Source organism: Scardinius erythrophthalmus, assembly GCF_964197995.2.
Source record: "Scardinius erythrophthalmus genome assembly, chromosome: 14".
Taxonomy (NCBI): domain Eukaryota; kingdom Metazoa; phylum Chordata; class Actinopteri; order Cypriniformes; family Leuciscidae; genus Scardinius; species Scardinius erythrophthalmus.
In genome coordinates this window covers 10,227,377-10,299,465 of record NC_138234.1, presented here as the reverse complement: position 1 = coordinate 10,299,465, position 72,089 = coordinate 10,227,377, and the positions used below count along the sequence as shown (strand labels likewise).

Below are 72,089 nucleotides of genomic sequence, written 5' to 3'. Positions count from 1 at the left end.
AAATTCTTGCTGGATGAATGACCTTCACCTTTAAATCAGCCTTGCCAAGACAGAACTGCTTATGGTTCAGCTTTCAGCCAAAACATACTTGCTGTGATCCTGCTGATTTGCCTTATCATTAGGAGGATCAGGCCCTTCCTATCGGAGCTACACAACTCTCTTGTTCTATCCAGACTGGGCTATTGTAATGCCCTCCTGGCAGCTCTTCCAGTGTCAGTCAAACCTCTGCAACTGATCCAGATGCTGCAGCAAGAGTTGTCTTTAAAGGTAGCCCTATGCCTAAACTCACTACTTCAGATCTGTGTGTCTCCAGAAGCATGTGCTCTGCAAGTGAACGGCGCCTTGTGGTGCCATCATCCCAAAGAGACACAAAACCACTTTCACTGACATTTACCTGGACTGTTTCCTGGTGGTGGAATGACCGGCGCAACGCAACACATTTTCAAGAAACTGCTAAAGATCCATCTTTTTCATAAACACTTCACCCAATAATACTTAATCTTTGTTACAAAAAAAAAAAAAACACCTTTCTATGTGTACTGTACTAGACTAACTGGGACTTGTCACTGCACTTGTTGCTTTTTATTATCTTTAATTATTATCTTAATTGGTTAGTCACTTTGGATAAAATGTAATTGTAAATGTTAAAATAAGTTATACTGTAAAGGTATACGGTAATTGCTTTTTATTGTGGATATTTTTACATGTTCTAAATTATATACTAAGCTTCTATTTCCTATCAATCACTTATCTTGATGTTTAGTGTTTGTTCAATTACTAATACTTTAAATATGCAGGTAATTTGTACTCATACATTTAGTTAATTTAAAAGAAATTGACTGTACATTTGCTATTATTAAGAACGTAATTAGAGATGTTGTGAAATTGGATCTGTACAAATAAAAAATAAAACTGTAAATTTACAAACATTTGTATTTGAATTTATGTACTTGTGTGCATTTTTTATACATAATTTCATTGTTATTTTACACATAAAAACTATATTAAAAGAAAATTACTGTAGATAGACAGCATTACTATATAAAATAATTTTATAAAACCTTAAATTTACAGTATTTAATTGTTTTAAAGGTGTATATGACTTTTTAAAACATTAAAAATCCCAGTAATTACATAAGATTTAATGTAATATTAAAGATATAATCTGTTATTTAATTATGGAAAATTACTGTATTTTAACGTGATTGTTTTTTGCCGTTATTTTACGGTAATTTTCTGGCGCCCCAGCTGCCGGAATAATACCGTTTTTTTACAGGTTTTTTTTTTACAGTGTAGTCTAACCATACAACGGTAAAGTTAAAGCTTATAAAGTTATGAAACTTCCCCTCAGCCAAAACGATTGGCCAGGGAATAAATTATAGATTTACGAGACCAAAAATCACCCATTAGATATACACAAGACGAATTATATCTCATGTTTAACCACTACAGAGATGCCAGAGAAAGCGGCGAACGTCAGAACGACTATAGCCGAGGAAAGGCTGTTCCAGGCGGGGTACATGAGCGCCGAGCGCCCGGTCATCGTTGAATGGTTAGACTAGAGCGCTGACTTTGTATGTTTGACTGAATTGTTTGCTTTATTTGTATAGCTTCTTATACCTTTTACTTATACTTTTATAATGGCTAATATTGATAAAACTGAAATTTAACAAAAAGAGACTGGGTTGAGTTTTGTAATTTTAAATTGTAATAATTGTATTTAAATTGTAATTTTAAAAACTGTAATGTTGTTTACTGCAAAATCTGTTGTTTAGTACAAATGCACATATTGCCTGGACCATATTAAAATGTTTAATGTTTTTATATTATATTTAAAACGAAAAGAGGCAGGTTTGTGTTTTAAATAGCCTATATATTTTTTTATAAATAGGCAAACGTTATGTGCAGTGAATATAATCAATACGCGTTGCCTGAACCACATTTGTGTGGCTATCATGTTTAAGATTTCTTTAAATGAAAACGAAAATAGTTAGTATGGTGTTTTATCACATATTTCGTTGCCTAAAATACACACAGAGAGAACCGGAGTAGCAGAGCGAGCTGATCGAGTGACTCGCGCTGCGTCTGAAGGTGGGCGGGGTTAGGATTTCCCAAGATTTTCCATGATGAAAGTGACCAATCATAAGAGGGTCAGTGCCCTCCTTGGTTTCCGCCCCATACATATTGGGTGCTTCTCAATATCCCTCCTCATCTCCTCTCTCCTCCGTCCTCCATCCTATGACCCGGAAACCTATCGAGCACAGCCATCTTGAAGGACATCTCAATTCTCTAATTGCACTGCGAGGAGTCGAGGATCGAGGAGTTAGGAAGCTTGCTGAGGAGTCGGAAGAGTTTTATCGACTAAAACGTGACGCACGTATAAATTCTCCTCCCCCTTCACATCGGTCACAATCATTTTGATTTATATTTTACTTTTGCAGTTTATATAAACCACACAGCTCACATATTTCAACAGGGTATCTTGCTTTATTATTATTTATTATGAATTTCTTAAATAAACAAACTTCAACAACATGAGGGCAGATCCTCTGAGCGCTGCTGATGACGCGATGAAGTGACGCTCGAGTGATCAAGTATTCCAATGTATAAAAAAAGCTTTCATTCGATCCCTCCGTCCTCGCGTCTTTTCCTTGCAGCCTTCCCTCGCTTCCTACAGGGGGCGGAGCTGAGACGCGAGGAAAGGAAGCGAGGAAAGGAAACGAGGATACACAAATAAGAATTGAGAAGCACCCATAGTCAAAAGTCATGTAGACTCGAGGGAGCAGAAATCAGCTGAGCGAGCAGAAATCCACTGCGCGAGCAAAACTGCATTCCGCGAGCAGAAGCCCGCTGCGCGCGAGCAGGATTCCACTGTACAAGCAGAGTTAACCTACGAGAGTATGCCAGGCGCTCGCTCGCAGCTACCTGTACACCTCTCGGTTGTTGAATTTGTGCGCGAGTACTTATCATGCCAGCTTGAAGGTTCATTTTTGCGAGTGTGAAATAACATAATGTGCTCGTGAGCATGTCTTACACGCTCAAAACATTTGACTAAAAAATGACGCCATACATTACTCTCATCTCTTACACACCTGTCCCCTCTTTCTCTCTGATTAGCTTTGCTATAGTTCGTTTCTCTCTTTTCTCCTCTGCCAGATTATTATCTACGGATACATATACATCAGTTCTTTGACCAAGCTCTCCTCCTGTCTTGTCCTGTCTGATGCAGTAAAGTCAAGTCGACTGTCTCTGGCTATGTTTGCTAAACCTGTGCTTTGTTCAGTTACCCTGCTGTTGAAGGCTGTGATCGCCCAGGTAGAGACCTGCGCGGGACACAATGTTCAGTCCCGCTCCCGCCCGCTCCCGCAGTGTTCAGTCCCGCTCCCGCCCGCTCCCGCAAAGATTTGTCATTTTTAGTCCCGCTCCCGCCCGCATCTGTGATATTATGTCCCGCTCCCGCCCGCAAATGCCCGCAAGACGGCAGGCAGCAGGATGGATGTTCACATTCTGTCTCACGAAAGGTCTTGGAAAAAAAATGCGTGCGCACATAATTCCTTACAGTAACTAACGCCAACAAAGATAAACATTAATCGGCCCAAATTTCAATAGGCTTAATTATCATGTAACATAAAAACAGCCTTAGGCATGGCCTACACACATAGGAACATTTGTTAAACGGATCATTTTTATCCTAGACTACAGGCCATTTAAACATTTAAAATGTGATCACCAAAACACGAAACGGTCCCATATTAGGCCTACGAACAGCATTCACTAGTAGGCTAACAGTAACCAAAAAAAAAAAAAAAAAAAAAAAAAATTTATTCGATTAGGTAATATTATTATCTATCTAATATATATAATTATATATTAGATAATGTTAGAATGTTATTGCTGTCTATTTTGAGCTTTCGAGTTCGAACACGGAGCAGCGGGAAGGAATTGTCTCTAAACAAGTGTGCGTGAGATTATAGGCCCCGCCCGTACTCCAAAGGACAACATCCACAAGTTTAGGCTGCTTAAAACGTTTTTATTGCTGCCAAACAGAATCTCCCTCAAAACTACAAATTATGTACGCTACTTTAATCATTTATATATTTTACTTTACACTCATATTTAATTTGCGGGAGTGCAGCGTATCATCCCTCCCGCCCGCACCCGCAAGTGCACCTCCATCATCCCGCCCGCGCCCGCAATGATCTTTCAAAATTTGTCCCGCGCCGCACTGTTTTGCGTCGCAACCCGCGGGTCCCGCGGGACTCCCGCGGGAGTGCAGACCTCTACGCCCAGGTGCCTCATCTATCTACTACTGCCGGTTTCGCACTGAGATCTCTCGAGGACCTGCTCATCCAGCCCAGGCTTTTCTGCTGTTCTGTTTCTATTATCTAAAGAGAACTTTTCTGTTTGAAAGCCCTATTGTGGCCTATTGCCTTTGTTTTCATTAAATAGACTGATTACCTGCTATCGTTCTTGGGTCCTCTCTTCTCCATTGTGACACAAACATTCACTGATATTCGTCCAGAAGTAATCATGATGCATTAAGAGCCGGGGTTGTAACCCTTTGAACAGGATGAAGATGTCCAAATTTTTCTTATTTTGTTTAAATATCTTTTTATTTTATTTAGTCCTGCCCTTCGGAAGCATCAGAAGAGATACATGTCCCCCAGAAGACAAATTAAGTAGAAAATACCTCTTCACATTAAAACGTTTACACCCCCGGCTCTTTATGCATCATGTTTCCATCTGTTTTTTATAAATCAAGCTTTTTTTTTGTCTTGTGGACTATTGTGAACATCTTTTATATAAAATATCTTATTCAGGACATTAAATAAAAAATAACATGCATTTTGTATGATCCCTCTTATTTTGTTGAAATAGTTTTGAAATGAAACATTTTGCACATTCCGCAAAGAGTGTGTAAACGTTTAAGCACGACTGTACAAGAAGATATTCTTCTGCTGTTTGCATATGTTACATTATGAATACAGACATATGTTTCTACTTAAAATATATGATCTGTAGAAAAACATTTTAACAGCACTATTGTATTTTTTTGTTTGTTTGGCTTATGTTTTTCTCAAGGTTCATCTGGTGTTAATACAGATGAAGTGTCAGTGCCAGTGATGGAGGGAGATCCAGTCACTCTAAACACTGGTGTTAAAACAAACCAACAAGAAGAGATTAAATGGTATTTTAATGACACTCGAATAGCTCAAATCAGTGGAGATCTCAGTTTTATCTGTACTGATGTTCAGTGTAATAAAGAAGGTACTGAGAGATTCAGAGACAGACTGAAGCTGGATCATCAGACTGGATCTCTGACCATCATGAACATCAGAAACACACAATCTGGAGAATATCAACTACTGATCATCAGTGGCAGCAGCGACAGTAAAAAGATCTTCAGTGTTACTGTCCAAGGTGAGTCATTTAACAATGTTTAAATGCAGTTTATGTATTTTTAAAGCACATTGTTAATGTGTGTTCATATGCACAGACCAAAATGTTTCTTTTCAGATCGAAAGTCAAGAAAGGGCTTATGCAATCGCAGTCATGTTCACAGTTCTCTCATGTTGTGTAGTTTATATTTGTTTTAGCAAAAGATCCTCCAGCATCTGTTGGTTTGTGTTTCAGGTGTTTCTGCTGCTGAAATAGATGTAGTGAAGAGAAACGAGGGAGAATCTGTAACTTTTGATCCTGATGAAGCAAGAAAACTAAATGATGTGATGACGTGGCTTTTTAATGACATTCTCATCGCTGAAATCACTGGAGATCCAAATAAAACTTGTACAGATGTTCAGTGTGAAGATAGTGATGAGAGATTCAGAGACAGACTGAAGCTGGATCATCAGACTGGATCTCTGATCATCACAAACACCAGAAACACAGACTCTGGAGAATATAAACTACTGATCATCATCATCAACAGCAGATTCAGCATCAGTACAGTGAAGAGATTCAATCTTACTGTCATTGGTGAGTGTATAATTCAGTTCCCTTTCGTTGTCACTCCGAGTTACGTCGGATGACGACGAATGGGGTTTCGCTTAGAAATCCTATCATCTTCGAGTATATAAAACGGGCCAATGGCAAAGAAATGCCATGGGTCTGCGGAATTTGCATAGCGTAACTCCGCCCCACCCTGGGAGTATATAAGGAAGTACGCTGGCAATATGCAGATATGTTTTCGCTTCGGAGCCAAGTTGATGTACTTCACTCCACAGCCAATCCTGAGATTCATCTCTTCATTTCTCTTTGAGACGAGCCTCTCTCCAAGTGTTGGTGTGACAGCGAGTTCCAGCGAGTGCACATTCCCTGCTTATCTGTGCAGTGATTTTCCAGTGTTTGTGTGTTCTCTCCCTGGTCGCTTCAGCATTTGCAGAGAAATCTCCTTTCTAAAAGAGCTTGCACGCGGCACGTCTTTTTAAAGATGCCTCGCCCGTGCACTTCTGGTTGCGGTCTTCTCGTTTCTGACTCTGATGGGCACAATCGCTGTCTTGTGTGTCTGGGTATTGAGCACGCTAAGGCAGTGTTTGTGGATGAGTCATGTTCCCATTGCGGGAACATGCCCATCGCACGGTTGCGGTCTAGACTCAATGACCTTCATGGTAGAGTCCCCTCATCCGCACCCCGATCTACGGGCTCCGCGAGAGCTAGTACTTCGGCTGGCGGCCAGGGTGACCTGAGGATTACGGTGTGGGACAAAGCGCCGACTATTCCACGCTCCACACCGTCCTCTAGCGCCGTGCAACCCGCGAGTGTTTCAAGTGAGCCCGTGGTACAGTCCTCCTACTTGCCGCGGGTCTCATTTGGCGCTCCAGAGGAAGATTCGATGTCGATCGCTGCATCACAGTGTGGGCAAGAGTCCTTGGGAAGTGAGGATTCGGCTGTGCTGCCACCTTCGGGTGTGCCAGCATTGCCCGAGTCTGATCCCGAGATGACTGCCATGCTTTCCCGGGCAGCCGCGGCCATTGGGCTTGAGTGGTCCCCGCCACCTGGTCCGGTGCACTCGCTGCTGGATGATTGGTTTTTGGGTGCCGCCGTTGATCCTCGTCAGCGCGCACCCCCAATGCCTTTCTTCCCGGATGTGCATGAGGAGGTCACGAGGTCCTGGAAGGCACCATTGTCTTCTCGTGATCGCTCGGCGACCTCCTCCGCCCTGCCTCCTCTCGATCAGGCGGCTGCCAAAGGGTACACTGGGGTTCCCCAGGTTGAACGCTCTGTTGCGATGCAACTGTGTCCTCAGAGTGCTTCTTCCCGTGGCGACCCAATGCACCCCTCCAAAGCCTGTAGGTTCTCTTCCACCCTTGTGGCGAAGGCCTATAGAGCTGCGGGGCTGGCGGCCTCCTCACTGCATGCCATGGCGACACTCCAGGTCTACCAGGCCCAGATGTTGCGTGACATGCACGAAGGGAGGACTGACCCAGGGCTCTTTGATGAGCTGTGTGCCGCCACCGACCTTGCTCTCCGAGCGATGAAGGTGAAGGGCACGCTCCCTGGGTCAGGTGATGTCCACTTGCGTGGTCCAGGAGAGACATCTGTGGCTCAACCTGGCTGATATGCGTGAGGCCGAGCGGACCCGGTTCTTCGACACTCCCATATCCCAGGCTGGCCTCTTTGGCGGGGCGGTTGAGGACTTTGCCCAGCAGTTCTCGACTGCCCAGAAGCAGACTGAGGCTCTCAAATACGTCCTGCCCCGACGGCCAGCTGCTGCCTCCACCCAGCCGTCGGCACATGTGCCTCAGTCTACTCGCTGCCGAGGGCGCCCTTCTACGGCTCCCGCCCCTCCCGCACGGCCCCAGCAGCAGCCTCCATCCGGGTCGCGTCGTGGAGGACGCCGTAGGAAGGCGCCACAGCCCTCTCACGCCCCGTGCCCCGCTAAACGCCAGGCCAAGCGGTGCTCCTGAGAGGGGCTGCTCAGAGATGGCGTTGAGTTCTTCCCAGGAGACGGTAGCAGGGCCGCTCCTTCCCCCCGGAGAATCCTTGGTTTTCCCCACCCCGCTGCTCGTCCCACGACGAGCAGCACCTTTTTGTGGTTAAAGAAAGATCTCACTCCCCCATCTCTCAGCACACAGAGTGTCCGGATGACAGTGCTCGCCACTCTCGTCCCCCTCTGTCGCCAGTTCCCTGCCAGAGGACGCCCCAGTGGGATGCTGGTCCTCCCCTGGCCTCCTCTGGCAGGACGCGGCTAATGACCGTGCCCCCGCACCGGGCCGCTATGCCACCCACGCCTGAGCTGGTCATTCCGCCTCGCTGCACCACCGACGGTACGTCTGTGGTCCGTATGACCCCGCTGGTACAGTTCCTGGAAGCCTGGTTAGAGCTTCCCAGGCTGTCCCGCGAGGACCATCAGGCTCGGCTACGCGATTCAGTTCGCGCGGTCTCCTCTCCGCTTCAGGGGAGTCCGCTTCACTATGGTCGGTGGCAATGCCCCGGTTATGAGAGCGGAGGTCGCTACCTTACTGGCGAGGGGTGCGTTTGAGACTGTCCCTCCAGCCGAAATGAGGTCCGGCTTTTACAGCCCTTACTTCATTGTACCGAAGAAATCCGGTGGGTTATGGCCAATCCTCGACTTGTGCGTCTTGAACCACTCCCTTCACAGGATGCCGTTCAAGATGCTCACGGCCAAGCGCATTTTCGAGTGCATACGGTCGCAGGATTGGTTTGCAGCGATCGACCTGAAGGACGCCTACTTTCATGTCTCCATTCTTCCTCGACACAGATCGTTTCTTCGGTTTGCTTTCGAGGGGCAGGCATACCAGTACGCGGTTCTCCCTTTCGGGCTAGCACTGTCTCCTCGCGTCTTTACGAAGGTTGTCGAGGCAGCCCTTGTTCCCCTTCGGGAACACGGGGTTCGCATCCTGAACTATCTCGACGACTGGCTGATCCTAGCTCACTCTCGAGACCAGGTTTGTGAACACAGGGACCTCGTGCTCCGGCACCTAGCTCGTCTGGGCCTTCGGGTCAACTGGGAGAAGAGCAAAATCTGCCCCGTGCAGAGGATCTCTTTTCTCGGTATGGAGATCGACTCGGTCGCCATGTGCGCGCAGCTTACGAGCGTGCGCGCGCAGTCACTGCTGACTTGCCTTCGTCAGTTCGAGGGCAAGAGTGTGGTCCCACTGAAACTATTTCAGAGGCTCCTGGGGCATATGGCATCCGCAGCGGCTGTCACGCCGCTCGGGTTGCTTCATATGAGACCATTTCAGCTTTGGCTTCGCGATCGAGTCCCGAGATGGGCATGGCACCACGGCACGCTCCGAGTTCCAGTGACGCCGACCTGCCGTCAGACCTTCACCCCGTGGTCGAACCTCAGTTTTCTTCGGGCCGAAGTGCCCTTGGAACGAGTGTCCAGGCATGTTGTTGTGTCAACAGATGCCTCCACCACGGGCTGGGGCGCCATGTGCAATGGACATGCTGCCGCGGGCTCCTGGACAGGACCCCAGCGCCTTTGGTATGTCAATTGCCTCGAGTTGTTGGCTGTACGTCTTGCTCTGCTCCGCTTCCATGCGTTGCTCAGGGGTCAACACGTACTAGTCCGATCGGACAATACCGCGACTGTAGCGTGCATTAGCCGTCAAGGTGGTCTGCGCTCCCGCCGTATGCCACAACTCGCCCGCCACCTCCTCATATGGAGTCAGAAGCATCTGAGGTCGCTTCGTGCCATTTATATCCCGGGAGACCTGAACCAGGAGGCCGACGAGCTGTCTCGGCTTCGGCCTCTCGCTGGAGATTGGCGACTCCATCCCCAGACGGTTCAGCTGATTTGGGATCAGTTCGGGGACGCACAGGTAGACCTGTTTGCCTCCCACGACTCGTCCCACTGCGACCTGTATTATTCCCTGACCGAGGGCACGCTCGGCACGGATGCACTGGCGCACAGCTGGCCGCGGGGCCTCCGCAAGTATGCGTTTCCCCCAGTGAGCCTTCTTGCGCATACCTTGCGCAAGATCAGGGAGGACGAGGAGCAGGTAATTTTGGTTGCCCCGTATTGGCACAACCGCACCTGGTTCTCAGAACTAGTACTCCTCGCGACAGCACCTCCCTGGCCTATTCCTCTGAGGAAGGACCTGCTTTCTCAGGGACGGGGCACCTTATGGCACCCTCGTCCCAATCTTTGGAACCTCCACGTGTGGCTCCTGGACGGGATGAGGCAGGTTTGAGTACCCTACCACCAGCGGTGGTGGCTACCATCACTTCCGTTAGAGCATTGTCCACGAGACATGCCTATGCGTTGAAGTGGAACCTCTTCGTCAACTGGTGTTCTTCTAAAAATCTAGAACCCACGAAATGCCCCATCAGTGTCGTATTTCCTTCCTGCAAGAAGGGTTGGAGCGAAGGCTGTCATCCACCCTGAAAGTGTATGTTGCCGCCATTGCCGCACATCACGACGCAGTTGATGGTAAGTCCTTAGGAAAGCACGACCTGATCGTCAGGTTCCTGAGGGGAGCCAGGAGACTGAATCCTCCTCGTCCTCCCCTTGTACCCTCTTGGGACCTCTCAGTGGTTTTAACTGCCCTGCAGAGTGCTTCCTTTGAGCCTCTGCAATCAGTGGAGCTTAAGTTCCTGTCAATGAAGACAGCACTCCTGGTTGCATTGGCCTCCATCAAGAGGGTAGGGGACCTGCAGGCATTTTCGGTTGACGAAGCGTGCCTGGAATTCGGGCTGGCTAACTCTCACGTGATCCTGAGACCCCGGCCCGGATATGTGCCCAAGGTTCCCACCACACCCTTTCGAGACCAGGTGGTGAACCTGCAAGCGCTGCCTTTGGAGGAGGCAGACCCAGCCTTGGCACTGCTCTGTCCAGTACGCGCACTCTGTGCTTACGTAGACAGAACGCAGTGTTTCAGGATCTCAGACCAGCTCTTTGTCTGTCATGGTGGGAAGCTGAAGGGAAAGGCTCTCTCCAAGCAAAGGTTGTCTCACTGGATAGTGGACACCATTGCTTTGGCATACCAGCAGCAAGGTCGACCATGCTCCCTTGGTGTGACGGCCCACTCCACCCGGAGTGTGGCATCCTCTTGGGCTCTAGCACATGGCGCCTCGCTAACAGACATCTGCAGAGCTGCAGGCTGGGCTACACCTAACACATTCGCGAGATTCTATAATCTCAGAGTGGAGCCAGTTTCTTCTCATGTACTCGCTTCAACTAGCCGGTAAGAGATTCTGCTCAGGTGTCTTCGCTTGCTCGCCATTCCTCTCCACGGACGGGATACGTGCAATATTTTCCTCAGGTGAGCCCTAATAAGCCCTGAGTCTCCTCCAGCACTGACGACGTCAACGCCAGAGTTATGCCACCGGCAGGTTTCGCGCTTGGCTAGGTGCCTCCATGTGCATGGTTCCCCTCCGGGCGACCCCCACATGTGTATTTCCACTGTAAGCCTCTTTGAGCATGTGTCTTCCCTTGGCAAGCCACCTTGCCACCCCTGGGGTTCAAATATTCCACCTGCGGCTGGACACCCCAGTATTATGCCTTATGCAGCCCTTCGGGGTCATATGTGTATTCCAAGTCCCCCCCTTCGGGTTGGGCATGATTGCATATTTCCACTGGATATGCTTCCTAGTGTACCTTGGTATTCCTGTGTTAAGTAGGACTCCTTCGTCCGTGCTAGTCTCACGACAGGGAGCTCAGACTTACGCAGGGCACTGGAAGACAGTCGAGAGGTGGCGTGATTACACTGGGAACCCCATTCGTCGTCATCCGACATAACTCGACAGGGAACGTCTCGGTTACGTATGTAACCCTCGTTATGTCTCCCTGCCACTTCCGCTGTACCGCTGGAATGCCTGAGTTTAGTCTCGGCTCCTCAGCAAAGACATATCTGCATGTTGCCAGCATACTTCCTTATATACTCCCAGGGTGGGGCGGAGTTACGCTATGCAAATTCCGCAGACCCATGGCATTTCTTTGCCATTGGCTCGTTTTATATACTCGAAGATGATAGGATTTCTAAGCGAAACCCCATTCGTCGTCATCCGATGTAACGTCTCCGTTCCCTACTCAGGGAACGAGGGTTACATAAACCGAGACGTTTTTCAATGCATTTTCTTTTAAGGAATTAAAAAAATCAGTTTAAAAGTATTTTTAAATCAACTCAATAAATGTTAGATTTTGACTAATGTTATTAAATTGATAACATGAAAAATGCAATATATTTATTTTCCAGTGAAAGCTGCTGTTTCCTGTTGATACAGCTGATGATCAATATAGATGAGTCTAAAGTAAAAAAAAAAAAAAAAAAGTACTGGATAGATTATCATCACTCTCTTGTAATAATGTCTGTTTCTCTGTAGATGTTCCAGGTTCAGGTCTGTCTTCAGGAGCTGTAGCAGGAATAGTTGTTGGTGTTCTGCTGGTGTTTGCTGCTGTAACTGCTGCTGTGATTTACTGTCGTCTCCGCATGAGCCATGCACCAGTTCCACAGAGTGTAAGTATTACATACCTGAATTAACAAGATATAAAAGATTTACTGTGCATAAAAGAACAGTGGAATGATTACATTCTAATATATAATAATGATTTGAATTATTATTAAATCTTTAAAAACACAAACAACTCCCAAATAAACTAAATAACAATTAATACAAAACATAAAGTGCAACAATTTTGTATTACTGTATTATAGAAGGTTTGATGCAATGTAAGATATCAGGCGTCATTTATAAAACGTGTGTAGCCACAGATTTGATCTTAGAGTATGTGTACGCTAAAATCCACGCCGACATTCATTTAAAAACGGTCTTTGAAGTGGAAAGGTATTCAGCGCCCCGTCAGGGTCTGAGCAGACATACGTACTTGTTCTTCTGGCAGAGAGTCAGAGAACTGCAGGTATTTGGAAATCTAAGCAAATCTTGCTGCTCGCCGTTCTCAAGTAAAGGTTTTGGATGTTGACTGGTGCTCTTTTATATGTTTATTGTGTCTTTTAGAAGAGTATAACGGCGTAGGTGTAGTACCTCTGAAGAAGAAGTACAAAAAGATTAAAGAAGAATAAAGAAAATGAAAGAGAGCGCTGCAGTGATTGCTTCTTTAACAGTGTATTGATTCTGAATGGAGGCGTATCACGGGCGCGCGCCACATACCGAAGTGTGCGATGACGTCATCACGCTGGTATGCCAAATGAAAATAATTAAATGGATTAATGCACATAACGCTCTTACTCATTTCGTTTACCTAAAGCACAAATAACCATTCAAAAAATATTAGCAATATCAAGAAAATAACAATGAACAATTTTATAATGCTTTTGAAAATAACATTGAACAATTCTATTATGCATTTGAAGAGATAAATAAACATATAAATCACTATATCACATAGGCAGGCAATTATGACACACACAAAAAATTAGAGTGACTGCTCTGTTTACTCTCTCATACATCACTGACATAACACCGGAACAAATCCAGAAACACATGTACAAAGTGCATCATGGGAAATGTAGTCACATAAACAGCGTTAACACAATATACAAAAATGTTAATGACATTATTACAAGACAGAGATTCAAAAGCATTCAGCTGAGCACAATTTCAAAATCATTTACGATTTATTAATTTCACATCTGGAAGAAAGGCCTACGAATGTTTTTGTGCGTGTGTGCGTTCATTCTCTGAATCACACATACTCATATTTGATAAACGCTCGAAAAATGTCATGTATGGCGATATCTACGCAGCATTTTATAAATGAGGCGTGTGTCCCTTTAAATGCAAATGAGCTGCTGCTCCCGCTTCTGTTCAGAAGCCGGTTGATCATTTACACGAGCTTCAGATACTCCGGGAATAACAAAACACGTGAATAACATCACTTGTCTAAAATCTCAGCGATAACCAGTAGCGGAGTGACTCAGGAAGAGGTTTAACTTTTAGATTAGATGTTTCTGAATGGTTAGTGGAGACATTTATGTAGTTGTTGTGGAGTTACATACATTCATCAGGGGGATTTCCGTTGAAAATAAAATGAATTCACTGCTTGTCTCATCTGAGTCTGGGACTCTAAATAGTGTTCAGTGCTCGTCTGTGCAGCGACGACAGAACAGTTTGCTGCTTTGCTCGAACTTTTGCCATTGCGTTAGGACTGTTACACTGTTGTCGCTTGTGAAAACCAAATGACGGCGCCGTGGGTGGAAACATGCAGATTATATATTATAAAAAGATCCCCTTCCTACATCAGAAGGGGTGCAACATTTGATCGGCTTATTTTTTGACATGCTTGCAGAGAAAGGCTTACCAAAACAAAGTTACTGGGTTGTCACTTTTCACGTTTTCTGGGTTGGTAGATGCACCAAGGACCCGATTATAGCACTTAAACATGAGAAAAGTCAGATTATCATGATATTTCCCCTTTAACAATCTATGAATCTGTGTTTTCCTACAGGAGAATGATGGCTTGTGATAACTCACCACGTGACCCGAAAGACATTACTGTAAAAAGGAGGATTCCTACAATCAGACTCAGACTGAGGCAGCCAATAAAACACTGTAAATGATGGAGAGAGGATCATCTGAAACTCTCATTGCTTATCATTTCTCTAAATATGTGTACTATATTACATATTTATACTTATATCATTAAATAAAGATGTTATTATAATAAAAAACACATTATATTTTAGTTATAGAATATAATATTTAGATTTTTAACCTTAAATAATACCAGCTGATAGGGCTCTCTGCATGTTTACAGCATTAGGTGAGGTTTTCTTTTTTTTCTTGAGAATAATTAACGCCTATCTTGTGTACCTACACTGTAAAAAGTTTAACTATTATTTACTCAATTTTATTGGTGAAACATTTTTACACTCAAAAAAATTTAGTAAATTTTAAAGCTGTGAAATCAATGAAATATACTGTATGAATTGAGTAAACCAAGTAAAAAAATTAAGTAAATCTGAGTAACTGCATCTGGTACATTAACAAATAAAATTGAGTAGAAATAATTTAACATTTAAACATTAAAAAAAACAATATTTATGAGTAATCTTAACTGTTTTTATTAATGAGTAATATTAACTTTTTTATTTTCTCTAAACCTTTGTAAAATAGTACTCCAGACAACCACCAGTATACATTACATTGGCCTTTATTTTCAATGAGTACAGCAATACAGCACATTTTAGACTGTTTTTTCATGTATACAATATTGCCTGCATTTAAACTTATTTAACAAGTAAAAATGAAATATTTAAACATTCAGGTAGCCTAATTCAAGTGTAATCAACCACTCTAATCCAATATCCACCGAATCTGCGCTGGTCCTCATGCTGGAGACAGACTCGCGCTCTGCGGGTGAACTTTGAACTTCATACCGCCGTCCTGCGTTTCACTCACAGTCACTGTTTGAGGCACAGCCGAAATATACTGCTGCGAGCGACTGACATAACCTGCCAATAAACAAAAAGTGATAGTTCTGAGGACATTTTATCATCCAAATGATAATAATTATTATTGTTGTATTATTGTATACAAATAATCATTGTTTTAATTGAGTAAACTTACTCAATTTTAAGAGCGTGTTAAATATATTAATAATATTGATTTGAATTAAGTATTTTTTTTTTGTTTCTTGAAACAGATCAGTTTAATTAAACATTCTCAAATATTTTGATAGAAATTTCACATATATATTAAGTATATTATAAAGAAATAATTGGTTAGTCAAATACTAAATTATTTTATTGAAAAAAACTTAAATATATCTGTAAATTTTAGATAAAATTAACTGTTGGATTTTTACTCAATTATTTTGGTATGTTTAACTCAAACAATCAAGTAAACGATATACAGAGATTTTATTAAGTTAATCAAGTTAAAAATTTCTGTAATATTTACTAAGCCACAGAATTTTTTTTTACAGTGTATAATCTTTATCCAAATGAGTCAATATTAAATCAAATCATAAGAATTGATTTGTATTGAAATGGTAACATTTTCAAGCAATAATAATTTAAAAAAAACATAGATTACCAGAAATTGTATCATGTAAACATTGTAACATGTTGTCAGTAAACCTAATAAAATTCGGTTTAGTTACTAAAATAAAACAAGCTAAACTCAAAAGTTGTCAGCTATGGATTCAGACAGGAACAGTGAGTGATTATCTTGTCATTTTCATTATAAGCTCTAATGCACTGAACTGGTTTGACACATCAGTCATAATATCCTGCCTGTGTACATCCTCACTGTTACTGACTGCATTTCCAGAAATACCTCACAGTCTCAGAGGACTTAAGTGCTCTACTGCACTACTGATACTGAAGCTGTTTTACTGGTGTTGTTGCTGTTACTGGAAAAGTCTGATATCAATATGTTGCTGGTGTTTAATTTAAACATTAACACTAACCCTTAGTTATAAACCTTCATCAGAAAACACTGCTTGACTGTACTGTGAATAGCATGGCTTTGTATATGTCCAGCATCTGCACCAGAACCAAATCCTGCCTTGATTGTCTTGATGCAGCTTATTCATATTCATTTATTTATTTTAAAGTTGGTGCATTAGAGTATTTATGAAAATACTTGGTGTGATGTTGTCAGGAGGAATATTACAGCACAATTTTCACACAAATGTGTATAGATAACAATGGAATTTTTATAGCAATTAAATCATAATGTGTCTTCATACGCTTGGTAGATGTATCTTTATCTTCATTGTTAAAATATGCAAAAATGAGTCACAATGAAATGGTCAAATTCAGATATTTTATGAGATGATTAGTTCTTTCATGTTATTTGTCGGCATGTGAGGAGGAAGATGAAGAGCCATGTTATTTGATTTATAATTTTTTTTTTTTTATCTTGTGTCTCATTCAGTTTTGGTCATGAATATATTCAGTTGTGTTTGTCAAGCATCTCGTGTCTCTTTCAGTTCTATTGTGTTCAGCTGGGTTGAGTGTGAATGATTTTTAAACTCATGGCATTATTGTATTTTGCTGATATGTATAATATTATCACTGTTTGATGGAAATGATTTGGCCAGTGTAGTCTTCAGCTAGCTGACTTTGGTTCTTTCTCTTTGTAATACTCTTGTTATTTTGTTCCTTTTTTGGATGGTGGATGGTGTCATTTGTATGGTGCTCATTTTAAATATGTAAATATCAAAAGAGACTTATTAATTTTAAGTGTAAAACCAAATAAATGCTAAACTCCTCAAGCCTGTACCTCTGATTTGACCATCATTTAATAAGTGGACACTAATGCTTTTTCTAACACTAAAGGTTTTAAGCAGTTTTTTTAGTAAGAATATCTTACTCTTTCTGTTTTCCTTAACTTTACATCAGCCAAGGGGAAAAAGTGCCTGAAAACCCACAATGCTTTTTTCATTTCTAAAACAAGGAAATTAAAAAAAATCTTTGTGTGTTTATGTAAATATTATTAAAAACATATCATTCACTCATAACAGCTGGAATTTATGTCTCCAGAATATTTTTGAATGTTGTCAGAAATAATCGTGGACTAAGCTAACATTGATTATCAGGTTATAAATTATTTCACTTTCACCAACAGTTATAGTGATTGTTACTACAGTAAAACTGGTCATGGTATTTATTATTTTGGTCACTGGGAGCCTATTGAGATGAGGTGTAGCCAATGGAGATGTTAAAGCCTCTCGCACTTCAAGAGAGAATCTGTTAGGATAATGAAAGAGACAAAAGACATAGCCTACACGAGTGCACCTGAGTAATATGAAAAGAGACCCACAAAATATTGGCTACATGATTTGATGTTATTGTAGATGTTAGAAAGCTTGCTAGTTAGTCTTAGCCTCTTATAGATCAAGGCTGCCAAGATACATTAACAGTAGGCTCAAGGCTAGCAAACAGTAACATTAGGTATTCGAGTGCTATATCGACTAACATGGTCTTCCTTTGAATTTGCACTGCATTTGTGTTGTTTTAATTCCACTTCCCTATATTGACATCGTCAGCTATTTACTGTCAGAGCAGTTCGATTAGGCTACACGAGCTAGATTCACTGGAAACATAGCATACTGAGGATACTTTGCTGGTTACAGCCGTATAAATGCAAGAAGAAGAGCAAAAACTGTGTTGTACACTACTTTGAAACCGCAGTGCGCAAGCTTAGTATAAACTGATTGTGTGTCATGATCGATCATGATGCAATGTTTAGTGTTCAACTATTAAGTTTATTTTTCATTGATAAACTTTGTTTTCGTAAACATAGGCCTATTTTAATCTAAAGTGGTAAAAGAATGTTAATTGGCACAAATAATGTTGCTCAGTAGGCTAAGTGGAGAGGCGCACACTGGTCACGAGAGGGCGCACTTGCCGTACAAAACCCTCTCGTTCGGCTGTATTACAATGAGGTTCTCATTTGTGACCATGGACCACAAAACCAGTCACATGGGTCAATTTTCTAATATTGAGATGTATACATCACCTGAAAGCTGAATAAATAATCTTTCCATTGATGTATGGTTAGTTTGAATAGGACAATATTTGGCCGAGATACAATCTGCAATCTGAGGGTGCAAAAAAATCTAAACATTGAGAAAATCCCCTTTAAAGTTGTCCATTTATGTTTGTGATTGTGCTGCATTCACTCACAAAATTGCTTTATATAAAGAGTTTTATATATTTACAAAATATCTTCTTGGAACGTGATCTTTACTTAATATCCGAGCGATTTTTGGCAAAAAAGAAAATTTTGACCCATACAATGTATTGTTGGCTATTGCCACAAATATTGCACGGGTGCAACTTATGACTGGTTTTGTAATCCAGAGTCACATATACCCTATTTTCCCCTCCCATCTCATATTTTTTTCCATCAACATGTCCCGTTCAGAGGCTCCATAATAACATTAAAAAAGCAGTAATAAAATATCTTCTGAATTTTGTAGGGTCCCACTGGGTTGAATGACTTTCTTCAGGTCAGATGTGGCCAAAACTGTGAAATGGACAGGAGTGCATGGGTCCGATATTTCATATTATTGTGGGAAAAAATTGTTCACTTCTCCTTTTCTGTCTTCCTTTGTTTTTCAATTGGAAAAAAACATCAACAATCAGAATCAATCACGACGCCAAAAATAAAATAAATAAATACTTGACCTCAGTTAGGTTAGCATGACATGTACGCAATTACATTTGAGCAAAATGTCCTTTTGAAGAACAGCACACAAGTTCAACTTAGGGTAATAGAAAATGTACCTCTCTGTCTTTAGTTTTCTTTTCTTATTTTTATCAGCTTAATCGGTTCCTCAATTCAAGCCTCAAAAAAATGTTTTTTATTGGTGAAATCAATGTTCTCAGTTTTTTATACACAACACTGAACCACAATTTTCTTAAAGGGTAACTAAACCCTAAACCAACTTTTTTTAGTGAATGATCTGTAAGAATGGGGCTTTATTAGTGCTATTCATTGAATCAAGTAATTTTTTTGACATTTGTGTTTAAAGTATTTTAATTTTACTAAATATGGTGTAAAAACGTCTGAGTGCTGCCCTCTTCAGGTTGAACAGTGGCTACTGCAGTTGAATTTTCCTATTGGAAGTTGTGGTACACTCTGATGTCAGAGGGTACCAGATAACCACGCCCTTGCCTGCAAAGAGATACGTCTCAGATGCACGCCCCCTCTCTACTGGGCTCTGCCTACTTTTCCAGCATTTTTCAAATATTGCCAGTGGGTGGAGTCAGGCTCTGACCAGGGGTTTCACTCTTTAATAAAATATACACACTGATTTTAATTACCACTTTAATTCTTAAATGAAAATTACAAGACCTATGATTATTTTTATTTTTTTTTGCAGTCAGAGTGTAGTTACTACATTTACCAGCAGGTGATTATGGGACAAACATCTCTTTTAGACTCTTTTAGAGTTTTTCCTCTTCTGAGTTCTGCCTTCCTGAACAACTGGGTTAAAGGTCATAACTTTCATCAACTTTTTAATGTTTCCCTTGTTTTATTATTAAAATAACTAAAATAATAAACCGTCAATTAAACCACTTTACTCAACAGTATAGTAGTCTTTAAATTCTTTAAAATTGTAACAACAAGATTAGGGATCAGGAATGAGCAATGTAATATACTAATGCGATAAACAATTTCAGACACAACAATATCTCATCAGAGCAGCAAAAGCAATACAGAGACAGAAGTAAAATATCCTTGCAGAGAATAAATGTGAACTAAGAGGTCTGAGGTATTGTCCCGTATGAACTCTAACATGTACTCCATCCAGTAGATATAGTATTTGGTCATCGTTTTTTGGGGACATTTGCATACACAGCCTCCTTCTTTGATTTCTGTAAGGAAAAAAAAAACAGTCATTCAGGAGCCTGTTGATGCAACAGTTTAAAAACATAAAAAGTAATATAAATCTGCTTTAAATTCACTTAGAGTGAATATTATCTGCAGACCTACATTTATCAGAGCTAAATAATTTATTTGCTATAGCTTAATTATCTGTAAAATTATATAGCTGTATAGCCATTATAGTTTAAAAATCCCAGTCCTGAAACAAAGTAGCAGAGCTGAACATAATTTGAGGAACAGAGGTTGCCCTCCATCATTTTCACTCCAAAAGTAAAATTGGAGCCACGTTGCGGCGGATGACTGTTTTGGTCCCCATGGGTACGGATAATTTGCATAAAGCTGATCACTTGTTGCTTTACCAACAGCCACTGTCCCGTATCGGGGCAAGTCATCAGCTTATTCAAATGAATGATGTCCGATCGCTATACGCTGATAATCAGCCTTGCTATAGTGTCATATTCAGTGCTCTACATCAAGAAAATCTTAATTACAAATTAATCTGCAACACTTAAATGTTGTGCACAGAAAGGATACTTTGTGATTTTGTCTATTGTTATAACAAATATGAAAATATTGAAAATATGCTGAAATGTTTGGAAAAAAAAGTAGCATTATTGATTCATTGTTGTAAGGTAAGTAACCTACTAGAGTTTTGAAACTAAACCAAGCGAATAATAACTGTAATAACTCAGTGGAGGGCTCATTTATAGGCCTTTTGTTGATGTTGTTGTTGTTGTTGTTAATTTAAAACTGAGTGATTTATGAAAATGATTATGTCGTGTAATATTTGGGGAGCAGCGGTCTAACGAGAAAAGGTGCCTAACTGAAGCCACATTCAGTGAGACGAGTACATGAAGAAAGTGTTATTTTTGGACCTTTTCGAACGCCATACTGAAGTTTCATACAGCGTAATCAGATGAGATCCCCGTGTGAGTGTGAGTCACATGTTAACATGGTCAAATATGCCTAAAGACTTATTTGAATATCAAGATAATTTTATCTCATTGTGATTAGTTCAACTATAGCTTACACTGTCACATTGATTAGGCCTATGTTATTGGACATGTTCGAATCCAATAAGGATAACTTTATATGCATTTTTTTTTCTTTTTTTTTTTTTGGGGTAAGCATTTTGCCCTTTTACAAAATCACAATACCAACATTATGTATTAAGAACAATTGGTTTTTCGGCATATTCGTCTTTCTTTCCTGTTTCCTTTTTTTTTGGCGGAAATTTGCAATGCAAATATAGTACCAAACAAATAGGCTATAAACAAATCTTTATTCACTTCTGTTTCCATGAGCTGGGCAAGGTGACACACACATACACGACAAATGCCCCTAAAACATTTAGACATGCTCATTACTCAATAATTAATTCAATTCAAGTACAGTTTTTTTCTGCCTATAGTGCTCCACCAATCAGAGAGGTTCCTAAATCGATTTGTTTGATTGGTTAAAATGTCATGTTTTTCCGTGGGTGCTCGAGCTTGAATGAAAGTGATGAATGGTGACTGAGGCTGAAATACTGCCTAAAACAAACTCATGCGGGTTTCTAACACTCTGAAGGTGATAATGATCAAGGCTGTCCACCCACATCTGTTCACTGACAGTCTAATGCTGCACACAAAACAATTGTTCAATCAGCTTCAATCTGACAAACTGACTGAAACAACTTCTTGCAACACAGTCATGAATGATCTTACCTTTTTTCGTGTTGTTGGTTTACACAATGCTGAATCAGTTCTGTCTTCCTCCTGGGTCTGAACTGCATTAACAATAATAGAGATGCGTTAAAACAACAACATTTTCAATATTATATAGAACTTTGTGCCTTAAAAGGAAACCTATTTCAACATAGTCAAATGCTTGTTCTCCTGACCTGTTTTTCTACATTTCTTGCAGATGCAGCACATCACGACTATAACAACAATCATCAGAGATCCAGCAGAGATCAACACTATGTAAAACAAAGGTAGGCCTTGATCTACATTAAAAAGGACAAAATGAGCCATTAGTGTGAGTGAATCTGACCATCTGATCTACAACAAACACGATCAAACATCAGCACTGTTAAAATTGAGCGCAAATCAATATTAATATAATCATACCTGCACATGTGTGACAGAGTGTGTTGATGTCCAGATGTGTGGTCTGGTTGCTGATGGGATTGTTCAGCACACAGCTGTAGGTGTTTTTATCCTGATATTCCACCTCCAGAGGTAGAGAGAGACTGATGCTGAGATCACACACACTGATGCTGGACAATACACTGATTCCTGCGTACCAGGAGAGAGTCACATCACTCACATTCACCACTGATGAACACACCAATGAACAATTTGATGAAGATGATGAGGAACAATGTGAAGAGTTGCTGATGATGACAGGAACAGGCAGACGAGCTGAGAAAGATGGCAGAATAAACATAAGTCTTGGTAAATCTAGTCAACAATCGTATTTGCAGTACAGCATGTTGATGTCACATGCAGCATGGTTGCAGTAAAGATGAAAAAGAGCAGGATTCACGCTATGCGCCGTGTTGATGATAAACTGGTTGTAATTTGAGTTTAAACCAATGAGCATTAAGCTGTGTCGTCAGCAAGTCGTTTCCCATTGTGCTTTTGATCAGCGCAGTCGGTGGAGAGAAACTGCAGAATCCGACACGGCCGCCTCGCCGGCGCTAGAGTTTTTTTTACATAAGTCAGCATGACATCAGAGCGAGGCGGACCGCACTCAGACACATTTCTAACCAGCATCCAGTCCACCTTGCAATGATATCTTTTTTTTATTATATATAGACATAGAGGGCATCTCAGGAACCACACTCCAATGGTTCCTCTCAGGTAGGTCCTTTAGGGCAGGGGTCGGCAAGTAAGTTTGGCATTGGGCCAAAAAAAAAGTTGCCACTAGATGGCGGGCCAGAACATAGTCAAAGGATCATTTAAGAAATTGATGAAAAATGCAACTACAATGGCCTGTGACAGACTGTTACAGTGTCTTTTGTAACTGGTAGTGAGCTGTTACTCGGCGTTAAATCCTGTAGTAGGACAGTCATTAACAAAAAGCCACATTTGTGTGGTGGTGTCTGGGTTTTACAATGAATGAAGTGACATGTAACCTGGCAAGACCGCCTTGCTAAAACACATATGTGGGAGATGTAGAATGGACAAAAATGACTCAAAAAATAAAAGAGGACTTGAATAAGCCCCTTAATGGCATGTTTGAGTCATGCTCTTAACAAATGTTTTATTTCCTCTTACCATATTGTGAATAATAAATATGTATCATTTTAATTTGCTTGTTACACAATGGAGACTAACATATTGTAAAAATTATTTGAAGTAGCTTACTTTTACACTCAGAATTATTCTATGGCATTCTCAAGTACTACACTGCATTTTTTTTTCTTTTGCATGCTGGAGGTACGCTATTACGTAATGTGCTGAGTGATGTTTACATTTAAGCAAGCTGGAGGGAGAAAATTGCACTATCAAAGAGTCTAAAGAGTTCATCCTATCTAGTTTTGTGAATGCAAAGCCTGTGTCTTATCTGCAACGAAGCGATGCACAGACTCTTTTGAATGTCTTTCATTTCTTTTCAAATTAAAAGCTGTCAACTCATCTCAAAATAAAACATTGTATCAAAAACTTTCTCATACTTTTATTTTGAAGGCAAAATAAGACAAAGTGATTGTGAGTAACTGTTGCTGTCATCACAGATACATTTCAGAACCAGCTACTATCAAAATAATCTGGCTGCGGGCGACGGCCAGATATTATTGCTGGCGGGACAGTTTTGGCCCGAGGGCCACCTGTTGCTGACCCCTGCTTTAGGGTGTCGTGGAGGGGTGAGATGTCCATGTCGCAACATCTAGCTACTGGGGTGCCTCAGGGCTCAGTACTTAGACCACTTCTCTTCTCCATCTACATGTCATCTAGGACAGTGGTTCCCAAACCTGTCCTGAAGGCCCCCCAACACTGCACGTTTTCTTTGTCTCCCTACTCAAACACACCTGATTCAACTCATCAGCTCATTATCACATGGGTTAATTGAGCTGATGAGTTGAATCAGGTGTGTTTGATTAGGGAGACAAAGAAAACGTGCAGTGTTGGGGGGCCTTCAGGACAGGTTTGGGAACCACTGATCTAGGATGTGTCATTCTGAAACATGTTTTTTCCTACCACTGTTATGCTGACAACATACAACTCTACCTCTCAATCCAACCAGAGGATCCGACAGTAGCTGCTCGCATCTCAGCCTGCCTAGCAGACATTTTTTGTCGGATGAAGGAGCACCACCTTCAACTAAACCTCGCTTGTGGTCCCGGTCAACCCAACACTACAGCACAACTTCTCCATTCAGCTAGGTTCGTCATCCATAACTCCACCAAAGTCAGCCAGGAACCTTGGAGTTGTAATTTATGATTAATTAAACTTCACAGACTACATTGTCACAACATCAGGAGGATCAGGCCTTCAGAGCTACACAACTCTGGACTATTGTAATGCTGTCTTGGGTGGTCTTTATCGAGCCGAAGAAAGCACGTCACTCCTTTCATCACAAAATTGCAGTTGCCGCTTGCATCAAATTCAAGTCACTGACGTTTGCCAACTGTAATGGAAATTTTACATTTAGATGTGTTCTTTTACTTTTAGGTGTGTGCAACTTGTGTTAACGTTGAACATTTATTTTTACTCATAAGCATTTAAAGAAATATAATCATATAAGCTTGCATGAGCAAAATGTTCTGGGTAGCAAAGAGACTATGAGTACTCAAGTGACCTATTGTATACTTTTAAGTGTGAAAAGTATGTGTGCAGCTTTGATGAAAATAGAGATAGGCAAAATGTGTGAAAATGAGGCAGCTAAACAACAGGAAACTTTTGCAGACGTGATATTGCTTTGTCTAGATAGAATTTATGTTAGAAGAGATTTCGAACAGAGACATGTTGCCTTTTAAGGTAAACCAAGGCGATCTTTTGAGACAGACCAGGATGTGTTAAGGGTATATAAGCTGGGCAAAAAGGAGAAGTCAGGGCCCTTCCATATCAGACTCTGACTGATGTGTGAACTGCCTTTCTTGCAAGAAATAAAGATTTTTATAACTTTTGAAATCTCCAGCTGTCTTCCAATTATTATTTAAAGTGGAGAAAGAATTTCCACGACACAACAGAACAACCACTGGCTCTGCTCCCTTTTATCTAAACTCATTACTTCAGACTTACGTGCCATCCAGAAACTTGCGCTCTGCAAGCGAACGTCGCCTCGTGGTGCCATCATCTTAAAGAGGCACAAAATCATTTTCACGGACCTTCACCTGGTCTGTTCCCTGCTGGAGGAATGATCTGCCTAACTCAACCTGAGCTGCGGAGGTTTTAGCCATTTTCAAGAAACGGTTGAAGACGCATCTTTTTCGGCAACACTTGATCCATTAATTCTTACGCTTTCTTTTCTCTTCTCTTCTACTTTATATCTATTTAAAGATATAAAGGGGGGTAGACTGTTCCAGAGTGTGGGAGCATTGGCAGAGAAATCCCTGTCCCCAAAAGTAAAAATAAGGAATAATAAAAATAAAGGTGACTTGACGTAATTTCCATTTGTCCCTACTTTTCTCAAAAAACACTGTTACTGTCAAATACTTACAATAGAAGTCAGTTGGGCCCATCTGTAAATGTAAAAATGCTTTTACAATAATAAACAATAGCAGTGTTAACATAACTTTAGTTAAAAACCTTTTTCCGAATATTCCTTTAATAAAATAAGATTTGTGAACATTTGGACAAATGATCTCTACTCACCATAGACAGAAACACTGAATGTTTTTGATGACAATTTTCCTCCAATTATCTTCACTTCATAAACTCCAGTATGTTCAGTTGTGGTGTTTGTGATGGTCAGAGATCCAGTTTGATCGTCCAGCTTCAGTCTGTCTTTGAATCTTCCATCATGGGGTGACAAGTTTTGCTTCTTTTTTTTCATTTCAGCAATGAGAGATTTTTCAGCTCCAAATTTCCACAGTATGTCATCGTCTTCATGTATTTCTAAGTTTAGAGTGACAGAATCTCCCTCCATCACTGACACTGAATCACCAAACACACCTGGAGAACAAACAGATTTACACAGATTAAGGTTTCTGATGGTTAGGTCTGAAAGCAGCTGGAGTTTGTAACTAAATGTAAATTGAAAAACATTCAGAACAGCAGCAAAGACACAAAAACAAATGAAATGTGAGATATGTAAGCTCGAGCTCGATTGGCCCAAAGTCCGGCATCCGACCAGCGTGGAAGGTCTTTACATGTTACTGTCTTTTCTCGTGGCAAAGTATTTTTTGATTAAATGCAATACATTTCAATATGTATTCTGTGCATCATTAAATGTGGGCAAATGTTTGACTATTCCTTTTAACTCTTTTATGAAAATAATGTCAAAGACGGTAATAATCAAATGTAACAATTTATTATGTCAGGTAAATATATCATGCCAATTACATAATCAATTCAAAGATAATCGATACAACACATCAAATGCTCTGGAATAAAGAGAAGAGATGCGTACCCGACATTAAAATACATGATGCTGAAGTCTTTGAGTTCCTTCAACATCATGGGCTCATCTGAGTAACAGAAGGCCCCCGATCTTCTCGTTGCATTTCCTTATATAGACAGAACCTTCGTTCACATGGAAACATCTGCTAACAATGGGAATTTACATTCAGAGTTGACACCTTTTGGGGGTAGGAGACCATTTGTCTAGAGACCACCTTCCTTTAGGTGCCAGTTATCTCTAAACTCTTAAAACTTTATTACCTTTTGTTTTAGGCTATACTTGTTTGGAAATGAGACCTTTGTACCAGTCGCATTTCAAATGATACCAAACATGTATAATACTCGATGATAATTATTCACATTAAACCACGTTCATTTCCTTTGTTCTCTCAGAGAGTAGCTCTCTCTTCCAGTTCTTCCAGTTTTTCCAGTCTTACAGATACATTAACAGGATTATTAATGGAATTCTTATTTATATTGTCAATGCCTTGATATTTTAGTATATTGGACATTTAGATCAGTAGATAGATCAGGGTTCCTACACTTCTTGACTAATGAATATATATTACATTTGTTGTTCATTTTTACTACCAAGTATTTTTAAAATATTTTTTGAGAGGATTTGCATTTGTAATCCTTGAAATTAAGATAATTAAAAGCCACAAAAAATGGCCTGAGATGTGAAAGTGTTAATGGAGGATTCACTCTCTGTCTCCACTGGTTGAAGTTGCATTCACTGTAACAATTTCCATTATTTTCAATGACTTTTAACTTCTGTGAAAAATGTTACTGATATTAGGCCAAATATATGTATATGTATATTCATAACTTACCAGTAAGACTCCACCAGCCCAAATTGAACCAAACAAACATGTGAAACATTTTCTTCAATTGCTCAGTGAAAAATATGATCTAAGACAATCTGTTGAAAACGACCAAGCTTGTGTGTGAATCCACCCACAATGAGTTTGACCACCCTAGTGGGTCACATGCACAGACTGTGCATCTGTGTACAACAGTGTTAAATATGTACAGTTAGAAGAGTGGAATATTATGTAAATCTTCCTAAATTTCATTTTAAATTAGAGCTTTTTGGTATATTATAATTCACTTCAATAAATCTAATAACAATTATTGTTTATGAAAAAAAAAAAGTTAATACTATCTGCCATCTCACATTGGGAAACTAGCAGCTCATCTGTCATACTGAAACCTGCTGTGGTTGGTGTTCTCTTTAGAAATGTGGTTTGATCAGTTGGGTGGAAACGGTGTTCAGAGTATGTGTGTTTAGTTTGTGGGAGAAAAGTTTCTTCCTGTCCTGCTTTTAATGAACCTCACAGTCGATTACCCTTAAAGAACAGCTTTACAGTCAAATACAAAATACTTAATTAATCAAACGCTGTCAAAACAGAGTCAGAGGTCAAACTAGACTTTTGGTTTGGTATTAAAGCGTTCACTGTAGCATGTAGCGTCACAATGTCCTGTTCGCTTTCGTGTGTTTATGTCATGACCTGCTGAATATCTTCTTTTCATGAGACGCATCAGTCATGGTCTCACACCAGCTAAACACATCTCTGGCTCCGCCTGCTTCAGTAACCACGCCCCCACCTCTCGCTATAGGCTGAGCTGAAAGAGACTGACAGATCTAAGGGAGTAACTCTCAATGTTTAGATGGAGCCTGAGGGTCTCAATGTTTACACTTTTGAGGGAGATAAACCCATGACAAACTAATAGTATATGAACATTAAACTGGGTTAAGAGAATGTATTTAGCATAAAAAAGCATACATATGTAACCACCCCAATAGAATAGAGTGAACTACAGGTTCTCTACTGGACCAATGATTTTCTGTGGCCCAACAACCAAGGAAAACACTCAAGTACACAATTTCTTAGATATAAATATAACAATTTTATTTCTGGACAAGCATAATAGTAAAACCCAGGGGGGGACAGCAGGTTGATGCAATGACAGGTACGATTATAATCATGTATTTGTAATTAATGATAACATTTAATCAATAAGCTTAAAGAGAAATAAAGCATCAATCAAACAGGACAATATATTCAGCACGAGGTTACCAAGGTTGTTAAATACATGCATTAAATCAATTCATGTGATCACCCAGAACACGCATAATTTCATTGCACTGCAAACCTCATATAAAGTCGTATAAATCACTTAAATACCACACCAATAAATACACACCAAATATCAGGACATACCATCAATACCACTCACGCTAAATACCAGTGTTGGGCAAGTTACTTCGAAACTGTAATGCGTTATTTATTACTTATTACTGTCATTTCAAAGTAATTCGTTACATTACAATATTACTGTATTTAAAATGTAAGGCATTACACTACTATTGCATTACTTTTAAGTTACTCTCACCCAAATAACTGCAAATATGGATTTGGCAATCTAAATGTAGCTTATGATGCTCAATTAGCTCATTACACATCCAGTAGAAGGTGATGTGGTATCCGACTGAGCTTGGACCCATAAGAAATTTTACTATGATGTACTATAGTACATACCATGGTATACCATAGTAGTACCATGGTATACCATAGTAGTACTATGGTAGTACCATGGTACCTTACATATAACCATGGTACTATATAGTAATTCAGATATTATCATGGTACCATGGTACATTGCATGGTACTGTAGATGTTACTATGGTAGATAGTATGGTACCTCAGATTTACCGTGGTACCTACCATGGTACATACCATAGTACCTGAGATATAACTATGGTACATACTTTATAGTACTTCAGATATTATCATGGTACCATGATAATATCTGAAGTACTATACTGTACATTACTATGGTACATAGTATGCCGTACATATTACCATGGTACATACTACCTCAGATATAACCTTGGTACCTCAAATATTACCATGGTACTTTGCATGGACGCATGGTACAGAAATCTTTTTACTTTAAGCCCGGGGTAAACTTTAGGCTTAAACTTTAGCAAAAATAAAAATAACTAATGAATAATAACTAAGCCAAATATTTTTATTTTATTTTAATTATTATTGTGAGTGACTGCAGTAGTGTGGGCATAGGCCATTTTGTCTATGAACTTGTCATAGATCTCCAAAATCAGTTTTAAATGTATAATGTAATATTAATGAGATTTTTATTTAAGTAATGTTCTAATTCTAGATGTTTGTAAATGCTGCATGATTTTGACGTGGTTTAATCAATGGCCGTGCGCGTGAACTTTGAACATTCATGTCGCTTTCAAACCCATACTGTCTATTTTTCAAACACTGGAGCGGCCGCGGCGCAGAGTTGCCATGGAAACGGAGTGAAACATTTTGCGCGGACGTTTCTCCTCTGCTGATCTCGCGGTGATTTTGGCGAATTTGCATGAAGGAAAAAAAAAACTACCACTTTATTTCAGGTTAACTGCTTGTAACGCGCGTTACTGACATTTGTACCGAGTAAAATATTACATTTTTTCCCCCTGTAATGCCTTACATTACCGCGTTACAGCAAAAAGCAATGCATTACAGTAATTAATTACTTTTGTAACGCGTTACTCCCAACACTGCTAAATACATAGACGTCGTCAATAGCTGTACAGTATAAGAGTCATTTGGGAGGTAACCTGCTCTCCTACCCCCTTACGCACACGCACTCACTTTACACACAAATGGCGCTGGGGGACCGGTAATCACACACATAAATAAGGCCTCCCCAGCGAACATAGCACTACCAAGACACACATCAATAACCTTAAAAATGAGAGTGTACTACTGGCTTCCTTACCCGCTACCGGACGTGGGTTCACGCATTCAAGGAAATCGATGGCGGCCGCCAAACTTTACGGAAAAGCCCCAACAAAATATCCCTCCCAGTCACACGCGTCTATCTCCAACCCACGTCCCGGCACGGCAGCCTCGGCAAAGAACTCAGCAGCACGCACAAAAACCCTGCCAAACAACAAATTCATCATACCTTTATGGCTTTGATCCCTGATTGATAATGAAACACAGCTTCCCCGACACATCATGAGGAAAACACTGTGGACGCTACTAGCGTTGCCACTCCCTTTATTTGGGGACGAGCAGCTTACACATAGGCCTACTTCATCTCTAAGAAAGAGTAATAAGATTACCAGTATCAATATTACAGACTAAAGCCTAAAGTATACTTTTTTTGGGTGGTTTTTGGGCATTTAGGCTACGTGCGTGCTGTAGCTTACGCAGTCATGCATTGACCGATCAACGTGCTTCTAAATTTTTCTCCAATACAGTATAAAATAAAATGTGGAGGATTTTAACTGTGACAAGATGATTGACAGGTCAGTTTACTCTGACAGGATGTGACAGAGAGCAATCGATAAAGATGCAATTGTATGACGTGTAGTAGGCTATGTCCCAAACCTTGTGCACTCTTCTGCTACACACTCATAAGTAGGCTATATCTACTTCACAAAAAGAGTACTTTTAGGGCGTATATAAGTAGCATAGCCGAATTTAGAGCAGCATATGTCTCGTTTCTGCTCATGGTTTTTCCTCTTCTTCTTGAACAATCGGGTCAGGCTATACTCAGCAAACACAGAACGTTGGCACAACGTACCCAACCTTTTAACAGCGTTTTAACAACATGGCCAAAAGTGGTGAAGGTTGTTACAGCGTGGTCACATGGTGACACTGAACCACCATTGCGTTTAATTTACCTCAGCTAAATAAGATACGTAATTATTCAAACACAACCTACAAATTCATTTTCTAATGTGACTAATGTAACCTCGCTCGCACTGTTTAGTTTTTCATTTCATTTGTCTGATATTTAGTCTCATTCGTTTCTTTGCTCCTCTGGATTTGTTGATGTTTCCTGAATCCGGTAACCTTTCGACTATGCTCCCGTCTGCCATGTACAGTCCGGTTTTGTTCATTAAATGTTCTGATCTTTGCTTTTTTTAATTATTATTATTTATTATACTTAAAAGAAAAATGTATATTCGTTTATTTCGTTTTTTTCTTTTTTCACAAATGTGTGACTTTTGGAAGCGCAATTTGATTTAGGCAGTTTTAATAAAGTTGAATTAACGTAACCTTCTGTCATTTTTACTCCTAGAAGTGTACACCCAGCAAACGCATTTACCTTGTAGCAACGTCTGTGGCACGTTGCATTTCTGCTATGGCAAGTTACGTCGCTGGGCTGTAGCAATGTTGTTGAGCGACATTCAGCAACTGAGAGACGACATTCTGACAATTATTATTTTTTGCTAGATATAGATACCCCCCATTTAGCATGTTATGCTTTGTGGTTGATTTTTAATTAGTCATATGTTAGATAATTATATACTTTTAAAATATTGTTTATTCTTATTCGTATTAATGGGCCTAACAGTAAATTCATCAACACCTGAAGTGTACACTTTGAAGAGCATGAATGACATAGAAGGTTAGCTAATTCAACTTTATTAAAACTGCATATGGTAATCAAATTGCACTTCCAAAAGTCATACATTTGTGAAAAAAATAAACCGTTAACGTTAACTAGCATGAGCAAACATGCGAAAATCTGGCAAAGAAACGAATGAGAAGACAAATCAAAGAGCAGTTAAAAAAAAATTCTCTGTGCGTTTCCAAAAAATAAATAAAAAAATAAATAATAATAATTAAAAAAAAAAACATTAACGTGCAACAATATAGGTTATGAGCTTAAGTCCCTGCCCGTTCACTGAGTGCTGAAATCAATTACTCATCATTAAAGTCATTTTGGCTTCATACTTTTTGCATAAGTTAAATATTTGTCATACCTGACCAGAATAAGATGTCAAATAAATGTCACATTAGACAAGAAAGTTGAAGGTTGTGTTTGAATAGTTACGTATCTTGGCCTACTGACTGAGGTAAATGAAACGCAATTCTCACGTATCCTTGATCGATGAAGAATAAGACGGCCCAACGGTCAGTTGAAATTTAAAAGGCTGATTTTCGCGCTTCAGGGCAGTGATGAGTACATATGTTGACCAGTGGTTGTCCAGACACCCTTGGCACAACCTTAAACAATGGCCCTGAACGGTGGTTTAATGTCAACATTGTAACAACGCCGTAACAACCTTCAACACACGTAGTTATTAGCAACCTTTAAAACGTTGTTAGAATGTTGGGTAGGGCCCACGTTGTGCCAACGTTCTGTGTTTGCTGGGATGCCCAGCAACATTGCTCAAAAATTTGCCCTGTGTATCATCGCCTTTAGAAAACGACAGGAACGTTCATAGGCTGTCGTCGATCTACATTCCAGGAGGATCAGTCTCCGATTACTTTCACTTTAACTAGTGAAACAACTGCGTCGCCATTGAAACAGAAGAGCAGAACACTTTTATGAATCGGAATTCATTTGTCTGAGGGGAAAAGTGGTGAAAATGAGGTTTTTGTATGTATTGGTGCCGGTGATCTTGATTTTCCTTGACAATGGTAAGACATTTTTGTTCAAATCTCTTTTCTTGTGTTACAACAGTGATGTCTGTGACCGTATAGTAGGCGCTGTAGTGACGGTAGGATTAGGGTGTGACAAGGTCACAAAATTAATGATTTAACAGTAGTTAAATGGCGTGAAAGTACAATGGCGAAAATGGGGTTCTCCGTTCTTGTAAATAACCATGTCAACACCTTATAAAAAATGATATTGCCTAGTTAGCCTACATCACTGCATAATCTATTCAAATGTAAAAGTAGGCATATTTGATTTTTAATGCACTTAAGTAGTAAAAGTAAAAAGTAGGCCTACTGATCATAAATGTTTGTTGAGTCGCCTAATACTTTTATATACTTTTTCAATATTTTTATATGATATAACCCTTCTGCTCTAAACGAGAGGGGGAATTGCTGGGTCTTATGGGGCGCCGTTTGTAAAGAGGCTCACGCTGAAAATAACAGCAACATTTTGTCACATTTAGCTTCAAACAATGTTTAAAAAACTGGTATGAATTTTTGACGGTCACTTTTTACCACATTTACAATAATATTTGTCAACTTAGAGATATTTTAAATAGTTAAATCTAAATATTAAATGTTACACCTAAATGTTAAATGTTAAATCTAAATGCTAAATCTAAATCTAAATGTTAAATCTAAATCTAAATGTTAAATATAAATATAAATCTAAATGTTAAATCTAAATGTTAAATGTTAAATCTAAATCTAAATGTTAAATCTAAATATTAAATCTAAATCTAAATGTTAAATCTAAATGTTAAATCTAAATCTAAATGTTAAATCTAAATGTTAAATCTAAATGTTAAATCTAAATCTAAATCTAAATGTTGAATCTAAATATAAATGTTAAATCTAAATGTTAAATCTAAATCTAAATCTAAATGTTGAATCTAAATCTAAATGTTAAATCTAAATCTAAATGTTGAATCTAAATGTTTGGGTTGAAACTAAATATTTAACTAATATGCAAATTCAAAATGCCGGTAACAGGAAGTGCCAAAATAAAAGCTCGAGGTGGTCAGTGTGTGTTTATAGCATGGTTTATAGTGTCAAATAACGAATAAAAACCATCTCATCCGAGGAAATGGACTCTTGGACATGGATTATCGTGATAATAACTACCTAAAATAATAAACACGTTTGGAGAAACTGTATTTGAAGAGTTGGCTAGTGTCACTTTTATGAAAAGTGCGGGACTTATGACCTGTAGCCATAATAGCCAGCCACTAGGGGGCTCACTTTGACTGAATGTCATGTCATTACTCTCATCACGATACTCTACAGTTTCTCCAAACGTGTTTATTATTTTAGGAAGTTATTATCGTTATATTATAGTTATTATTATGAGATGGTTTTTATTCATTATTTGACACTATAAACCATGCTATAAACACACACTGACCACCTCGAGCTTTTATTTTGCCACTTCCGGCATTTTGAATTTGCATATTAGTTAAATATTTAGTTTCACCCAAAACATTTAGATTCAACATTTAGATTTAGATTCAACATTTAGATTTAGATTTAACATTTAGATTTAACATTTAGATTTAACATTTATATTTAACATTTAGATTTAGATTTAATATTTAGATTTAACATTTAGATTTAGATTTAACATTTAACATTTAGATTTAACATTTAGATTTAGATTTAATATTTAGATTTAACATTTAGATTTAGATTTAACATTTAGATTTAACATTTAGATTTAGATTTAATATTTAGATTTAACATTTAGATTTAGATTTAACATTTAACATTTAGATTTAACATTTAGATTTAGATTTAACATTTAGATTTAGATTTAGCATTTAGATTTAATATTTAACATTTAGGTGTAACATTTAATATTTAGATTTAACTATTTAAAATATCTCTAAGTTGACAAATATTGTTGTAAATGTGGTAAAAAGTGACCATCAAAAATTCATACCAGTTTTTTTAACATTATTTGAAGCTAAATGTGACAAAATGTTGCTGTTATTTTCAGCGTGAGCCGCTTTACAAACGGCGCCCCATAGGGTCTAGCATCATTATGAATTATTATGAATTGAAAAGTAGCCAGCACTGGTCAGTAAGGAAGATTATAATAGTGGATGTGGATGCTGCAACACGTGTGTGCGTGCAGACAGACGAAGGCACAGAAGAATGAAGTTCCAACACAAAGTTTACTGATAACAATACATTCAGAGGTGTTCACACAAACATGCATTGCCGTGACTGGGCAAACTCAAAGGGAACACATTTATACTTATACTCTGAGGTGTGAAGTCCAGGTTCAGAAAGTAAAAGTCCTCCTCAGTATTTTTTTGTTTCAATCACCTGGATTTGCTAATTAGCACAGTTTTTCAGCCAGGAGATAGCACTAATTAGTGAAATCAGCTGGCTGAGTTCATGGGTGGAATAAACATGGCAGGACTTTTACTTTCTGACCCCTGGACTTTACACCTCTGCTTATACAAAAGATAACGAGCTGAATACAGCTGAACCAAACTAATAACAGTAACCATAGAAACTAAAGAGTGGCAGGAATCTAAACAAAGGCGTGACAAACATTTGCACAAATAAATTCTGATGTAGCGAACATTAAACCCATACATTTTTATGAAATGTAGTAGAGTTAAAACGTAGGCCTACGATATTATCCTTTAGAATGTAGTGAATTAAAAGTAAAAGTTTCTCAAAATAGAATTACAGATACTTGAAAATTTGACTTTGTTACATCTTACCCTATTGCTGGAATGATGAAATGTAGCCTACATCTAATTAATTCAATACTGATTAACAACCCCATTAATTACAATAAGTATTACATTTAAAAAAAAAAATTTAACATTAGTATCAACATGCCACTTGGGGCCTTCTGTGCCAATTCTGGGTGGTTCATCTTACCCCTTATAGTCTAATTTTATATTTTTACTTCAAAATAAAACTACACAAAACTTCACAAATCTAAAAACACTGATGTGTCCACAAATCCCTCATTAACAAATAGACACAAAAACTTTGATATTCAACATAATAAAATGTCATAGATAACAGAGACACAAAATTATTTTCGACTGATTAAATCTCACAAATTTTGATATTCAGATGAAATGACACCATTAAAATAGCATAGCCATTTATCCAAAGTGCTGATCTTAATGAAGTCTTAATGAAATTATGAAGTATTTAAATGGGTAATATTTATATATATTTTTATTACAAGTCTATGAAAATGGTTTTATTATATGAATGCACAAATGTAAAGGGGCCACAAAAATAAATGTTTGTGATTTTTAAATCGTGCGTATATAAGAATGTATATAGAATATATAGAATGTTCTTCTGCTGTTTGTTTGCACGTTTACATTATGCATTTGAAAAAATTACATATTTCTCTACTCACAATTTTAATATGATTTGTATTTAACATTTTCACAGCACTATTGGATATTTTTGTTTGGCTTATGTTAACATTTTCTTTTTCAGGTGTGTCTGGTGTTGGTTCAGTTGAAGTGTCAGTGTCAGTGATGGAGGGAGATTCAGTCACTCTAAACACTGGTGTTCAAACAAACCAACAAGTAGATATTAAATGGTATTTTGATAAATCTCACATCGCTGAAATCACTGGAGATCTCAGTAAAATCTGTACAGATGAATATTATACTAAGATATTCAGAGACAGACTGAAGCTGGATCATAAGACTGGATCTCTGACCATCACTAATATCAACACAACACACTCTGGACTCTATGAACTCATCAGCAGCAGTGAAAAGACCTTCAATCTTACTGTTCATGGTGAGTCATTCATGAATGTTTAAATGCAGTTTAAATATGTTTAAAGCACATTGTTAATGTATTATTATTCTTTCTTTTTTTTTACATTGATATTATGTTGTTGTTGTTGTTGTTTTTTTTTTTACCTGTATATTAATTTCACATATAGTTAACACAAACTGATTGGGCAAGTGCAGTTTGTGTCAGGGTAGGGGTAAGGGATGAGGTGAGGACTCAGGTGCAGAAAACAATGGGCTTTTTATTAATAATAAAACTAAAACAAACAAAACCCCCCTGTAGGTGAAAAACACTGAACTGTCTTGACTCGACTCACATGAGGGAGCACTTGACGGGTCACGATCTGGCACAGGACTGCAAACACAAGGGATAATAAATAGTGAGCAAACAAGTAACGAGGGAGGACAGGTGGGGCAAATTAATCAATAATCAGGTAACAAGATGAGCGGAGTTAGACAATCGTCAGGAGAGCACAAGGCATAAGGAAACACGCATTAGTGATGGGTCGTTCGCGAATGAGCCGGATCTAAGAGCCGGCTCTTGTAGGTGAACGACGGGAGCCGGCTCGCATATCTGAAGAGCCGACTCTACTTTAAAAAATATAGCCTATAGAAATTAAATCATTATGTAGGCTAATAATGAAATAATGAATGATTTTAATTGTATTTAAAATAATTGACTAATTCAAAAACCAATAAAAACATAATTATATAGGCCTAAAGGCGCAAACACATTTGTTTCGACTGTCTTATCAGCCTCACATTCTGTTCCTGTCAATCATACTGTACACGCAATGTTGTCAACCAATTAAACTGCATGAGGGAGGGCCGAGCTAACTCACACACACACACACACACACACACACACACACACACTAGATGCGGATAAACCGCGGATCGGGCGGATGACGTGACGAAAAATAATATTTTAATTAAATTCGGGCGGGTGGCGGTTCAACCAGTCAAATGAAAAAAGTTTGCCACTAAGCAAACCTGCAAGCTATGCGCAGCTGTCAGTAGCCTATTGGAGGGGGCCTAAACGTCTCGTAGATGAGACTGCCTGGGTTGTTTTGTTATTTTGTTTCGATATTAGTTATATTTTAAAACAGCCGGTCGTAGCCTACCACTCTTGGAATAGGCATTTAAAAGAGAGATAGATTATGGTCTGATATGACTCAGAAATGATATCGGGCAATGGTAGCGCAATAAGTTCAGAAGAACGCAAGAGCTAAACTTCTACAAGCTCAATAACATCCACTTAAAAAATAAAAAAAGAAGGTAAGAAAAATAGTCAGTCATAACTTTGCCCATTAATTAGATGTGCAAGGCAAGCAGACAAGTTTTTGGGTTGTTATGGACAATTAAAAATGTGAATATTCACGTTGCACAGTTGTGCGGTGGACTTTCAGCGAGTTAAAACATATATTTTTTAAAGAGCCGTTTGTGAGTCAAAAAGAGCCGGCTCTTTTCAGTGAGCTGAGTCAAACGAGCCGGCTCACGAAAAAGAGCCGGATTGCCCATCACTAACACGCATGACAAGCCATGTGTACGGTGGCCGAGAGAGCTCCGAACAAGAAAACATCTTTATCAGTTTCACAACACATGTGTGCTCCAAATACTCACAACACAACCAAATAGCCTACAGAAACACACTGCAAATAGCAGACCACAACGAAAATGTTTCCAGGAAACCCCAATAAGTGACGAACCTTCTGGGACGAGCTCACAGCTCAAAGTGTACTTTATTTTATTTTATTAATATTGTTTTGTTTTGTTTTTTTGCAAAACAAACAGAGATGACATGTTTATAACGTACAACTTGGTATACAATATACAAAATATTAACAATGTGTTCAATGTCATCAGAATACTAATGAGAAGAACAATGAGCTGAAAACTAAAATAAATAAATAAATATAGAGAAAAAGAACAGGATGGAAAGATATTTATACATCAGTTAGTTACATTGTACAAATGTTGTTATGTTTAAATAAGTCTTTATAAGAAATGTTAGGTAATGCAGGGTCCAAAGATGAGATTGCAAGTTTTAAAGTTGAGACACTCACACAGGTATAGACTATAGAATGCATATTTTTAAAACTTTTTTTGTATAAAATGTATATTTATTTGCAACAGTTATGTTAACAGCAATAATAAGATCTTTATGGTAATAACAGCTATTCAGCTGATGGACACTGTGCTGCGTTGTCATGGGAACATCCCAGGTGAAAATAACGAGGAAATTACGTTTCGTCTTACGAAATTAGTCTTTTGTTGCTCCCTTCACCAAGTGCATTCCAAACGGCTACTAGTGCAGCTGCTTACCCCAAAGAGCTCACTACAAGGGCTCTTCCGTCTGCCCTTCGAAGGGAGTAGGGCATAGGGATGCTCATGAGCAATAAGCACGTCCCAGCCGGGTTCATCACTTATTGGGTTCCCCTGGAAACATTTCCGTTGTGGTCTGTGCTATTTACAGTGTGTTTCTATATTTGGTTGTGTTGTGTTGTGTTGTGTTGTGTTGTGTTGTGTTGTGTTGTGTTGTGTTGTGAGCTTTTGCAGCGTACTTCTGTATTTGGTTGTGTTGTGAGTATTTGGAGCACACATGTGTTGTGAAACCGTACATGTGCTCACAACAAACAAACATGACAAAAACACAAGCCACGTGCTCACACAAAATGAGACATGAACATCATAAGCTGCGTATTCACAAAACGTGACAACATGAAAGTACGCAGCCAGTGAAAAAGAACGTACGGACTCGAAGCTGCACACTCACACAACAAGGAAGAGTGCACGAGAACAAGCGAATGCCCATTCCGTGCACTCACGACAGAGACAAACACACGGAGCATGAATGTCCGAATCCGACACAGATCCGAAGCCAAACTAGACCAAAGTGCCGGGATCTGAACACCACTCTCCGCACATGAAACAACTCAGGGACAGAAGACAAAACAGCAGCGTCAGAGCTCTGTCACAAAACCAAGAATAAACTAGACTGAAGTGACAGAACACTGACAGTTTGCATAATTATTTCAGTATAAGCAGTTAGTTTTGATTTAAAACAAAATTATTTCCATTGGGAAACTGTTAGTTTTAACAGAAATAAGAAGCTGCAGTTAAGCTCAGATGGAGATGCCAGCATCTTATAATGCAAACTCTCTTCCATTATCTGTTTAAATGAGGATTTGAAATAACAATATGTGTGTCAGGATGTATTTAATACTACATTACCCATAAGGCTTTGGGAGTGTGTTGTAAGACGGTATTTGTCAGATGTATACAACTGGTATTGCACATGCTGTGTTGAAAGAGTTGTTGCTCTCAATAAATCCTAAAGGAAAATAAACCTATGTGACAATATGTAAAAGGTCAAACCATGCATAAATGTTTCTTTTTAGATCAAAAGTTAAGAAAGCGATTGTTCAATCACAGTCATGTTTACAGTTCTGATGATGTTCATGTTGTGTAGTTTTTGTTTGTTTTGTTTTTTTGCAAAAAAAGATCCTCCAGCATCTGTTGTTTGTGTTTCAGGTGTTTCTGCTGCTGAAATAGATGAAGTGAAGAGAAAGATAATGAAGGAGGGAGAATCTGATACTTTAGATTCTGGTGTAACAAAAAACCCAAATGATTTAATTACGTGGTTTTTTAATGATATTCTCATCGCTAAAATCACTGAAAATCTCAATGAGACCTGTACAGATGTTCAGTGTAGAAATGGCACTGAGATATTCAGAGACAGACTGAAGCTGGATCATCAGACTGGATCTCTGACCATCACAAACACCAGAAACACAGACTCTGGACTCTATAAACTACAGATCATCAACAAAAACAGCAGCAGCTTCAGCATCACTAGAGTGAAGAGATTCAGTGTTATTGTTACTTGTGACTGTGGTGAGTATATAAATCAGTTATTCAATGCGTTTTCTTTTGGGGAATTTAAAAAAATAGTTCAATATTCTTTTGTTAAAAATCAACCCAATAAGTGTTGGGTAATGGATTGTTTTTTTTTTTAAAAAAAGAAGCAAACTTTGACTTGATAATGCTTTGACTAATGTTATTAGCAAGACAAATGCATAATATCACTCAGTTTTCCTGTAATCACTGTTTTGGGTTGAGCTCTTATAGTGCTGTGATGCTGCTGTGGCTGAAACAGAAGGTGCCATTTATCAGTTTAATATCATACAACTGATGACCAGAGTAACATGTGAATATCAGTCAAATAAAATATCTGTAGGTTCTGGTCTGTCTCTATCTGTTAGCAGGAATATGAGCTTCAGCTCAATAACACTTTTACTAATGTTATTAACTTAATACCTTGAAAAATGCAGAATATTCGTTTTCCAGTTGATTATGCTGTTTCCTGTTGATACAGCTGATGATCAATATAGAAGGGTGTAAAGTAAAAAATATTAAGTACTGGATGGATTATCATTTACAATAATGTCTGTTTCTCTGTATCTGTTCCAGGTTCAGGTCTGTCTTCAGGAGCTGTAGCAGGAATAGCTGTTGGTGTTGCTGTTGTTGCTGCTGCTGTAACTGCTGCTGCTTCTGCTATTTACTATCGTCACTGCAAGAGCCATGAACCAGTATCACAGAGTGTAAGAATTCCAGATCAGCTGATTTAGCAGGATATATGAGATTTACTGTGCATAAAAGAAAATATATGATTACATTTTAATGTATACTAATAATTTTATTTATTATTAAATCCTCAAAAACACAAACAACTCCCAAATAAACTACACAAACTTTATGCAAAACATAAAGTGTAACTTTTTTTCAGAGAGCAAGTGTCTTAATTGTCAGTTCAAGGATTTTAGATGCGATATTGAAATCATAATACAATTTTGTATTACTGTAATGTAGAAGGTTTGATGTAATTTAAGAAAATGGGCCTCATTTATAAAACGTGTGTAGCCACAGATTTGATCTTAGAGTATGTGTACGCTAAAATCCACACCCACGTTCATTTTTATAAAAACGGTCTTTGAAGTGGAAAGGTGTTCAGCGCCACGTCAGGGTCTGAGCAGACGTATGAACTTGTTCTTCTGGCAGAGAATCAGAGAACTGCAGGTATTTGGAAATCTAATAAATCTTGCTGCTCGCCGTTCTCAAGTAAAGGTTCTGGACGTTGACTGCTGCTCTTTTATATGTTAATGACATTATTACAAGACAGAGATTCAAAAGCATTCAGCTGAGCACAATTTCAAGATCATTTACGATTTATTAATTTTACATATGGAAGAAAGTCTTATGTATGTTTTTGTGCGTGCGTGCGTTCATTCTGAATCACACATACTCACATTTGATAAACGCTCGAAAAATGTCATGTATGGCGGTTTCTACAAAGCATTTTATAAATGAGGCCCATTGTGTTTAATATTTAGGGAAAGAAAACCTCTGTACATCCACAAACAACAGGCAAAAAGACAATTCAAGTCTAAAGTATCAATTGTATTACTTTAAAGGTGACATATTATGCCCCTTTTCACAAGCTGTAATATAAATCTATGGTGTCCCCAGAATGTGTCTGTGAAATTACAGCTCAAAATACAGAATTTTCCCCTTGTGAGCAAAAACACACCGTTTTTGTGTGTGTCCCTTTAAATGCAAATGAGCTGCTGCTCCCGCCTCTGTTCAGAAGCCGGTCGATCATTTACACGAGCTTCAGATACTCCCGGAATAACAAAACACGCGAATGACATCACTTGTCCAAAATCTCAGCGATAACCAGTAGCAGAGTGACTCAGAAAGAGGTTTAACTTTTAGACGCACCTGGACGTTTCTGAATGGTTAGTGGAGACATTTATGTAGTTGTTGTGGAGTTTCATCTGGGGGATTTCCGTTGAAAATAAAATGAATCCACTGCTTGTCTCATCTGAGGCTGGGACTCTAAATAGTGTTCAGTGCTCGTCTGTGCAGCGACGACAGAACAGTTTTCTGCTTTGCTCAAACTTTTGCCATTGCGTTAGAACTGTTAAACTGTTGTCGCTTGCGAAAACCAAATGTTGGCGCCATGGGTGGAAACATGCAGATTAAGGGGCGTTAATATTATAATAAGATCCTTTTCCTACGTCAGAAGGGGTGCAAAATCTGATCGGCTTATTTTTTGACATGCTTGCAGAGAAAGGCTTACCAAAACAAAGTTACTGGGTTGTCACTTTTCACGGTTTCTGGGTTGGTAGATGCACCAAGGACCCGATTATAGCACTTAAACACGGGGAAAGTCAGATATTCATATGTCCCCTTTAACCATCTGTGAATCTGTGTTTTCCTACAGGAGAATGACGGCTTGTGATAACTCACCACGTGACCTGAATGACATTCCTTTAAAAAGGAGGATTCCTACAATCAGACTCAGACTGAGGCAGCCAATAAAACAATGTAACAAACAAATGATGGAGAGAGGATCAGCTGAAACTCTCATTGCTTATCATTTCACTAAATATGTGTACTATATTACATATTTATAATATTTTTACTTATATCATTAAATAAAGAAGTTATTATAATAAAAAAACAATACATTTTAGTTATTTTTAACCTTAAATAATACTACCAGCTGATAGGGCTCTCTGCATGTTTACAGCATTAGGTGAGATTTTTTTTTTCTTGAGAAAAATTAACGCCTATCTTGTGTACCTAATCTTTATCCAAACGAGTCAATATTAAATCAAATCACAAGAATTGCTTCATATTGCTTCATTGCTTCAAAAACATAGCTTACCAGAAATTGTACAGAATATGTAAACATTAACAAGTTGTCACTAAACCTAATAAAATTAAGTTTAGTTACTAAAATAAAACAAGCTAAACTCAAAAGTTGTCAGCTATGGATTCAGACAGGAACAGTGAGTGATTATCTTGTCATTTTCATTATAAGACCTAATGCACTGAACTGGTTTGACACATCAGTCATAATATCCTGCCTGTGTACATCCTCACTGTTACTGACTGCATTTCCAGAAATACCTCACAGTCTCAGAGGACTTAAGTGCTCCACTGCACTACTGATACTGAAGCTGTTTTACTGGTGTTGTTGCTGTTACTGGAAAAGTCTGGTATCAATATTTTGCTGGTGTTTAGTTTAAACATTGACACTAACCCTTAGTCATCCTCCTTCATCAGAAAACACTGGTTGACCAACTGTGAATATCATGGCTTTGTATATGTCCAGCATCTGCACCAGAACCAAATCCTGCCTTGATTATCTTGCTGCAGCTTATTCATATTCATTATTTATTTAAAGTTGGTGCATTAGGGTATTTATGAAAATACTTGGTGTGATGCTGTCAGGAGGAGTGTTACAGCACAAATTTGTAAAACAATGGCGTTTTTATAGCAATTAAATCATAGTGTGTCTTCATACGTTTGTTAGATGTATCTTTATCTTCATTGTTAAAATTGCAAAAATGAGTCACAATGAAATGGTCAAATTCATATATTTTATGAGGTGCTAATTAGTTCTTTCATGTTATTTGTCGGCATGTGAGGAGGAAGATGAAGAGACATGTTATTTGTCTCTGTTTTTTAATCTTGTGTCTCATTCAGTTTTGGTCATGAATCATATTCAGTTGTGTTTGTCAAGCATCTCGTGTCTCTTTCAGTTCTATTGTGTTCAGCTGGGGTTTAATGAGTGTGAATTTTTTTTAAACTCATGGCATTATTGTATTTTGCTGATATGTAGAATATTATCACTGTTTGATGGAAATGATTTGGCCAGTGTATCAGCTAGCTGACTTTGCTCTTTCTTTTTGTGAACTAATTTATTTTAAGTGTAAAAACCAAACAAATGCTAAACTCCTCAAGCCTGTACCTCTGATTTGACCATCATTACTCTCTCTGTTTTTCTTAACTTTACATCAGCCAAGGGGAAAAAGTGCCTGAAAACCCACAATTCTTTTTTTCATTTCTGAAACAAGGAAATTAACTAAATCTTTGTGTTTATGTGATAAATGTTATTAAAAACATATGATTCACTCATAACAGCTGGAATTTATGTCTCCAAAATATTTTTGCATGTTGTCAGAAATAATCGTGGACTAAGCTAACATTGGAGCAGGTTATAAATTATTTCACTTTCACCAACAGTTATAGTGATTGTTACTTCAGTAAAACTGGTCATGGTATTTATTATTTTGGTCACTGGGAGCCAGTTGAGATGAGGAGTAAGGAGATGTTAAAGCCTCTTGCACTTCAAGAGAGAATCTGTTAGGATAATGAAAGCGACCAGACAAAAGATACGAGTGCTAGAGCTAGATTCACTGGAAACAAAGCATACTGAGGACGGTTACAGCCGTGTACATGCAAGAAGAAGAGCAAAAACATGACGTGTTGTACACTACTTTGAAACCGCAGTGCGCAAGCTCAGGACAAACTGATTAGGCCTGCCTGTCATGATCTATCATGATGAAATGTTTTGTCTGACAAAACATGTTCAACTATTAAGTTTATTTTTCATTGATAAACTTTGTTTTCATAAACATAGGCCTATTTTAATCTAAAGTGGTAAAAGAATGTTAATTGGCATAAATAATTTTGCTCAGTCGGCTCTAGAGAGGCGCACACTGGTCACGAGAGGGCGCACGTGCTATACAAAACCCTCTCGTTCGGCAGCATTATAATTAGCCTATTTTTCCCTCCCATCTCATATTGTTTTTCCATAAACATGTCCCGTTCAGAGGCTCCGTAATAACATAAAAAAATAAATAAATAAAAATCCAGTGATAAAATATCTTCTTAATTTTTGTTGGTTCCCTCTGGGTTGAACAACTTTCTTCAGGTCAGATGTGGCCAAAACTGTGAAATGGACAGGAGTGGGTCCGATAAATGCATGTCATATTGCACTGATTTCATAAAACTGAAAAATATTTTTTCATCTGTTAAAGGAGCCTTCGAAAAAAAAAAAGATAATACACATTTTATTCTGTAAGCCGTGTTTAACACTTTCAAACAAGCATCAGCAGGTTCTTGAGCGTTTCGCCCCCGTCACTGAGAGGAAAGAGGAGGGACTGAATCTCATCTTGTGCTTCATTCAGTTTGTCTCAGAGGAATCTAAATAATGTGTCCCACTGCGTCACCAGACCAAAATCCCACTGCACTACTGGCTTTCATTCACACTTGCTTTTAAACAGGCGGTCAAATCAAGCGAGAGGTCACGTTTAACTGAGCGTCTGAATGCCTTGTGAGATGGAATAAAAGCAGGCCTTGCTTGAGCGTCCAGATTGAAGATACAGTACTGGCAGATGTTATAATTAATCATCTCTGACCTCTCTGATCTCTCCAATCTTCACGTGAGAGGGAGAAATGTGTTCCTATTTCTCAAGATGACTAAACTGAGCAGAGCTCCTATCAAACTTTTCAATCTGTAAATATAATAAATTTATTGGGACATCCTTAATTTCGGTCTCTGAAACTTTTCCAGTGGCAAAAACTTACTGTTTTAATTCAAACTTCAAAGCTTAATTGTGTGATTTAAGGAGATGGTCTCTATGATTCACCACAACATGAGTGAAACTGGTACAAACATCACATCACATTAACAGATCCGATTTCCCTGATTGACACATTGGTGGGAATGATGTGAATCAGATATTAAAACAGGTTATTTTTCTCGCTTCTTACAGTATCTCTACTTTGGAAATTTGGGATCTATAAGTAAGCTGTCATACAAAGGTAGAGTTTGCTCCATATCATTCATTACTGGTATAAATGCAAAAACTGTATGAGGTTGTTTGACATGCTTATTTCTGCTATTACTATTATATTACTACTATTTCTGCACGCCATGGTCAGATTATTTTGCTTAGATCATTTCCATTAACATGGGATCAAAATTAATGTTTAACCGGTAAGGTAAAGTATCAACAACAAACAAGCATGCTCAGACTAAACTGTTTCTCAAATATTCCCCTTGGCTCCATTCCATTGCAGTCTGACGTAAATATAAAGTCAACCAAGGTAAGCAGGACATCCACACTGACAATCATCTTTCAGTGTAGTTTTCAGTGTCCACACACTGAGATCAATAAATCATCGATAAATCAACATTTATTAACATAATTGTTTTATGACTGAGAGTCACATTTTTGTGTATTTAGAGTGAGTGGTTCTTAAAATGTGGTAAATCACACCACCGTGGAAATCATTTGAAATGTGCTTTTTATTTGGCCAATTTCTACATCTCATTTCTGATCTACAATTTTATTATAGCTTTGTGTGTCTAATCATTAGACCCTTAAGGCATTGCCCACACTCTTATATTGACTGTGAACGGCAAGAATAGATGATTCACATGTTAACAACACTTCAATTTGATCATATGTGACCCTGGACCACAAAACCAGTCACATGGGTGTGAAAAAAAAAAATTGAGATGTATACATCATCTGAAAGCTGAATAAATAAGCTTTTCATTGTATGTATGGTTTTGTAAAGGGTGATATAAAATGTTTTATCAAATAATTAATTGAAAACCGATACCCCCTATTTTTTTAAAAAAAATTTTTATGTGAACATCAAAAGAATTATGTCAGTTCACCGCCACACCAGCAGATGGCGCCTAAGCGCTCCTGTGAAGCACACTATAGAGACTAGCTTTCTCCCGACCGGGTGCGACTGCGATCTCAGAAGTAAACTGACACGCCAAGGGAACGACACTCATTTTATTGTTTCACAGTGTTTTCAAAGGTAGCCTACACAGTGCTTCACTGCATGTGTGTCCTTTGCTGCCAGCCCAGATATCCCCTAGGTCTGAGGCCGGTAACAGTGTGTTAGGATAGAACAATATTTGGCCAAGATAAAACTATTTGAAAATCTGGAATCTGAGGGTGCAAAAAGATCGAAACATTGAGAAAATCGCCTTTAAAATTGTCTATTTATGTTCGCGATTGTGCTGCATTCACTCACAAACATAATTGTTATATATATTTATGGTAGGAAATTTAAAAAATATCTTCATGGGACATGATCTTTACCTAATATCCTAATGATGTTGGGCATAAAAGAAAAATCTTTAATTTTGCCCCATACAATGTATTGTTGGCTATTGCCACAAATATACCCATGTGACATGCAACTGGTTTTGTGATCCAGGGTCACATATGTGCTACTTGATCTGACAACGACCGCTTTAGAGTAAAACAATCAAATCAACAATGTTACTCACAACAGGATATTTTAGATATTTCATTTAGCTCTGGTTTGTTAGAAACTGGACTTTGAAACACCATTAATGTTTTCCTTGTTAAATTTTTGCAAATAACAAATGATGAAATTCCCATCAACTGAATAAGGTCATGTTTGCAGTGTCCAGTGTTTAAAGGTCACTTTAGTAATAAATACTCCAGCGGTTCTGATGGACAACAGTGTTTGAAGCAAGATTCATCAATACTTTCTAAGGTTTGTTCATTATCGTGCTGGGTTTCAACAGTATTTTGTTAATCACTTAATGTCAGTAAAGGTGTTTTGATGTGTGTATTGTTCAGCAGGTCATGGAGATTCATCAGTCTGCTATGATTCTGCTGCTGGTCTTGTGTGTGTCGTTCCCCGCTCATGGTCAACCACAACCACCATCACATATAAGGCCCCGTTATGAAAAATTCCTCAATCAGCATGTGGGTCCTGATGTGAATGTGGACATGTGTACCGATGAAATCGGTGAGAGACTCATCAATAGACCTGACGGTGTCTACAAACCTGTCAACACCTTCATACAAGCAGATGAAAATTATATTAACCCAGTTTGTGACAATGGAGGAACTCACTTGCGTTATAACCTGTTTCGGAGCAACACGCGTTTTCCTGTGGTCACGTGTAGATTACAAGCTGAGTCGATATACCCAAACTGTGCATATATTACAGGGAAGTTGTCCACTCCTTACATAGTATTGGCGTGTGTACGCGGCTGGCCTGTACATTATCAAAGTGAAAAGTACAGATTGCAGGCTGAATAGAGCATCACAGAGATTTATTTGCTAATCATTTGTTCACTTCTCCTTTCCCATCTTTCTTTGTTTCTCAAGTGCAAAAAGAGAAAAAAGTGAGTCAATCATGAAGACAAAAATAAAATAGATGAATAAATACAAAATACAAATAGAAACTTTACCTCTCTCATCATTTACCTTAAATGAGCATAATGTTAAAAATATCTTTACAATATTTCTTTAAGTTGATGGTATATTCTTCACTTCTTCATGCAAGTCTCTGTGTGTAATTGTGCTTTTCATGTGCAAGATTCAGCTAGTCTACTGAATTGTTAAGCACTCTGTTAACACTTTTTGAGCATTTATTAAAAAAACGTTTTTTAATGTGAGAAGTGAAAGAGCAAAAACAGATGAGGGAAGAAAGACACAGATGTTTTTTCCACCTGTCTGTAATCCTCAATAAAACTTCTCTATGACCTTTAAACTCATTTGCATGTTTGTCTTGCATCTCAACATCACAATATTGTGCAGCATTGCTGTCGTAGTCTTCACTGCGCAACACTTTTGGGTCCAATGACAACTGTCTTTCACAAGGTTCAGCCATTTTACTTATCCGCCATTTCTTATTTTATTGCTGTCTAAACTCTTGTTTCGCGCGAGTTTCATAAATATTTTCTAGGGTTTGTTCATTACCATATTGTTGATTACTGTAAAGCCTTCAGACAAAATAAATTTGTTAGAAACAAAATATTAATTTACCCAGAACAACAAGGTAAGACCTTTAGAACTTCTCTAACACAAATACAGAAACACAAAGGAACTGGAGCGAAAACGTGCACAGCTGGATGAACAACTGTCAACTATAATCGAGACCACGTCAAAGTGACTGACAGAGAACATCTCAGTTACTAGTAACCTCTGTTCCCTGATGGAGGCAATGAGACGTGGTGTCCCTCCGGTCACAATGTTGAACTCTCTGCTGAAATACCCGGGACAAGCTCTCGCTGAATGAGTGGATGCACACCAGCTCCCTTTATACCCGTAGCATGCAAATTCCACTCGCCAATTCTCATTGGCATTTTCTGAAGTCTCAGAGGTGTTTAGGGATCTGAAGTCTCAGAGGTGTTTAGGGATCTGAAGTCTCAGAGGTGTTTAGGGATCTGAAGTCTCAGAGGTGTTTAGGAATCTGTGACCCCTGTCAGTCATTTACATCACGTCTCATTCCCTCCATCAGCGAACAATAGTAACGAGACGCTCACCTAGTGTAAACAGAGACAAAATCTATTTTATTTTATTTTTCTCTGTTGTAAAGGAGTAACTATCTTTGTTTGATAATTGCAATTTTACATTTTTCTTAATAATGATTTCTCCCAGTGCTGTGCTCTTCTTTGAGTAAGTCTACCTTTACCTTTAAACCTTTAATTAGCTCTTAACTCTTATTCCTTCATCAGATGAATATCCATTAACCCTCACCCTTTTAAACCAGCAACATGAAGCATAACTGCAAACTTCATCAGGTTTCCTATGAGAGAGAAATTAAGTATCATTTAACAAAGTTATGCGTGTCAGCCTGAGCAAATCACAGTTGACAGATCTCCTTCTTATATTTTTCTCCTAAGGAAAAGACTGTAATCTGTGTTTTCTGTCTGCTGGCTAGAATGTGTTAGTTATCATCTTGTTTTTGAAGCCTATCTTCTGTTAATAATGCAACATTGTCTTTATCAAACTGTATGATCTATGTCATCATACATTATGAAAGATGTGCAACTCTGAGCAACTCTCTCAGGCTGAATCATGCTAATCACACAAAACCTCAAATGATGAAATTATGATACTGACATATGATAGTTACCCGTAGTGTGAAGTGTGTCTGTCTTCATATATTTTTAAATTTTTAATTTAATATATTGTCATGTTAAACTAAACAGAACTGAAGTAAGCAGACTAAATGTCTTCCTTATACTCCATTTAAACTATTTCAATATTTAATTGCGGTATGTCCTGAAGAAAAATCTGTATCTTTTTTTCTTTTGATAAAAAAACAACAACAACAGCAATAACCTTAGATTAGTGACGATATGTAAAGAATACACTATAAGGACTAAGTTGGGCTTCACCAAACTTTAGTCAGAGCTAATACCCAAAATAGTATTGTGCCGGCTTCTGCTTTTGATTTATTTGATACTGCAATTTGGAAACTTTTAGTTTTGCCCCTGCAGTTATTCAAACTAAGCTCCAGAAAATACCTGACTCTGTTGAAGAAAACTGTCAAAGATTTTGTAATGGGAAAGATCTGATGTGTATGAGGTGATTTCTCAATGATGGGTGTTGTGGAAAAATTCTGTATTTCTTATATGCATTTGTTTTAAACCATTGTTAATCTCATTGAATCATGTATTTCTGTGAGTATCTTAGCAGCTGACGGAGGACAGGAAGGAACAGATGCAATAAAACGGATGGGCCAGGGAGATTGTAAGACCTGGGCTCGAGAAATGGTTCAGTCAGGAGAATACAGGGGTCGTTCAGTATTAAAGTGAAGCCCCATGCCCTCTCAGGAGGGGAACAGGAGATTATTTAAGTCATGGAAGCCTTTTGGCTTCTCGGGGACAAAGAACAATTTGACCTGCCCAGGGAGGTATAAGCCAGTCCAAACCGGTTAAGATATGGGGATATTAGTAAGGAAAGGAGGAGGAGTATAGTGTCAGAGAAGACACTATAAAATGTGTGTTTTTGTTGAGTCTGTTAGGTTCTGTCTTCCTGATACCGGGTAGCTGCGGTAACTGTGAACAGAATTCTCAGAGAATAAACTTTTTCTCTTTATTACAATTTGCCTCTGAAAGTTTTCTTATGCCTTTTGATGCTGTTTGATTAACCTTTGAAAATTGCTATTACATGTGTAAGAGGACAACCTAAGGCAGGGGTCACATAAGAGATGGGTATGAGAGTTGAGCGGATGATTGTTAGGCCAACAGCATCATTAAGGGGAGGATGATCTGTGAGAAGTGACAGCAGTTTGCCCAAAGAAATGTGAGCTCCTCCATATCTGATCACCAGCAACTGCATTCCTTGGACGGCTTGTATTTCATTGTGAAAAGTGTCCACAACCTGATGCAACTATACCAGGGTACGGGACCCTGAGGAACATTAAATTATTTTATAAAGAGCGAATGGGAATGGGCTTTCAAGAACCGGCTGAGACCATGAGGTGATTCCCCTTAATTCCTGTGGAGACCATAACAAAACGTATTAATATAATTAGGAACATGACGATTGTTGCCTTAATGCCACAAACTGTATAGAAGTTTTTGATTCAGTATTACTCTGAATGATACTACTAGCATCATTTATAAGTTGCTGTAACAGTTCTTTACATGTATTCTATTCATGTATTTTATATCTGAATGCAGTAACAGTGCTTGCTCATTTAGCCCGGCTTCCAGAAATGAAATATGGACTCGTTTTGTTTGAGAAAGGTCTTCAACAAGTGTTAAAACATATAGCTGATCTTCTGGGTGAGTGTGTGTGTTAGTATTCTTGCTTACAGGTTAAGGAACAAACGGCATTATTGGAGATTGACTGACTTTTCATCTACGTGGGCGACTAGAAACGCTGATCTGTGACCTGGAAGGTCACGACGTGCCAAACTTCAGGGTCCGAGTGTCAGCTGCATAATCGATGGAGATATGCTTCTGTCTATCTGTATATGTGTGGAAAATGTGTTTAGCTATTGTAAATGCTATGATCTTTGTAACTGTTAGTGGGGCGGCCTACGAACTCCTGTGTGAGTCTTGAACCTGATTGACTGCTGATGAAACTGCAAACTATCATCAGTAAAACTTTTCTTCAATATATTATAATTCTGACTCTTGTCTTTCATTGACGGCATTTCTAACTCTGTGTCTTAATTAATCACATCAGGTCCTTGGGTCTTTAACTGTAAATTCCCTAATAACACATTGTTTTTTTGTTTTTTTTTACTTTTATGAGGAATGAAGGGTTCTGTAATGAATTTAATATGACAGTTAAGTTACAGTCTGGTAAAGAGGTTGAACAGACATTTTGCACGGTAGAGAGAGAGAGAGAGAGAGAGAGAGAGAGAGAGAGAGAGAGAGAGAGAGAGAGAGAGAGAGAGAGAGAGAGAGAGATTGGGAGGAGGGAAGGTACTCTGCCACTCTTATCTGCTAAGCAAACTTAAAACAAACATTTTAAAACCTGAACAATCCAGCTGACTTTTAAACTAATAAAATAATAATGAACAGACATGCTTGGAAAACTGGATCATGTACCATGTAAAAAGTAAGTATAAACCAGCCCTGTCTGCTACTGGTGTCAGGGAGAGACACGGATTCATAATCATATTTAGTTATGATTAATGAAGAGGGTATTTCAAAGTTAGATTTTGTGTTTTTTCTTTGGCACCATCTGCATACCTTCTTCCTCCCTGTTAAGTTGTATCTTTTTGTTAAGTTGTATCGTTTTAGAGAGATAGAGAGATAGAGAGATATATAGAGAGATATAGAGATATATATAGTCACACACACAAGAGAATAGACAGATGGTAATGCAAAATTGTTTACTTAAGTAAAAGCAGAGTGCTGGGACAACAGCGGGAACCAGGCGATGGTGAGAGGATGGAGACTTGACGAATGGTGATGGAGACTTAGCTGGCGATGACTGAAGCGGATTCTCTGTGCAGGTGAAGGATGAACACGATGAATGGAGATCGGGATGACAGACAGGAGACTTGACAGGACGATCTCAGGTGAGTGTTCTGTTCCGGTAAGGAGTCTGACTGTTTACGCAGCAGTAACGCTAATGAGAACAGACCCTTATGTGTGGGGGATTCAGGCTGATATAGGCTGTGTTGATGAGGGAGTGCAGGAGCAGGGATCAGTATCTGGTGATGATCAGCAGCAGGTGTGGTGATGGCTGACTGAATGCAGGTGGGGACCAGGAAGGATGCTGGGAAGTGTAGTGCTGACAGGTTACTGGGTTGGTGACTGTGACATACATATCTATAATCTTGTTTCTGCTTCACCATTATTACACATTACTAATATCGCCTTTGCATTGAATAAATTGTAAGGGGGGTACAGTTGTAAGACCCAGGACCAGATATGATGAAAGAAGACCAGGAGTCGTGAAGTTCAATCAAATAAGTAAAAATTTACTTTAGAATAGTTTGCAGTTAAATTGGTAGAGCCAGCGTCAAAGTCTCACGAGGAGGTCGCAAGCTAACTCTACCTTACAGAAAATCTTACACCAATTATACCATTTTCAAGGGCATTCATTACATATTTGCTACTTCTGATTGGCTAAGAGATCATAAAGTCTAAACAATTCTACACTTATAGATAGACAGTAGGGTACATTGACATTAATCAAGATAATTGTCGTCCGAGTCCCTGAAAGGTTCGATGTTGACCTCGGAGGTCGTCGAGAAGGGTCCCGAGATGTGCTGCTACATATCATGAGACCTGCACAGAATATGCAACGCATACACAAAAGCACGAAGAGCATAACAGTTCTAACAAGGTTGTAGAGAGCCTGAGCTCATTGTTATCAGGACAGACAACCCAAAACATACTGATAACACCTTCCCTCCTCAGAAAGAAGTACAGATAATATTCACTTTATTCTCTAAATACTTCACTAAATACACATGAAAGAAATACAATTCTGTGAACTAACTGTGAAATAGATCATATAAGTCACGTATAAGTTGACCCCTGTAACCTTAACTTGGTCAACAGAAAACAGACACAGAGCCATCTGATGGGCCTTCAGGCTTGCCCTCTTCTATTAGTTATTAGCTGTTTTTCCCAAATACAAAGGACCTGTTCTCAAGGACCTTGTCTAGGGCAATAAAGATTAGTCACAGACACCATAATGCACTTAAAAAAATATATGAGCAGAAATGCTGACAACAAAATAGGATTAAAACCATATATGAATCACTCGTGAGTATAGTTAATGATTATAAAACTTGATTAGTATTTGTTATAGGAATAATGTAAAAATTCAAAAGGATATATATTGATATAGTGAAGAGGCAAGGGATTCCGACCCCAACCCTTCAAAATGTATCCGCTTGTCGCACAACAGTCATCTGGGCGTGTGGTCCTTTGTACAGCACACTTATGTATTTCTTTTTAGTGTAATTTTTAGACCCCTGTACCCCTAGATTATTTGGGAGGTCATAACACTGAACTGTACTTACTTCATGTTGTATGCGGAAGTCATAATAAATGAGAAAATACAGGGCCAATATTAATTCACTTTGGTAAAGACACATTCTGTTGTTTTCAGTTCTCTTAAGCTTTCACTGCAGCAATAGTGTTGTTGCTGATAATGTGTTTAAATTATTTCTGCCATTGGATTACTCCTAATCCTCATCAGAGATCTCCTAATCTTCATCAGAGATCTCCTAATCTTCATCAGAGAAGTATATCACTATAAAACTGATCACACGTCACACGATTGACATGCTCACTGCAAACATCACATTTTGATTTGCAAGTGCTCTAGAACTTAAAGCCTGAGGATCAAAGCCTGAGTGGACCGGGACATTTTAAAGCCAGTGTCATGATATAAAGTCTTAATATTACATTTTTTCTCAGGCTTTTGATAATTCTTGTGTAAGACTGCCCTTGTGTAACTTCGTTTCGTTATGCTATTTGGACATCATGGACACACCTAGGCAAAACAAGAACTAGGTTTAGACACATTTATACACTCACACGCAAATGGAAACTCAAGTCACGAACTACATTTGGACATTTAACTGTTGTTATTATATTTCATAATATGCTATATATGGTAGGGTTGATCTTTGAGTACTATGATTGGATGGTCAGGACATCATGGATGATTCTGCTTTATCTTGTGTATAAATATGGCCCGTCTCTGCGTCTGCTTGATCATCTCCCGAGATCTCACGACGCTGCTGATACACATCTGATCTGCAGATAATCTACCTGAAGATTCATCTAACCCCAAGATTAAGCCTGACTGCATTCGGTTGGACTTTGTGAAGGTGCATCATAATACAGGCCAGAGGTTTACTATCCAGTCCCTCCAGAATTATGCGATCGCATGATTCAATGCATAATCAGCCAAAGTCCGCATATTTATGCGGGGGACGCATTTTTTTCAAATACGGCGCACTTTCGCCACATAAATTGCAGATTTCCGTGCGCAAAAATATGCGGGCTTGCATGATTTCATAATCCCCGCATTTTCGTTGCAAAAAGTCACATATATCTTAGTAGAAAGTTGAAAAATGTTGCGTTTACTTCTCACAAGCGCAGCCATTTCCCCTGTTGCCATGGGAACGTTATGAAGTGACGTAATTACGCGACATCATTGAAAAGCTGCAAACCCCGCGATGCCGATGAAACCAATAATATCTCCAATAATATCTGTCTGCAGAACCGCAGAGCCGTTTCACCCCAGCAGTTTTACCCCGCGCATGCGCAGTTTCAGGTTGTAATTCAAGCCCTATAAATAGTAATTTATATGCAAAATTGTCGCCTATGCCCGTGTTGTATTCTCCGAGGCAAGAGTAATGCTGCTGCTTCTTCAAAAAACAACGATAAAACAGTCCGTTTCCGTTACATTAACCCATACAATTTGTATTATGCATTTCCTCTTTCCTGAACACAGAGATGGGACCAAGTCATACATATGCAAGTCTCAAGTAAGTCTCAAGTCTTAATGTACAAACGGCTTTGCGTGTGTGGCCCCTTTAAGACTTGTTGCCCTTTTAATTGATGCCGCAAAGTTTTCTGTGAGGAAGAAATGCGAGCCGATCCGAGATGGAGTGTTATATGTGTGCGTGCATCCTATAAAGTGAGTCGATTCTTGTTAATATACACTTTAGAGAAAGTTCATGTGGTGATCTTGCATATAATTCTTGATTATTGAAGTTATAACTAAATTCAGATGTTTTTGATCGTGTCTGAATAACGATCGTTACATGCATGATCATATTCACATCTGCCGTCAAATTATGCAATCGTTTGTTATTATGCTCTCATATTTTATGTTGAGAGAGATCGTTTTGCATGTTTAAGATGTCGTTAGTAAATTGCCAGTATAAGTGTGAGTTGATTTAGTTAAATTAGTTAGAGATTATAGTTAAATGTCCTATTCAGATGCTAATATGGCTAATAGAGAAGCTATTGTATTCTTCACACAGATTGTGCTATTCTTTACTATATTAGAATGTTAAATAATTGGATGTTAAATAATTGGATCTCAAATCTGTATTATTTACTTATTGTAATTTTATTTATCTTTGTACAGACCACACACAATATGCTTCAGTAAAGACATCAAAGGAAATAACTGTGGTTGACTGAGTTCCTGGGTTCTGATAGGCCCATCCAGGGCGAGTGTTGCTTATCCTACAGTCCTTAAGAGATAAATTCTAATTCCCAATTCCAAATCCAACACTTAACCTTCAAGTCTCAAGTAAGTCCCAAGTATTTTTTTCTTGGGCAAGTCAAGTCAAGTCAAGTCACAGGCTATGTAAAGTCAAGTCAAGTCAAGTCCTGTAGTAGGTCAAGTCAAGTCCAAGTCAAGTCACCTTATTATTGTAATTTTACCTGCAGAATCTGATCTTAATAAAGTGAAAAGACAAGAAATCAGTTACTGTCAATAAATTACAATAATTTGGATTTGCATTGTAAATACTCATGTTCAGTAAAATACATCATGGAATCAAGCAAAATTGTAACTTCATAAAATTATTTATTTTTCACTTCTGCCAACAGTGTTTAAAATGTAACAAAGTTTAATGTTGTACGTAAACTGTGTTTACAATAAGTGTATTGTGATTGTCAAAACATTTTAGTAACTAACCTGAATTGTATTCGGTTTAGTGACAACATGTTACAATGTTTACATGGTACAATTTCTGGTAAGCTACGCTTTTTTATTATTTCAATTCAATTCAATTATTGTGATCTGACTTAATATTGACTCATTTGGATAAATATTAGGTAGGCTACACAAGATAGGCACTAATTTTTCTCAAGAAAAAAACAACTCACCTAATGCTGTAAACATACAGAGAGATATAATACGTTTTTTATTATAATAACAACTTTATTTAATGATAAGTAAAAATATAATAAATATGTAATATAGTACACATATTTAGCAAAATACTTTTTCTAGCCAACTAACGTGCTATAGCCTACATGGTCATCAAATGGCTTTCCTGAGGTAAATGTTATGTGACATAATTGTTCTCCAGCTGTTTTATTGACCCATTTGTTTGATTGATTGGTCGATATTATGTATGAGGAATATACATTTCGGTAAGTTCAGCTGTACTGTATCTTTCAACATTGTTCATTCGTGTTTATTTACTAGCTAGAGATGATCGGTTCACGTGCCACGCTAGGGATCTGCGTCACATTTACAAGCGCCAAAACGGTATTTATTGTTTGAATTTCGTAATAAAAATGACAGAATCTGAGAGCTGAGATTTTTTTATATCGTAACCTGCTCTTGTGTCACGATTTTTCTGTGCGTGAGAAAATGAATGAGAGCGTGTGAAAAGTCAGTGTCGCGTGTGTCTCACGGTGAATGCGTGAGAGTTGGCCGCGATGTTAATGGTGCATGTCTTGCAAAGCGCTGTTCGTCTTTTGCCATCTTGTGAATAATTCTCGAAGCCGAAAGCGATGACCCTCAGTACCCCTCCGGCTGACATGTTGATGTGATATCTGATCTAAGTGGGCGTGGTGTGCAAGGTACGAGAGGGCGCGACTGATGATTGTGTAGTGATCCAGTCATGACAACGCTATTCTCAGCCTGCGCTCCAGCTGGGTAATCAACTTTATTTTTTAAAATAATTTATATATTTTATATTCAAACTGAAAAAATTATGTGATTAACACTCAAGTCATTCAAGTCATCGTGTCTCAAGTCAAGTCAAGTCCCGAGTCTTTAACTTCCAAGTCCGAGTCAAGTCTCAAGTATTTTATTTTTTGTCAAGTCAAGTCACAAGTCATAAAAATAGCGACTCGAGTCGACTCGAGTCCAAGTCACCAAGTCACAAGTCCCCATGTCTGCCTGAACATGTACTTGCTAATCAAACACTTTATATGAACAAACTACTAAATCTATAAAACACAATCGGTCTTCCGACCTTTTACTATTGTGTCAATTGATGTTGATATGCGCGAGGGAGAGAGAGCAATACAGCATATTGTTTGAAGGCGACGAGAGTGCGCGCGCGCGGCCGGGGCGCTCTCTCTGCTTGTTCTTTTATGCGCCCTGTGTCCACTGATCTAAATAATTAGTTGTTACGACGACTTATTTGTTCCCTCATTTTAATAAATCGTGGACACATTGAACCAATTCCCTCCCTCATTTTGATTTAACAAATTACATGGCCACAATATAGTAAAACGAGGGAACAAATTAGTATAACCTGCTGAGGTATTATTAATTCGTGGCCACGAAACAATATTCACCTGAATATTCACCAATTCACAAAAATATAGGTATTTTTTTATATATTTGTTGGGGGAATCACTTTTTTTTCTCTTTCATCAAACCGCAGTTTTAGCAAGTTCCCGCAATTTCATCGCATAAAATTGCATAAATATCCCGCATATTCCATCGCATTTTTTAAGAAAACGTGCCGCATAATCAAGGATTTTTGCCCGCAACAATCACAAAAAATCTCTGCGTTTTTCTGGAGGGACTGACTATCTCAGACTATAGACTGCAACCTGTGAGTATCAGTTCACACTGTTAGACATTTTATCGTATTTTTGCGGTAACTTACTGGCAGCACTATTGCCAGTAAGTTACTGTAAGTTCCCCTTTAAAGTAGCTTACCTGTAAATGTGTTTTACAGTATGATGCCCTTACCGCAATTTTACAGTAAGATGCCCTTACCGCAATTTAATTTTACAGTATGATGCCCTTACTGCATATTAATTTTACAATAAGATGCCCTTACTGCAATTTCATTTTACAGTATGATGTCCATACCGCAATTTCATTTTACAGTATTATGCCCATTTTACACTATTTTATTATTTATATTTTACATGAATGCTATTGAATTTAATAAATTCCAAAAAAGCGACTTGAGTCCATGTACATCAGCATATTCTTTATTCACTCTCACAATCAATTACATCCATTTTATTTATTTATTGTGACGCAACATTAGGCAAAGCAGTTTTATTTATATAGCACGTCATACACTTTGGCAATTAAAAGTGCTTTACACAGTAAGGAATTAAAATAATCACAAAATCAAAGCAAGGAAAATTAAAGTGCCCCTATTATGGATTTTTGAAAATGACCTTTCATGTAGTGTGTAACAGCTCTAAGGCCTCGTTTACAAGTGAAATGTAACCCAATTCAGATTTTTTGCTCATATGTGACTAGGGATGGCGAAAACTAAAAAAATTCTTGACCGACCACCGAGCCTCATTAACCGGTTGAAACCGGTTAACCGATTAGTTTAAAATATGCTACTACGCTATTTGAAACTAGAAAAAAATATTTGTTGAGACAAACTTTAAGTTGGCTTGAGAAAGCCAGACCAGAGGGTTTGAAGAAGTTTAAAGTAGTTAGAAGTTTAAAGTAGTTTAAATTTTGATTGATAAATTAGTTAGAAAGAAAGAATAGTTAGAAAGAAGGAAAGATTAGTTAGAAAGAAAAAAAAGATTAGTTAGAATGAAAAAGAAAGAAAGATTAGTTAGAAAGAAAAAGAAATATTGATTAGTTAGAAAGAAAGAAAGAAAGAAAGAAAGAAAGAAAGAAAGATGGATTAGTTAGAAATAAAGAAAGATGGATTAGTTAGAAAGAAAGATGGATTAGTTAAAAAGAAAGAAAGAAAGAAAGAAAGAAAGAAAGAAAGAAAGAAAGAAAACGAAAGATGGATTAGTTAGAAAGAAAGATGGATTAGTTAAAAAGAAAAAGATAGATTAGTAAGAAAGAAAGAAAGAAAGAAAGAAAGAAAGAAAGAAAGAAAGAAAGAAAGAAAGAAAGATAAGTTAGTTAGAAAAAAGATAGATAAGTTAGTTAGAAAGGTAGATTAGTAAGAAGAAAAAATATAGATAGATAAGTTAGTTAGAAAGATAGATAGATTAGTAAGAAGAAAGAAAGATAGATGTTAGTTAGAAAGATAGATTAGTAAGAAATAAAGAAAGAAAGATAAGTTAATTAGAAAGAAAGATAGAGTAGTTAAAAAGAAAGATAGATAAGTTAGTTAGAAAGATAGATATATTAGTTAAAAAGAAAGATAGATAAGTTAGTTAGAAAGAAAGATATATAAGTTAGTTAGAAAGCTAGATATATTAGTTAGAAAGAAATATAGATAGATAAGTTAGTTAGATAGATAGATTAGTAAGAAAGAAAGAAAGATAGATTAGTTAAAAAGAAAGAAAGATAGATAAGTTAGAAAGATAGATAGATTAGTAAGAAAGAAAGAAATATAGATTGGTTATTTAGAAAGAAAGAAAGAAAGAAAGAAAGAAAGAAAGAAAGAAAGAAAGAAAGAAAGAAAGAAAGATAAGTTAGTTAGTTAGTTAGTTAGTTAGTTAGAAAAAAAGATAGATAAGTTAGTTAGAAAGATAGATTAGTTAGAAAGAAAGATAGAAAGATAGATAAGTTAGTTAGAAAGAAAGATAGATAAGTTAGTTAGAAAAAAAGATAGATAAGTTAGAAAGAAAGATAGATAAGTTAGTTAAAAAGATAGATAGATTAGTAAGAAAGAAAGAAAGATAGATTAGTTAGAAAGAAAGATAGATTAGTTAGAAAGAAAGATAGATAGATAGATAGATAAGTTAGTTAGAAAGATAGATAGATTAGTAAGAAAGAAACATAGATTAGTTAGAAAGAAAGATAGAAAGAAAGATAGATAAGTTAGTTAGAAAAAAAGATAGATAAGTTAGAAATAAAGATAGATTAGTTAGTTAAAAAGATAGATAGATTAGTAAAAGAAAGAAAGATAGATTAGTTAGTTAGAAAAGATAGATTAGTTAGAAAGAAAGATAGAAAGAAAGAAAGATAGATAGAAAGAAAGATAAGTTAGTTAGAAAAAAGATAGATAAGTTAGAAAGAAAGATAGATAAGTTAGTTAAAAAGATAGATAGATTAGTAAGAAAGAAAGAAAGATAGGTTAGTTAGTTAGAAAGAAAGATAGATTAGTAAGAAAGAAAGATAGATAGATTAGTAAGAAAGAAAGAAAGATAGGTTAGTTAGTTAGAAAGAAAGATAGATTAGTTTAGTTTAGTTTATTTAGATCCCCATTAGCTGCTGCAAGAGCAGTAGCTATTCTTCCTGGGGTCTATAGACTTCAACAAAAATATATATATTTTATAGCATAAAACAATACATTATACAGACAAAAAATGGAGTGCACACATTCATACATAGCAATACAACAAACGTACTAAACTAAAAACAATAAAAACAACAAAAACAACAGCTCTACATTATCATTATCATAATACACAGTTATAGCTTACTACTATAGGGTTCATAACTTTTCACAAATGTTTTCCCTCTCTTTAAACATTCATCTCTTTAAACATTAAAAAAAAATATATATATATATATATAAATGATAACAATTATTCTAATGTAAATAAATAAAGTCTTAATCTTTTACGAAAAGTCATTGCATTCATTCCCAAAATCAAAAACTGCGGAAGAGAATTCCATGCCACCATTGCTCTATACAGCACTGTCCTTTGCATAAGGTTAGTTCGACATGGAGGTAACAAAAAGCGACTCTCTGTTGACTGACGAGTGGAATATTGATGCACAACACTAAAAAAAGACAGTCTGCTGTATAGTATTTCTGGCATTTTTGCAACAATCATTTTTCTAACAAAAATAACAATACAATAATTAATCCTACTTTTTACACTTAGCCAAGCTAACCTAGTATTCAATTCCCTAACACTAGTCCTGAAAGGGCAACTTAAAACTACCCGAGCTGCTTTATTTTGAGCAACTTGCAATTTACTTAAATTCATTTCAGTTGTACTTGACCAAATAATTGAACAATAATCTAAATGTGATAAAACTAATGATTCTACTAATATTTTCATCACTCGATTTGGAATAAATTTTCTACAATGCTTAACAACTGCCAGACTCCTGCCCATTTTCAATAATATTTGATTTATATGACTATTCCAATTTAACAAACTGTCAACAGTCACACCGAGTAGCTTTACCTCAGTAACCTGTTCTATTACAATACCCCCCACAGTCAGACTCAACACAGGCGAATCTTTTAACAAATACTTGGATCCCAACACCATACATTTACTTTTCTCTGCATTAATCACCATTTTATTATCCCTAATCCAATTTTCAATTAGCTTCAATTCAACTTGTAAAATTGAATTAAGTTCAACAAGGGTTTGCGCGGACGTATAAATTGTGGAATCGTCTGCATATAGGGCCATGGTGGAATTCTCTAAAACAAAAGGCAAATCATTTGTAAAAATAGAAAATAAAAGTGGCCCAAGGCAACTCCCTTGTGGCACACCACAATCAAGAGTCTGTATATCAGAATTACTCCCATTAAATATTACAGTAAATTCCCTATTGGCAAGATAACTTTTAATCCATTCAATAGCAGATTTTTCAAAACCATAACAGATTAACTTTTCCAACAAAATTTCATGATCAAGTACATCAAAAGCAGCACTCAGATCTAACAATACTGTTCCGACAATCTTTTTATTTTCAATATCTTTTATCCAGTCTTCAGTTATCTGAGCCAAAGCTGTTGTTGTAGAATGTTCCTTCCTATATGCATGCTGATAAACAGAATTTAAATCATTTATACTAAAATACATACTGACCTGTTCATAAACAATTTTTTCTGTAATCTTACTCAGAATAGGTAAAATACTAATTGGTCTACTATTTTTTCCTGACAGTGATTCCTTATTATTCTTTATAAGTGGCATAATTTTAGCGACTTTCCAACTAGTAGGACAAATGCCCTTCTCAAAACTTAGATTTATTATATGACTTATAGGCATAGCAATCACATCCGCAACTAATTTCAATAATTTTGCATCAAGGTTATCAGCACCAGATGGTTTCTCTTTCATTACTTTTAATAAATTCTCAACTGTAGTAATACTTACTCTTTCAAAGTCAAATTTGCATGCTTTATTCCCCATTACTTTATTACATATTGTTGTATTATTTAAATAACTTTTTTGTTTCAGATTCATGCCTTGTCTTAAAGTTGAAACTTTATTCTTAAAATAAGAACTTAAATGATTTGCAATATCACTGGGTTTAAACAAAAATAATCCGTCAACTTCAATAAAAGATGGCACTATTTCAGCTTTTCTCCCCATTATTGTATTCAGCATACTCCAAATTTTATTACTATCAGATTTTACCTCTTTAATCTTAATTTCATAATAATTTCTTTTTTTTGTTCTGTTTAGTTTAGTAACATAATTTCTTAATTTCCTATACTTATTCCACAGGATACTGTTACTTGATATGATTGCTTCAGCCTTTAAATCATTTCTCAACTTTATATGCTCCTTAAGTTCCAAATCTACCCAAGGGGCAGCAATGGTTCTCACAGTTATTCGTTTCAATGGCACATATTTATCCATGATTGGCATTATTAAGCTAGTAAAAGCCTCTAAGGCTCTATCAGGATCATCCTCAACTAATATCCTTGACCAATCAACATTTCTGACTTCTTCACAATATTCGTTTTCATTAAAATGTTTAAATATCCTTTTAACAATCATTTTCTGCCCTGATTTGGGAACCTTTGTTTTCCTACTAATTGAAACTAGATTGTGATCACTAAAACCTACCGGCATAGAAATAGCTCTTGAACATAAGTCAGCGGCATTAGTAAAAATAAGATCAATACACGTAGCTATTTTTGTGCCATCAGATCTAGAAGAAACTCTAGTTGATTTTTTAACAACTTGTGATAAATTACAGATATCTGTTAATGAAAGCAACTTATTTTTTAACGAACAATTATTCAAATGCCAATCAATATTCAAATCTCCTAAAAAATATATTTCATATTTTGTGTCACAAACCCTGTCTAACATAGACATCTAAATAAGCTATAGGTACATTTGGTGGTCGATAACAAACACCAATTAGAACAGGCCGAAGATGTGGTAACTGTACTTGTAACCACAATGCCTCTACACCCGCAAAACCAAAATCATTTCTAATTTTTACAGGTATTTGATTTTGAACGTAAATTGCAACCCCACCACCATATGCATTTCTATCATATCTATACAGATTGTACCTATTTATATGCAATAATGAATTATCCATATTTATATCTAAATGTGTTTCTGATATTGCCAGAATATGCAAATTATTGTTTGTTAGAGTTTCCGATATATCCTGAACCTTATTTCTCAGACTACAGACATTTAAATGTGCTATACGTAACCCTTTATTAATTAATCTATCTTTTACCATAAACCGTTGTATCTGAATGAACATCTGTCAATAGTAAAGCTGTACAACAACCATGAATAACATCTAACAAAAAAGCATACAGATGAACCCACATAAAAACATACAAACCACCAAAACAACATACAAACATACACACACACACAGACACCCACACTCATGCACACCCCACTTGTCAACATAAGAGAACCAATTGGCAGCCTCGCCATCTCCAGACATAAATAAATTATTTTCACATTACTCTGCGGTAACGAATACATGAACTTATGATCATTTGGTTATTATGAAACATTTCGTTCTACAGTCTCAAAATTCTTCCTGCTACCTCTTATCGAGCCTCTTCCATCTCTTGTTTGTCCAGCTCAGGCTCTATGACCGTCTTAAAAAATGTCTCAGCAGCTTGATGGTTAGAAAACTTCTTCGTATCTCCTCTGAAAGTCAGAATCAAGGTGGCAGGGTGAGTGGTCTCACAGGATTCCGTGAAATGTCCACGGGCCCTTAACTCAAAATCCGTGGAGCCATCACGGAATCGCCCCAAATTCCGTGATGCTGCCACGGATATTACTCCAATGCAAGTCAATGACACTGACCTTCCGTGGTCCACACACGGATACCCGTTTCAATGACGGAGTACAGATCTCACTCAACTGACGTGCTTTCTCATTTGGAAACGCAACATTTGAAGTATTTGTTTATTTTCCAACATCAAATGCCATAATGACGTTAACCTGACTGTTATTGTAGCTATTGCAATGTCCTGTCATCATAAAATTTCGGTTTGTTTCAGTTAGCCTAATCAAAGTCCCGTGATGGCACCACGGACCTCAACAACCTGACCTCACTCGTGGACGTTGTAATGTTGCTGGCTTGTTTAGGAATTTATAAGCTTTATGTCGACTGTGTTGCAATGGCATGTAATTAACTTGACATTTTGTCTCGTCCTGTCATCATAAAATTCAGTTTGATGGCGTTTTACACCTATTGCTCGCTTGGCTATAGTCAGAACTAAAATCTGTGATAGGAGCACGGAGTGAGTCTGTGGTGAGACCACGGATAACTCCAACGCGCAAGTCAATGACACTCATCTTCCGTGGTCCACACACGGATACCCGTTTCAATGACAGAGAACAGATCTCACTCAACGGACGTGCTTTCTCATTTGGAAACACAACATTTTAAGTATTTATTTCTTTTCCAACACCAAATACCATAAAGACTTTAACCTCTCTGTTATTGTAGCTATTGCATTGTCCTGCCATCATAAAAATTCAGTCTGATTTTGTTAGCCTAACTGAAGTCCCGTGATGGCACCACGGACCTCAACAACCTGACCTCACTCACTGGATGTTGTAATGTTGCTGGCTTGTTTAGACACTTGGAAGCTTTATGTCGACTGTGTTGCAATTTTGTCTTGTCCTGTCATCATAATATCCAGTTTGATGGCGTTTTACACATATTGCTTGCTTGGCTATAGTCAGATCTAAAATCTGTGATAGGAGCACGGATTGAGTCTGTGGTGAGACCACGGATAACTCCAACGTTCGTGATATGGTCACGTAATTTAATCTATTGATTCGTGCCATGGACACGTTTATTTCGTTATTTTTCGTCTTTCGTGATCACAGCTCGATTATTTCTGCCTGTCGGCTGCAGCCGAGAAGATGTTTAATCAACATTTATTCACGAGATCTTATATCGTGGTTTATGTATTTTTTTAATGTTATTATTTCGGTCTTATTGCCAGGGAAGCTGGATTGCTTTGCTGTTTATTGATATTTTTAAAATTATATTTTAGGAAATCGCGCTGAAGAAGTCTCGTTACGAACACATCGCGATATTTGGCATCAGTTCACGTGTGTCAGCTGTTGGTAAGTAGCCTAGTAAATAAATACCTAAATACGCTGTCCTAATAATGTGTGATATAATGTATTTTCTGTTTGTCGATATTAATCTGCCATTATATCTGCCATTTCCACGGAGACTTTGCGTTTCATTGCTTTCTAATTCAAAATAGGGTGATTACACGTGACACTGCCTGTCACGTGACGTGCTATAGGCCTAGATATTAGGCTTGTTTGAGATGAGCAAAATCTGCGCAGAATCGATCACCGGTGATCAGCGCGAGATGCATGCCGGTTAGAAATGTGTCCAAGTGCGGTCCGCCTTGCTCTGATGTCATGCTGACGTATGTCAAAAATCTCTCGCGATCGCAAGGCGCACGTGTCGGATTCTGCAGGCGAGCGCAGTTGCTCTCCACCGACTGCGCTGATCAAAAGCATGATGGGAAACGACTTGCTGACGACACAGCTTAATGGTCATTGGTTTAAACAACTGCGATGTTGTTCTCTTTAAATGTTAAAACTGTAATATCATGTTTTATGTGTATATTTTATGTGTGAATATTCCCAAACTATCTGACAGTGCGATCTCTTTGGGTTATGCAATTTAATTTTTTATAAAAAAATAATAAAAAATAAAAACACATGTCTGTATTAAAGAAAAAAAATATTGATAAACATGTATTTGGAATGGAATTAAATAACAAGTACTTTGGGTGTCTTGTTCATTTTATTTATTTTAATATAAAAGCAACAGAACTTAAATTACATCCAGTTTATTAGCAACACCGTGCACGAGCGTGAATATCGTGAATCCCGCGATATCCATCTTTGATCTCACAGGTGTCAGATCCATTGCGAGAAGAGAGAACTGTCCGTCTTGCCTGCTCTTTTTTCACTCCTCCCCTCACTGCAGCCGCCTACTCTCGCACACATTTCAGGCGAGGCTAGGCGCATCTCAAACAAGCCTATTCATATCAGATTAAAAATAGTACAATTAGTTCCAAAGTTGTATTTGTAGTAGAAGCACAGTAAAAACAACACATACCATGCTTTTACCACAGTAACATTAGTTTTACTGTGATAAGTGTAGTAAAAAGACAGTAATCACAAAACTTACCATGCTTTTACCACACTATTGGTAGTTTTAATGTGATACTTATTGTAAATGCACAGTAACCACAACACTTACCATGCTTTTACCACAGTAACCCTAGTTTTACTGTGATAGGGCGTGGTAAAAGGACAGTAACCACAAAATTTACCATGCTTTAAACCTCAGTAACCTTAATTTTACTGTGATTGGTGTAGTAAAGGACAGTAATCACAAAATTTACCATGCTTTAAACCTCAGTAACCTTAGTTTTACTGTGATTGGTGTAGTAAAGGACAGTAATCACAAAACTGACCATGCTTTTACCTCTGTATTGATAGTTTTAAAGTGATATTTGTTGTAAATGCATATTAAAGGTTGTCTAAGCGATGTCAGGCCAAAACATTTTTTGTCACATACAGCAAACATCTCCTCACTATCCGCTAGCTGCCTGTCCCCTGAACACACTGTAAAAAAACGCGGTCTCTGTAGACACCACAGGCTCCACAAACGGCAACAAAAACAAACTGTGCTCACCCGCACCCCGAAACATAACAAACAGAGCTCCAGCCAATAACCGACAAGAAGTGTTGAAGGGTGGGGTTTGCGCGTTTGCGGGGTTAGTGCGCGTGCACATGAGGTGGGTGTGTGGAGGAGAGAGATGAAGAGGGAAGTTTGAATTATGGCCGACACACGACCAAATAGACGACGTTCCGATGAACAGAACAACTTGCAAGAGGGACAAGGATAAGGAACGCGCGAAGTCCCGAATTTACATCGGAAAAACCTTTGAAATGTGGCGAGACCTCCGCCGGCAGAAGGGATTAGCTAGCAGCTACTATCCGACATTCAGTTGCTCTGTTTTTGCAGAACAGGTAAATCCACTTTTCTTTCTAAACTGACGTTCATGTTCGCCAAACCAACACAAGGATGTAATTAGCTAGATTTATGCAGTCAGCGTTAACTTTGGTGAATACAACATGTATGTTTCTAGCAGCGATCAATCTCTATTGTAAATGATCAAGCAAATTCACAGTAGGGCGACAATTTGTGTAAGTTAAGGGTTGTTTTCACCCACGGTTTGTCGTGAATTTGAATGTTCATTTATAGGCTATTGACAACTTTGACTAAATTGGTTTACAACGCCGCCGTTGTTTATGCTCACTGGGAAACGCGAAGCTAAACGTTATCTTGCTATCATTGCGTCCTTGTATGGGAGCTATTTATAACCTCAGGTGGCAAAACGATTTTAAGATAATTTTTCTCTTTTTCTGCATTCTGTTCTGCAATATATAAAAGCATTTATCTAACTTGGCGACATTACACATTGAATGAAGTATCAGTAAAACTTAACTTTGTAGTGACTATTTTGACTTTCCTTTATGTCGGAAGGGAGGGGAGGAGGGAGGAGACGGGATGAGGAGGAGGGAGGGTCTAGCCAGCCTCCGTTTTGTTTGACAATAATTCGAATGTCAACAAGAAGAAACGTCTCCCGGGATCGCTTAGACAACCTTTAACCACAACATTTGCCATGCTTTTAATGCTTTATAATGTAACATCCAATATTTGTAAGGTAAATCAGTACTTTTTCCTTTAAATAATCCTATATATTGTACATAATGATATTTTCTTTTCTTTTTTTTCAGCTGAAAAGACCAAAGGGGCCTTTCGGACTCAGTCAGCCCATTATTGTTTGAGGAGAAGTAAACGGAGGAGACGGACAGCTGCAAAGGCAAATATTCGCAATGGTATGTGTTGGTTTTAACCCTAAATCAAACATTTTATCAAGCATTTGTTGTTTCTTAAAACTTTTCTCACAAAACCCATAGCCCAATCAGTACAAACATAGTCTGAAAGACTTAATAATTCACAAGATTTAACAGGTTGTCAAATTCGTACGATACTCGTACATATTTGTATACTCATACACAATCTTGCAGCTTTTACTCCTAGTGCTGTCATTGGCTACTGCCTCAATTCCTGTACATATTTATTGCGATATTTGTAAATCAGTTGCGCCACTTCTTGGAAAGTTGTCGGATGTCACACACACTGTCAGAAAGTTTATATTAATTGCAAATTGGTCCCCGTCTGTTTATGTTCCAGTGATACATGATGTCTCTCCACACCTCATAACGGACCTCTGTTTGCAAGAGTGGAAAAGCTTATCTGACTTGTCACATGACATCAGATACTCGATTATTTTGTCATAATCAGATCAGTAACACTGCTGATAACTGTCCCGTTTGCATGTAAATCATTTTCATATGATTATTGCTTGCTATTAAAGACATACTTTTATTCATAGAAATGCCCACATATCAGTGAACTTATAACATAAAAATGCTTTTAACATTTAATTATGCAACACTCTTTACAGAAAACATATCCCACGGTTATGGATAAACTCACAACGTCATCATCAAGTCCTGTGCTGGGCACATTGGGCAACAAGTGTCCTCCAGCGTATTCGATCCATGGCCAAGTTCTTCACATCTTCCCATGGGACACTGACATTCTTCAGATCTTCGTGAAACATCTGTCTCCGTATCTTCCTTGGTCTTCCCTGTCTCCTGCATCCTCCTGGTGGTGTCCTGTCCACTTCATCACTGTGTTTGGGTGTTGTTGTTTGGGCATGCGTAGGATGTGTCCAGCGAGGTGCACACTTTGCTCTGTCTCAGTTTCTGAAAGTCTTCATGTGGAGTCCCACTCCTCCTCGGGATCTCTTTGATATATGCAGAACCAATATTGAATATAGTGATTTATCTTTTTCCATATTGTTAAAGCATTTTGTTTTCTCTTTTCAGCTTCATAAACTGTACTTGATTTCTGCCCAATGCCTTTATAAAAAAGGGTCAGTGCTCATCAGGTGTTTTGCTAAAGGACATATTCATTGCATAGTTACAATAAAAGTGACCAATAATCACAAGGATATAGAATGAAAGTTGAGAATGTAAAATGCTGTGCTTATGTTTTTGCCTATTTGTTCTTTAAAGCGATGAAACAAATTTTCACATAAAGTTGAATCTCATCTTTTGGTTTGTAAATATATAACTTCATCATAGCAATTTTTTTTAACGTTAATGTATGTCACTATAATAGATAGCCCCTGTATCTGGATATTTTTAATTAACTGATTTTTATACTGTTGTGCAGTAGTTTTGGTGCTACATTTGTCTTTAAACAGTTTGACATTAAATATTGGAATAAGCTTTCAAAATTGTGTCCATTCATTGTGCTTTTGTTACATTTATTTGAATATAATTGATATACCTTTGACTATACATACACTGTAAATGTTAGAAGCACTTTAGTAGGCCTACATGCAATTATATTTAATTAAAATACTGCAAAACTACTCCTGCTGTAGGACATTGCTTAGAAAAAAAGTTTCTCTTTCAAATGTATTTATGCATCAGTCTAATAAAATAAGCAAATTTGTGTCATTGATCATGTGAACTCGTTTTTGGATGGTAACCACACAAAGGATTTTATTTTATAAAAATAAAACTCATATTTTATTGTTTTTAAATATGAGTTTTATAATTTAATTAGTAATAATACATGTTTAGCAGCCTAAATATTCAATATTTAAGGTATCTATCCCTGCAGCCGGAACCAGAAGAGATCTGTCATCATTTACCATAAATGGGCATGTAAGTG

The 72,089-nt window shown here is 37.9% G+C and overlaps 1 long non-coding RNA gene across 2 annotated transcripts; it reads left to right on the top strand.

Moving 5' to 3' along the window:
- Positions 1–56,787: 56,787 nt before the first annotated feature.
- On the top strand, positions 56,788–71,875 carry LOC308701965. 2 transcript variants are annotated; one of them, XR_014031542.1, is made up of 5 exons: positions 56,788–56,864; positions 57,321–57,488; positions 67,291–67,363; positions 70,073–70,174; positions 70,807–71,875. It is a non-coding gene; the product is annotated as an uncharacterized lncRNA (long non-coding RNA). The 2 variants fall into 2 exon arrangements; XR_014031541.1 differs by lacking the exon at positions 57,321–57,488.
- The last annotated feature ends 214 nt before the right edge of the window (positions 71,876–72,089 follow it).